Here is a 72,089-nt window from a genome sequence, read left to right as displayed (position 1 = left end):
CTCCGAGCAAAGCGGAAGTCACTTCCGGTTTGCTCGGAGGGGCGTTTTAAGCATTCCGAAGGCTTCAGGGAAGCCTCTGGATGATCCCTGAAGCCTCCGGAGGGCCTCCGGGGGGGCGGGGGAGGCTCTTTTCGCCCTCCCCAGGCTCCTATAAAGCCTCTGGAGCCTGGGGAGGGTGAAAAAACCATGTAAAAATGGGGGGGGGGGGAAGTGGCTGTAGTGCACGCATGCGCACTGGGGGGGGTCACGCATTGCATTATGGGTGCGGCACGCCCACACACAAACCCCCTGCGTTCCCCCCACTTCTGGCACGTGAGCCAAAAAAGGTTCGCCATCGCTGCCATAGGTAATATGATTTCATCTTGTTTCTTTGAAAATGTTTCGCTTCTCATCCAAGAAACTTCTTCAGTTCTAACTAACTGTTCGGGAATGGAAGGATTCATATTCTTTGATGTCAGCCAGTTTTAGCACTCTGCAGGTTGGTCATTAACATTCTGAGAGTTAATGAGATCATTTGGGATTTATCTGTTTCCTTAGAGTCATCTGAATCAGAATGCATATGGGTGTGGAACCTTCTTGGGACTGCTGAAAGGACTGTTGTAAACAGGAAATAAGTGATATTGTATTCCTTGTCCTCTGCTGTGTAAAGTTCAGTTTTAATACAGATAGCCTTTTTCACTCCTCTTACAAACCAGTGTCCTTCTCTATCCAGAATGTGAACTTTGTGGTCTTTTAAAGACTGACTCTTGTCTTTTAGATGCAGATGGATTGCTGAATTCTGTCCCAAGGAATTTGTTCACCTATGTTGTGCCATGCATTTGTGAAGTGGTTGCTTTGTTTCCCCGATGTACAGGTCTGCAAATATGTCACTGCATTGCACTACATATATACATTGCCCTTTCTCTGAGTGTTTTGTTCTTGGGATGGACAAGCTTCTGTCTTAACATATTCCTGGGTTTAATGCATGCACATAGAATATGTTTACTGAAAATCCTGATATTTTTCTGATATTTCTGATATTTTCTGATATTCTTGCAATGTATGGATTGACATCGTTGCTCCATTTGTTATTCTCTTCTCTGTCCGTTGTGAAGGAGCTCCTACTGAATGTTTTGTGGATTTAATGAAAGCCCAGATAGGATAGCTATAAGCTCTAAGGCAGGGGTGTTAAGTGCACATCGTCATGGCAACGTCATGTGACGTATCATGACTTTTTCCCCCCTCGCTAAACATGGCATGGCTGGCTTGTGATGCATCTGGCCTGCGGGCCGGGAGTTTGACAGCCCTGTTCTAGGGGCTTCCTTGATGTGTTTTTGTTATTTCTCTTTTCTCTCTTTGCAAGTAGGCAATATAGAATTCTGAAAACTCCCAGTTTGTGCCCAATGGGTGGTGAAAATCAAAAGGTAAAAACTAATCCCTGTATGCGGCTTTCCAGTTCATTGAGGCTTCTGTTTTCCTTGATGTGAACTACACAGTATAGGAGGGCTAGGCTATTTTCCTTACCATTTTCCAGTATGAACATCTCATGTATATGGAGGAATGAATAAATGAAATAATTGAGAACAAATAGATATGAGGGTTCACACTTGAAAAAAACTTCTTGCTAAATATTCTCCTCCATTAACAACTGGCCACTTAGTGACAATTAGAAAGTTCAATGGGCCTCCAAAAAGACAAACCTGCTTTCAAGCTTCCAATGTCCATCCTTACCCCAATGTTACAAGATCACATTTTGGTCACTCACCAGCTGGCTCACATCTATATTGCAGCATCCTGCAGGGATTTATGATATTTGTTGCCATAAACTGGTATTCATTTCCAGTTTGCAGCAAAAAATATCCATTGCAAACAATTAACGATTACAGCATTTTCTTGCCAGATTTGACAGGTTTGTTTTACAATCACCACAAAAAAAGTTGTAAAATCAGGTTGTTGCATGATGACCCTCTTAATGACTGGCATCACTAATGGCCATAATTCTGGACTAATTTATAGTCATAAGGTGAGGACTACCTATAGGAAGAAGGAATATTGATTGTATCCAGTTAAATATCAGATGATAACTGAATGGGACAAACTCCTACCATGGACCATATAGAGCACAGGTGTCCAACTAGCGGTATCACGTTGCTACCACATGACTTTTTGCGACATTTTCCCCCTTTGCGGAGCTGGGATGGGCATAGCCAGCATGTGATGCATCCTGCCCACTGGCCACCAGTTTGACACTACTGATCTAGAGCAATATTTCTCAATCTCAGAATTTTTTAAATATGTGGACCAACTCCCACATTTTCCTCCCCCATTGGCTGGGGAATTCTGGGAGTTGAAGTGCACACATCTTAAAGTTGACAAGTTTGAAAATTTCTTTTTCCTGTGCTTTGGTCACAAAGAAAATCATTTCTGTGAAGTTGCTATTGACGCGTCAATTATTTATTCCCTTAGCTGTGTGATTCCCCCACACACAAACAAATATGTCTTTACCAAGCCTTATCTACATTTTTAAAAACATGCATTTTAATATAAAACTCTAGGAAAAAATCATGTCTACTTTGGCCTTAGACAAGTAAGAATATGAGTTTGGAGCAAGCTTTCTGTGAATCTGTTGTTCTATTTAGTCAACTACATTTTGTATAGTAACCTCTACCAAATCTCATCTGCAAAATTTTCCTCTCTTTGTTTTCATATCAAATTAATCAAACTACTTGGCTGCTACAGTAATCAGTTTTTATTTTAACAGAATATAATCTCTTCCCTCTCAAGCCAAAGTCAGAACAATTTCTCTTGATCAGGGTTTTCTCTGAAATAAAAGTTGCTGGAAAGTTCACTTCAGCATATTATCTCCTTTATTGAACCCAGTCATCAAAACAGAAGCCCAAGCTCTTACTAACTTTAATTCCTCTTCTTTGTGAGCAAGCCATCTGGGCAGCGGACGATAATGCACATCAGTGCTCATGATTAATGAAAGGTAAGCTTTTAACTTTTTGTGGCCAAGGTCTATCTTATCTCCATATACCGGCCATTTGTAATTGTCTATTGATATGATGTTTACAGAGTCACAAACAAATTGTACTTTGCAGACTGATTGCAGTCCACCCACACAGAATATAGAATTACATGCCAATCAAGAAAAGTCCAAAGGCAACCCATCTTCCCATTTTGCTTTCGATGCTCATATGCCTTATTGTGATCTTTATGATGGGTGATAAATCAAATGACTTTATTATTTTATTTATTCATCACATTTATATAGCTATCCTCCTCACAAAAATGACTCTCGGTGATGTATATAAAAACTATAAAAGAGTTAATATAAAAAAAGTTATTTTACAAAAAAACACAAGGCTAAAAGATAAAAGCAGGTGTTTATAATAGTGGAGGCATCTCAGGTTCTCACCAGTCCCCTGGGGCCCCAGGTCTTAATGGAATAATTAGGTTTTGAGGGACTTCCAGAAAATCAACAGGGATGAAGCCAGCCTTACTTTAGTGGGGAGGATGGTCCACAAAACAGGTAGAAGGCCTTTCTTCTAAGTCACACAAAGCAATAAAACAGCTACTTACATAGGAAAGATGACTGTCCTAGCAGTCATACTCTGTTGCCTTTTCATCCTGTTAAATAATACAATTGCAGAAGAAATAAAACAATATTGGATTCGATTGTGGTTGTAAGCTGAGGACTACACTACAGGTAACAGAAGGGACCTCTGTTTTCACCCAACAATGTACAGTCTTTTCAGGAAGGATGTCCTCCAGCAAACAGGAAAGATATAGTTTTTTATCTAGGAAGTTAGATCAAGAATGAATGTCATAGGTAGATTCACAGAGCAATACAGATTTCTTTTTCTGAAATGTATTCCTCAGTTCAAAAAACAGGAATATATAAATTAGAAGTGGCGGGGGCCTCTGTGTGTTTCATTTTTGGCCTCCAGTGCCACTCTGCCATCCAAAAATGGGCCCATGCATCCTGTTTTTGGCCTCCTCGACCTCCAAAGGGCAGGTGGGGGCTGGCGGGTGGTGGTGGTAGGTGGGGCAATGTGGGCGGGGCAACCTCATGGCTTCAGCAGGCCCTATCTGGCCCGTGGGCCATTGTTTAAAGACCTCTGGTTTAGCCCCATTTTACAACCTTTCTAGCCAAAGTTGCTAAGTGGATCTGGTTTCCCCATTGACTTTGCTTTCAAAATGTGATCACATGACCCCAGGACAACATGACCATCATAAATATATGCCACTTGCCAAGTGTCTGAATTTTATCAGGTAACCACAAGGATTCTGCAATGGTCATAAGTGTGAAAAATGATACACCCCCTTTTTTTCAGTGCAAGCAAACAGTCATTAAACAAATGGTTGTAAGTCAAGGACTCTACCTATATTCCAATCAGGATCCACACAGTTTTAGTCTCAGTCCAAAATTAAAAACAAGGCGATTTCTTCCCTTTTACAAAAACAAAAGGCAGCTGCTGGAAATCCTCTTCCATTTATTATTGTCCCACCACATTGTGAGGAAAAGCTCTTTCTCAAGAGAAATGCTTACCTTCTCCTGTGTGAACTTCAAGCAGCTTCTCAGGAGGCTATAAATCTTCCTTGGGAAAGAGATTTTCTTCAAATTGTGCACAGATAATATAGGGAAGTGTCTTTAAAAGCACTGCTGTGCTCTGATCCCCCTTTTTCACTTTAAACCAGGGGTGTCTAACCTTGGCATTTTAAAACTGGTGGGCTTCAACTCCTAGAATTTCCCAGCCAGCATTCCCGAGAGTTGAAGACAATACATCTCAAAGTTTCCAAAGTTAGACACCCTTGCTTTAAATCAGACCTGGCTGGAGCCTAGAGTTACATTTGTGAACAAGGCAGACATTTTTAACATGCAACTCCAAAAGAGTCCAATCAGAGAAGGGAATATAAACCTAATGTTTATTTATTTATTTTTCAATTTCTATAGCCACGCATCTCAAACAAGTTTATATAATGCTAATAACCCTAACATAAAATTAAGCATAGAAGCTTCATGCTCTTCTCCAGGAGTATCGAGAATCTTTCTGCCTCTGCTGGACTTCGTCTTGATGATGTCGCCACAGCTGCCGGACGCGGAAGGACGGAGGTAGCCAGAGCGGCGCTGAGGCAACCCGATGGGTGAGTGAGTTAACGAGCGACGATCAGGCAACCTGATCCTCCCTCCCACGCTTGCTTGTTCACCGGGAAGCGTGGAGAAGAGCGTGAAGTCAGCAGAGGCAGGAAGGTTCTTGGCGCTCTGGGAAGCTGTGACAGCGACTGGGGAGTGCTGAGAACCTTCCTGCCTCTGCTGGCCTTCATGCTCTTCTCCATGCGCTCTTTGCAACTGCAATAGACATCCAGAAGTGGCTTTTGTGGCTAATGGGGTTTTGGATTCCAGCCCAACAGCACCCGGGGCTTCTGGATGTCTATTGCAGTCGTGAGGAGCACGCGAACTCCAGCGGAGACAGGAAGGTTCTCGGCGCTCGCCAGTCACTTTCGCAGCTTCCCAGAGTGCGGAGGAGCACACGGGGAAGAGCATGGCACTCTGGGAAGCCATGAAAGCGACTGGGGAGCGCCGAGAACCTTCCTGCCTCTGCTGGACTTCGCACACTCCTCGCGACTGCAATGGATGTCCAGAAGTGGCGGGGGCTGTCAGGCTGGAAGCTCAAACCCCATTAGCCACAAAATCTGCTTATGGATGTCTATTGCAGTCACAAGGAGTGCACTGAGAAGAGCGTGAAGTCCAGCGGAGGCAGGAAGGTTCTCGGCGTTCCGCTGGTTGCCGGTTGCCCAGCTGGCATGGCCCACGCGTGCGCCTCCTCCTCCTCCTCCTCACTCCCCAAAGGCTCTTCTCCTCCTTACCGGAGCTCAGCAGGAGCCGGGCACAAGGGATGGGAGAAAAACCTTGGAAAACTTCACTGGGAAGGGAGACAGGGAACCAATGGGGGGCAGGGACACTCTGGAACTCCCCCATGCTTTGCTGGCGGCCATTCGGGGAGGTCTTAGGAGGCCAGCCGTGCCGCACAAGCTACCGCCCACAAGCGGCAATGGAACGGGCAGGGCAAGTGAGCAAGGGGGCGGGGAAGGCGCTCTGTGACAAACCTCTTCTAACCAGTACAGTAGATTTCTGGAAGCTCTTCTACCGAACCGGTTAGAACCAGCAGGAACCCACCCTGTTGTGGCCCCTCCTCTGGTTTGTTGTTCTAGGAACAGAGCTAGAACAGATGCAAATATTTACATAAGAATAAATGAAATTTAAATTTCTACCTTGTTCTATGACTTTTTTTGGTGACTTTCATTCCCCACTTTCTCCAGAATAAAGCCAGGCCTTATTATTGGAATGTGCAAGTAAGCAATATTTGCAAACGAGTGGCAAGATTTTCCATTGTATTCCATTGTATATTGGAACATTTTCAAGAAAATGTAAAGTGTAAATAGAGAAACTAATGGTAACAAAATTAAAAAAAACGATTTTTTTGACATTTGTAAAGGGTAAACCTAATGAGTGCTTTATCAAAACTGCACAGATTCAACAAGCTAGTGGTGACTGCATTCACTTGGAGTGAGACGGGGCTCCTCTTGCCATCTCTTTTCCTCTCGCCGGGCATGGCAGGGAATCCTGCCCCTCATTAGCCACCCGCCCTCCTTTATCGATGCAATTTGGGGGTGGCAGATGGGGAGGGGGGAGGGGGGAGGAAGGTTATTCAGCCAGTTGGGAAAATTTAGCTACCAGTTCTAATGAACCAGTGTGAACTGGCTGAATCCCACCACTGTTTACAGCCCTCTTTAAGAAGTTTTACAGAATCAGTACATTGCCCACAACAATTTGCGCCCTTATTTTACCATCCTCGGAAAGGTGGAAGGATGAGTCAACCTTGAGTCAGTGAGAACCAAACTGCCAAACTGCAGTCAGCTGGCAGTCAGCGGAAGTAGCCTGCAGTACTGCATTCTAACCACAGCACCATTCATCCATCCATCCATGAGCACCACCATGGCTCATGAATGGATGGATGGAGACAATATTTTCTTCATGATTTGATAGATCTTATTAGCTCTATTCAATAAGATTGCAAATTATGTTTTATCTTCTGAGGGAAAATTATCAAAGCATTTTAGTGTATTTTTTCTAGAGGGATTTGATTTAGTCTTAAAAATTTGATATGTTCCTACTGTACATCTATTGATGTTAGGTCCCATTTTTGTTTTGAAAATTTCCCCATCTTGCCAAGGACATGTCTGACAGGTGTAGAGTGTTTCTCTGAGCATATCTTTTAAACAAGATTTTTGTTTTTACTTTTAGATGCATTACACATCAAGCAGTTTTCTTCCAAAAAATACATTTGCATTATCAGCAGAGAAGACAGAAAATGGCACAATTTTAGTTGATTGCAGGCAAACGAGTCCTTCAGCGGTGCTGTAATTTTGATTCCTTCTTATTGCCTGGCTTTCTTCAACAAAGTCGTGCGACCAATTTACGCAACTGCATTCATCTGTGTCAAGCTGTAGATCAGCCACAGCCTGCAACAATTTCCTGCTTCCTTTGTCTGAAGCATCTGTTATGGTAAACTAGTAAACAATTCATGAGTATGAAAGATTCTCAGAAATTTTAATTCTGTGCAATTCATTTGAAGGAAATATTAGATAATATGTAGATCATTCTTTTGTTTCACATGCTCAAGAATCCTTTTCTTTATTGTGTGCAAAGCCTAGTTCATTTTATTAACCATCAGATAAATGCAGTTGATAATTGTGTTGTCCCCTGGTTGAGTTTTACACTGATTCTATAAACATAAAAAGGTTAGCCCAATCAAGGGCATATAGAGAGAAAATGAAGAAAATACTGATTTTCAGCCCTCTTTCCTCAAAGTAGATGTATAACTTCAAAACAGCCTCCACACTAGTATAGCAAAAATGGTAGCCCTTTCTTGACATAAAGATGCCTATTTGTCTTTTTAAACATTTGGAGACAGGAAGAACTTCGCTAGAGCTGCAAGTAAGATCTCATCTATTATCTTCTTATCTGTGCTAGTGATTAAGGGCATTAATTTCTCTTTGTGAAAACTGGTAAGAAGAAGACAAAGAAAATGGAGAACACAAAGAGATGAAACAAAGGCAATAACAACAATGAAGATTCAGCTAAAGATGAATGGTTAAGGATCGCCATAAAACTGTCATATGTAACAACATCTTGGCGACATACATTTTTCTTTTCCAGTGGTATTGGCACAAGATAAGACATTGACACTGCATAACTACTTTGGAAAAGTTAAGTTATGCTTCCATTCTTTTCAAACATTTGCTATTTGATTTTTCTAACTGGAGAAATCAGGAATTTTGGCTACAGAATAATGTATTCATGTGAGCATATGCTCTATTATTGAATTACAACTTCTAATTTTTCTACAGTACTTATGAATTAATGATTAAGTGTAATTCATTACTGATAAGCACATATTTTGTGATTCTATCTATCTACCTATCGTCCGTCCGTCCATCCATCATCTATCTATCTATCTATCTATCTATCTATCTATCTATCTATCTATCTATCTATCATCTATCTATCTATCTATCTATCTATCTATCTATCTATCTATCTATCTATCTATCTATCTATCATCTTCATCATCTATGTATCTCATCTCTATCATAGTTTTATAGACTAAACTTTGTGTTGGATTCTTCTCAGCTATTGAATACAAGGTCTATATTGTTTATGAGTCCCAATCCATGAATTCATTAGTTCTCTTTTACTGCAAACTCAATTAAAAAAACTCCTGAAATGTTGGCTAGCTTAGAATAAACAGTAACATTGATTAAACTACCAGTGTTAGGAGCCAGAATCTTATAGGAGAGGACTGAAACCAGTATGTGTATGCACCAAAGTGCTACATATCAAACATTTATAATAATAGGAAAAGAGATTATTATCCATAACTCAGAAATCTATAACAACAATTAATATAGTTAGAACTTAAAAAATTGAAGAAAGCTTTTGGCAAAAATTCCACATTTTAAAAAGCCAATGTATATCTGGAAGGCCTCTGACAGTCTGACAAAAGCCAGGCTTTTAAAAATCAAGACAATTGGTCTGTTCCAGATATTTTCTATCTTATCCAATTTGTTCCAATAAGAGGTTAAACTGAGTATCATTGTTGCAGTGGATGCTATATCTATCCTGTCTCCTTTCTAATAAAGATTTGGTTCTAATGACCCTTTATTAATGTTTTGTGGGGCCTGAATTATAGTGCCCTAGGAAACTCACTGTTCTCCTGCTGTCACATTGTGGGTTCGTAAACCTGAAGTAAGTGCTTTTAATGTTCAGTTTGACTTTGAAATGTCAAACCTGTCAAAAGTGAGGTTCTCCCCCTCACATATTTCCCATATGTCACTGGGACAACTTGGAGGCAATCTTTAGAGTCACATCTGATTAGTCACTTATTATGTAGATACTATTGTCAAGGGACTTAATGTAAAATGAAATGTTAAAATGGGAAACACTTCATATTAATTCAGTGCCAACAATAAAAAGCAAGGATAAGTGATGATTTTTCTTGGTTTAATGGGGTGCTATTCAGAGTGGACCCACATGAAATTGAGGCTGAGTCTTTTCACAATTTTACATCCACATGAATTGTCTGGGCTCTGTATTTTCTGCAATTTCTTTCCCAATAAAGGAAACCGTGGTCAATGTAGTTTTCAGAAAAACTATCAAAATGCTTATCAGAAAAAAAAGACCTTCCTTTATCTATGATTCTGAATGCTTCTTGTGGGGTTTCTTTTGGATTCTGTTTATATTCATTTAGATGCTGTAAATCTGAAATTTCTTCATAGTCTATAATAGAGATAGGCACTTTCACATATTTTTGATCATAACTCGTACAAACTTGGTCATTGCCTGTGCTAACTGTGCTTTATGACAGTTGCAATCCAAAATTTCCGGTGGTTGCCTACAGTAAGCTTATGTAGATTTCTCCATCTGCTAATTATTTTAAGATCATGCATACAGTAAAGGCAAAAAAGAAGGAATTTGTGCTCAGATTGAAAATGTTTATTCATCTTGGCAAGGGTTGCTTTCATGTACAGATATCACTTCATGGACTTTTAGTTCTGGTCAAAAGGACTGTGGATAACAAAGAATTAAATTTTATTGATGTGAAGGAATATAATTTGTATTTCTAGGAGGAAGGAAGCACATTTCCTTCACTTTAAAAGCTTGACTACTTTTGTTATCGTATATGGCATTAGGCTTTTATAAGGGAAGATCACCAAAGGAGAAAAGTACAACCAGCTTAAAAATTCCTGTTCTTTTTTCCCCTTCTTTAGCCTGGAAGAAGCTATAGAACCAAATCTGAGTGATAAGGCAAGCTGAACTTTAAATGTGAATGATAGCTTGGCAGCTAATTCTCATCTTCTTCACCAAAAGTAAGCAACAAAAGCAATTCCTGACTAAGTGATAAATTGCTTCAGCATGATGGTAGTTCTTTATTTCCATTGCTTATCACCTAATCATTATGGTACAGAAACATACAGGGTGTCTTCATCATAAGTCATGACATGAACTGTTTCTAAGAGAACGATATGCCTCCTTCAAACCAAGACAATCTAGCTATAGCAATCCATGCTTTAGCAATCATAAGACCACAGCAATATATTGTACATGAAACTGCCTCTGAAGAGTATGGATGGTATGATGGAAACTGATCAAGGAAAGATTCAACCTAGAAAATGAGGAGAATTTTTCTGATAGTGAGAACAATCAACCAGTGAAATAGCTTGAACTTCAGAAGTTGTGGATGCGTCATCACTGGAGGATTTCAAGAAGAGACTGGACAGCCACCTGTCAGAAAGGGTCTCCTGCTTGAGCAGGGGGTTGGACTAGAAGGCCTACAAGGTCCCTTCTGATCTGTTATTCTGTATTCTATTCTATATTTTGATTATCCCTAAACTATGACATGTACTTCAAATGTAGCTGATGAAATATTCTAGTGTAATAGGCTTTAGGATAATGCATCAATGATTGAAATTGGTATGCTCTCTCTTTCTGGGCATGAGTTAAGGTGTGTATGCTTATCCCTGTCTGACATACACCAAGCCGAGACTGCAGTAAAATAGAGAGTTAGCATGAATCAAACACAGACACAGCATCAAAAATGAAAGTTGAACACACATTAGAGGCTCTGCTATTTGTACATAAATAGCAGTTGACAAATTGGATATTGAAATCAAGGAGGAAATGTATAAAAAATGAACAGAAATTGTTCAAATGTACGTGTATTGTGTGTATTATGCATTTCAAAAGAATTAGGGGTAATCTTATCATAGTGGGGAAAGTTGCAAGCTATTCATATGCTGATTGCTTTGATGCGTAACGATAAGGATTCTATTTTGTATCTTCTTTATATTTAAAGTACAACAGAATACGGACTGAGAATGTGCTGCTTTTCCTATATTTTCAATTTCATCTATTCTAAACCTAAGCAACGGGGCACTGTTGGAACTCTCATTTCAAATAATTTGAAAGGTTTCAGGTTGCCTGCCCCAATTTAAATGAAATCTTCAAATAAAGAGTTTTTTTTCTCAGAACTAGGGCAGCTTGATGGTCATTCTGCATTTCTGCTCCTCTGTTTGTTTCCTAGATTTTAGGATAAGAATTGCAATACCATATCAGCCATATACAATTCTGAAATTTATATAAAATTGGTTTTGAAGCTGCTTGAGACATGTAGCAATTTTCTTTTCACCCATCTCTATTTATTTCTACAAACTTTGTGTTTTGTTTCTGAAATATTTTTCCTGACACCCAATAATATTTGAAGAATCCATGCCACTACTTCTTTTCACTAGGCCCATATTGCATTTCTCTCATGAATAAACAAATGCTTAGCTGTCTGAGCAGATATGGAGCAAAAGACATGGAAGCACACACACAGACAAATATATACAACCTCTCGTGTTTTCAACCACATCTCACTGGGCACCAATTGTTTAAATTAACTGGATTTACTTTGCAGAAGACAGGACTAATTTGCAGTATACTTTATGACCTTGTTTGGAATGAACTACCATACAGTCTGATAAAAATAAGTATTTAATATCATTTGAAAAGATACTCAAATGAAAAATTTCCCATTGCTCAGTAAGGGAAAAAATAAATTATCAATGTTTGACATAATGTTTTCACTATGTCAACCTAGTGATGTAGTGTTTTCTTTCTTTCCAAAGCTTCTTTAAGTGTAGTTGATTCCATAAATTACAGTATTAATTAGATTTCTCAGCATCAGACCTCCAGATGTATTAAGACAGTAATTTCTACAATTCCTGACCAGTTATTTCACACCACATTTAGAAGGCAGCAGGTTGCAGAAAGCTGATTTAGATGGTTACCCCTTCACTCTCCCAACTAATGCTGCAATGCATAGATTTATATACTTATTGATAAGATTTATATCCACACTTACTGCAAGATGACATACGTACATACAGTTCACTCTCTAGTTTTTATCATCACAGCAAATAAATTTAAAATAAATCTGATAAGGAACAGGAACTGGCTGAAAAGAGTGGCTGAATGTGAAGTCGAGCCTGGATTTTTCTGATTTAAGCATCCTATCTCTATGACATGCAGGACATCAGAGTTTATTTTACTCATCTACTATATAATATAATCTGGATATTTGGCATGACCCTTGGCAGAGTACATTGTTTTCAAAGCGGGAAATCATAGTATCATCTTTTAGAATTTCTCTTAGTAGAATGAAGTTTCAGGTAAAGGAGAAGATCTCTGTCAAAACCCTTGAAAGCTGAAACAGATAAAATAAATATTCTATGCCAGGTAAGATTAGAAATACAGGTAGTCCTTGATTTATTATCACAATTTGGACTGGAATGTCTGTCATTAAGTGAGGCAGGCATTACATGAGTTGGTCCGAATTGTATTGCCAGCATTCTTAAGCAAATCAACATGGTCATTAAATGAATCCAGCTTCCCACATTGATTTTGCTCATTGGAAGCTGGTTAGGAATGGTCATAACCCACAAATATTGCAACCACCATAAATATATGTAGGTTTCCAAGTGCAAAGATTAGTTATGTCACTTTTTTCAATGCTGTTATAACTTTGAATCATTGTTAAATGAATGCTTATAAGTCAAGGATTATTTGTAAGTCCCATTGATTTCAACCAGTAACTCAATACAGCCTAGGATTCCAAGTTTTCCATTGACCTAAATAGCCAACTTTTGTTATCAGATTGACAGCTATGTAGATGTGTTGCTAAAATAGCAATCTGAAAGCTAACTTTGTGAAACCAATGCAGAAATGGACTACTTGGAACACCTTAACAACTCAGGATTTCAATCTGCATTTGAAAGGTTTGAGTCATGAGTCAAAACATCGACAATCTATATTCAGCCTATAGCAAAAATGACACATCTTGTCACCTGTAAATTTTATACCTTGCGGAACTAGTGACAGCTGGAATTTCAAAGAAATAATAAAAATTCATAACCATTCAAATCCAGGTGGAGGTGTGGAGAGAGAAAGGAATGATTCCTGATTTAAATATCTATGTTTTCATCATTTACACTGCTGTAGCTTTCATTTTGTGAAGTAGGATGCTGATGTTTTCATCAGAAGCATAATTATTACCGAAAAGAGAAACTAATGTCCCATTTCACAGTTTCCTGACCAGGTGCAAGCTTACAGATTCTTGCTCTGTGTGTCGCTTAGTGTTAGGAACAATCCAGCAAAACAAGTGATTGATTTCTTGACGTACAATCCAAATAGAAGTTGTCAGCAGTTTGTATTTTCTCCACCATGGAATTTGTTGTTTAAGGCTTAGCAAAAATAGGGATTTGACCAAAATATATGATGTAATAATTTTAGGTAAAATATTAATCCATATTGTGAATGTAACTGTTTCTCGATGAGGGTATTCGGTTCACTAAAAGTAGAAGGATCCAGGACAATAGGTAGGGCCTATTGTTATTTTATTTTAATGAAACAAATGCCTTTAACATTTACCATAGTTACGGAAATATATACAACGTTTCATAGTTTTCCTTTTCTTTCACACAAGTAATTACTATCAGTTCAATGGTGGGTTCCTGGCAGTGAGCCAGGCCTGCCACACCCCTGAACCGGTTCTCCAGGTAGCGCTCTAGGTGCTGCCATCTTGTTTTTTGCTTCTGTGCATAGCATTTTTTTTTGCAGTGCGCATGTGCGCACAACATGCATCAAGCGTATATCCATGGTGCATCCATGAGCAAACTAGCAGTAGCCCCTGCTGGAACCCACCCCTGTATCAGTTACAATTTTTTAAGGAGTTATCACTAAAGTCTAGATGTGGCTCCACAAACTCAAGTTCTTCACTATTCCAGTAAATAACAAACGCTATTTACCAATGTTCTTGTTTACACATTTTGGTCTTTTGTCATTGTTCTGACTTTCCACAAAGTTATTAGAAGTCACTTGATTTATTTAGTTAGTTATCAAACTTATAGGCCACCCACCTCAATAACGATGGGTTCTAGATTCTTACAGACATTGTATAAGACATTAAAATAATAAATAAAGGTCTTAAATTTAAAATTTAAATTTAGCAGAATGGAGAGAGAAATAGCAAAGTGGGCATAGGGAGGAGTGGAGTGTTCTCAAGTCCATCAGCCACCTCCAATGTGACATACCACTGTTGGGTCCCAGGGCACTTCCAACATGCCACACTCTCATTGAGGCTTTAGGCTAGTTTGCATGGCCGTGTCTTCAAGGCCTATCAGAAGGCAAAAAGGGATGAGAAGATCTGACCTTGGGGAACATGATGTTCCAGACAATGGGAGTCATGGCAGGAAAGACTCTTCTTCTAGAACCCAGCACCTGAAATTCCTTGGCTGATGGGTCCACAAGGTGCCCCTTCTGCAAGCATGGATGATGTGAATTGATCCCATAGGCTGAGCCAGTTCCTCAGATAGCCTGGACCCATCCATGAACACCTTGAATTGGACCCAGAATCAAACTGGCAGCCAGTGAAGCTCACAGAATAGAAATGTAACATGGGCCATCCAAGAACTGCCTGCATTGCTGAGTTCTGCATCAGTTGAACCTACCAGATACTCTTCAAGGGAAGCCCCATGTAAAGTGCATTGCAGTCCAAGGATGAGATGATCAGGACTTGGGTGACTAAGGATGGGGACTCCCATTCCAGAAAAGGACAAGACACACAACCTGAAATTATATAAAGGCTGTCCTAGCTACAAGGTACAATGAGCTACCTGCTCATTGAGCAGTAGTTGCAGGTCCAGGAAAACATCCAGATGTTTGGGGTCTTGATGGGCTGGGCTCACTAATGGTGTTGGGATCATATGCAGATGTCCATTTTTATTGTAATTGAAAAATAAGTCACTGGAGGTCAGAGGTATTTTTCTTTAAAATAACAATTGAATATTTGAGAGGGCAGGCTAATGGAATGTAAGCATTCCTTTCTGTATATTGTCAAAACATTTTCAACCTAAAAGCTATTCATTTCAAGCAGCCAAGTGTGATGTTTGCTTATTTATTTAGTGTATATCTTATCATAAATAGACTTGCAACATATGTTAATATTTTGCCTACATTAAAAAACACTATAAAATACGTATTTTAAAGATATCGGTATCTAGCCCATTTAACCATTGTACCTCCAAAACATTTAAATGATGTTTGCTAATTTCTTGCAATTTGCCACAGAAAGCCCAGTGAATAAATCTTGAATGTTGACCAAGGAGTGTTCATTTCTTTCTGGTGGTTATTCTCTCACATGCATTTTCTCTGGAAAGCAACTGAGTATGCTGACTATTCACGTGGAAAATAGCCATTTATAGATTAGGGTCTCAGAGAGTGTAGTTGAAAAGGGAGTATAGTAAATCAATTGTAATGATAAAGCAAGTGGTCTAGTTGGAAGAAAGAGGTTGTTGATTTGGGGCTACAATCATTTTAACTAACACAGTAGAAGGATAAATGAATATATTTTTACAATATTTTACAGGTAGAATAGTTTCACTCCAATGACCATTTTCTATGTAATTTTCCCCAAAAGTTTTTTTCCCCCTCAGTCCAGTTAATGATTATGTTGGAAAGTCCAGATCCATGTCTGCTTCCATTTCTTTGGAAGAAGCAACTTGGGACTGAAATCTCTTGCTGATAATTAGAAAAGGAAGACTTTGTAATTTGGGTTATGGTGACTATTTTTTTCAAGTATTGATTTAAAAAGAGATTTGTGGCAGGCTAGCATGATCTAGATGACCTTTTCGTAACTACATGCTGGCAACAATAAAATAGTTCAGGCATATGAAATTCAATTACATACTGCTCTAGTTATTAATTTGAAATTCATATTTCAAATATAGGCCAAAGCAGCACTTTATTTCGGTGTGTGTGTGTGTGTGTGTGTGTGTGTTTGATCCTTAGATTGGCAGATGCCATTGATGTACATTTCCCCCCCTAAAATTCTTGTTGTTTATTTATATATTTTAATGCTTTTTTCTTTTCTGGTCTTGATTGCCCTTGAAAAGTCTATTTGGATTGGAGTAATTTAGAAACATTATAAATAAAGAACTATACGTAAGAGGGGTACTTACTCTTCTGGTGTATCCATTTTTTTTTCTAAATTGACAATATAATTCTAACTTGTGGTATAGCAGTTAAAAACCTCAATAAATATAAATAATACACTTCAGTATAATTTAATTTATATTAAATAGCATAATTTAATCTATATTTAAATAACATTTTCCCAATCAAGCAATTTCAAAGAAATAGAAGTTATGTGCATTTGGAGGTTCATGTTTTATTTGTCAAAGAGTGTTTATTTGTTTGGTAGTCCTGTTTGTCCTTCTTTGTAAAATTCTGATATCTGCAGAGACATAGCATACATTCTAAGCCAACACACAGTTAGTGTGATTATGGGATAAAGCCAAATAATAACTAAATTACCATTAAGTGTGTGTGGGGTGGGGGAACTTGCCCCATAATTTGTACACACACATAAACGTCAGAGGTGGGTGGCTCCCGGTTCAGCCCAGATCGGGTGAACCGCTAGTAGCGGTGGCGGGATGCTTCTGTGCATGCGCAGATGCGTTGTGCAAACAGGAATGCACCTGAACTGGTAGTAAAAAGATTGGCAACCCAAAACTGAAGCATGTACATATATACATACTTATGCATGTATGTATGTTTCTCTTTTCATATCAGGAGCTTTGACTCACTTGTCTCCCTCTTTAGCTCCCTTTCCTTCTCTCTCACCCTCCTTTCCGCCCTCCCTCCCCCCCACAATTTTCATTTGTATGATGGGTTTATTTCTTTATACAAATATTTGCATACTTTCCACCCTTGAGCCCCATGAATTATTTTTCTTGTTCACAACTTTATGTTCTGGAACCACATTTTCTATGTAATTTTCTATGTAAAGGAAGAGAAACGTGCAGTCTTATCCATCTTGCTCATTAGAGAAACATTGGATTAATTTATAATGGCCTGTATTATGGAATCATATATATAAGCCCTAACTCACATCTCCCTCTATCTGAATATGGCTAGTTTGAGAGAAGATAGTTTTTCCATGGTGGTAGTTGTTAAGAATGACTCTCTGTTGCCTTTTCACAGCTACTCTGTTTGCCTTAGTTTATAAAACTGAATTTACATGATTTAGTTTGATTGTTTATAAATTTGCTGTTTTCAGTTTGCAAGTGAAGAATAGTATTTGAAACATGTTGTTGAAAGATACCCTTTTCTAAGAATCAATAAAAATTGAGAAATTGTCATAGTCTTATCTTTGATTGGACAAGAGTGTATCTATTGTGATTATTTCTGGAGATAACTGGCAACTTCCATCCTCCTTAGTGTGGTCAATCAAAAAATGTTTTGCAGAGATTCCTTCTTACCTCCTTAACAAATCATGGGTTTCTTTGTGATGTGATAAAAGTCATAATAAGTGGTTGGCCAGCGTGAGAGGGACACAAATGGAAAACAAGTCTTGATCTCTAATCAAAATCTGGATTATTTATATTTCCTCTCCATCATTCTTCATGTACCATGTTATATTGACTACAAAGATCCATAATTTCTTGTTTCTGGTCATAAATATCTACAAAGCATGCCAATTAAATGTTATTAATCCAATAACTGATCTTTATGCCTTTGAGCTAATTTTACCAAAAAGTAAAACTGAAAATGGGTAGTTTATGATTTGCAAGACTGATATCAGCCCTCCTGGGTAAGCCAGACAGAAACATGGCTAAATAAGCTTCATTACTTCATTGTAAGGCAATTTTTAAAAACAAAATGTTGCAAGTCTGAAGATATAAACCACTTTTAATTGTCTGATCAATTAGGGCAGGTACTTCCTAAATTTCTTTCTCTGACTGGTAAAGCACTGAAGCGCCTCCCTCTCTTGACTGATTGTTCCCTAGAAAACATTTCATTGCCTCACCCCAAGGTTATCCGCACCATCCATTACATGTATCTTGATCTCTACTTTTTGTTTTGCTAAAGATAACAATGTCAGCATTGAAAATAGGCAACTTTTGCTAATTTGGGTAGTCAAAGATTGTTCAGGAGACTGTAGCCTAGCGACTATACATTTTCAGTCCTTTTAGTTTTATTTTGTTTTGTTTTTCTCTTAAGGTCAAGACAGATCCACAGTTGCATCTACAACTTTTTTTGACCCATTCCCCTGCTGATCCCCTTGCTTTCATTCATGCAATTGCTTTACTTCTGAAAGGAATGTGTCATGTGTCTCATACCTTGAAATATTCCATGACTCCATAGCAATTTTCTAAAATGTGTTTAATAGAGAAGCAGTTTAAATAAAAATATTCCAGCTGATAATGCTACTTCAGTATTTAGTTCAATAAATATGCACAGATATCATTTATATTTATTAGAACTTTCTTAAATTGCAAACATATGTTTACTTTTTCTGCACTGCCACTCTCCCTCAAAAAAGTTATTTTCTATTGGCAGAAAAGGAAAGAAATTTAATTCCATCAAACCTATCAGCACAATCACCACAACAAAGTATAACAGTGAATTGGTTGGTCTGTAATTTTCCCTTCAAAGGGCATGGCCTGGTTTGAAATTAATGACTTCTGACCAACCAATTTGGATGAAATTATTGCTAGCTAATGCACAGCTGAAGATCTGCCACACTATTCATCAGTTCTCTGTGCTCTGCCAGGCACAACAAAGACTGCACTGATTCACCATTGCATGTGTTTCCTTTGAGCCTCTGGGAACTTGGTAAAAGTTGACCTGACACGCCAGAAGTTTATCAGCTCTGCTTTCAGTCTAAAGGAAATGTGATTAGATTGGGGTTTTGTGGCAATAAAACATTCTGATTAGGCCCTTTTCCCACTGATTAGTTGAAGGAAGGCTGGCTACTTTAAGCAAGTAGCCTTCATGTATAGCTGGATGGTGTTGCTCTGTGTTTGTATGGTGAAACTGAGAGCACAGAAAAGAAATATGGAACTGCTTACAAAAACAATTCCTTCTTTTGGATAGTATTAGATAATGAAGTTACAATGGATATAGGTATTTTGCTCATTTGAATTTGCTTCCTAATGAATTAATGATAAAGGTAAAGGTTCCCCTGCACATGCGTACTAGTCGTTTCTGGCTTTAGGGGCAGTGCTCATCTCTGTTTCCTAGTTGAAAACATCTCTGTGGTCATGTGGCCAGCATGACTAAATACCGAGGAGCACAGAGCACTGTTACCTTCCCACCAAAGCGGTCCCTATTTTTCTACTTGCATTTTTTACATGCTTTCGAACTGCTAGGTTGGCAGAAGCTGGGACAAGTAACGGCAACTCACTCCCTTATAAGGAGCTAGGGATTCGAACTGCTAACCTGCAGATCTTCTGATTGACAAGCTCAGCATCTTAGCCCCTGAGTCACCGCCCAATAATTGATTCTCATTGGGAATCTGGAGGCAGTTAATTAAAAAAAATTCCCATTGGAAAAATAAGTGTGTCATTTGGCAGCCACTGTATGTTCTTTGGCTGAGATTCTGACTTTCATACTATGTGCACAAAGGTACCAAAGAGTTGAATGAATATGCAATTGTATGTAAGGTATTAGTTTAAGGATACGTACTATTGAGAGCCCCTTCAGCTAAGGCGCTCCACATTTGTTGGGCTACAATATAGAAGCAGAACTCATAGCTTGTTTCCAGCACTCCAAGAGTGGAACCTCATGGTGGAACAAAAATATTCAACTATTTTTCATTTCGGGAAGCCTGGGGGAAGTTTTATGGGTAAACGGCTTTAAAACCATGGAAATGCCTAAGGGGCCAGTTTTCCCATTTCTCAGACTGGCACTTTTCAATATTCTATAAACACTAGTAAAAATGCTTGTGCCTCAGACACTGTGTTACACTTCATGTAATATTAATAAATAAATTTCCCAATTAAAATCACAGGAGCACTATCAACAACATTCACATGTATGTTCTGCATTTCAGGCTCCACATGCCTGCCTAAATTTCACTAGTTTCCTAAACATTAACAAGGATGCTGCTTGCTGCAGATGCTTTTATTTGTGGACAAACTTGCTTAGGAGCAAACTCTAATACCTGGAATTACTTGGAACCCTGACATTGAGATTGCTCACTTCTGAGATCTTAAGGGAAAGCTTTAAAATAGCGGATTATTTTCATGGTAGAAGAATGTTTGGTGGTGAAATGTGAAAACAAGTGGAATCTTACTGAATATCTCTGAATCCTTAGGTGTAGCTGTTTATTTCATTAAAGGAATAGGAGTTATTTAGACTCCAGTTCCCCAAATCTGCAATCCATTTTAATTCCTCTTTGTTTTCAGAAAGCAGTGCATTATGTGAAACTTGCTAAAATGGACTGCATTCTGTATATAAATAAAACTCTATCACAAAACTGCCCTGAAATGAACCATGATTGAAATAACAATAACGAGGTCGCTATAGCATGTGCACTGACCTTTTTTTTAAGAGCACATCATTGGTGAGGTTAGCCACAGTCCTATCATGAGCCCCTAGGGACACGTTAACAATAAAGAGATTGATTTTCAACAGCATTAAAAGGCTTGAATTAAAACCTGTGGGCCAATGAGGAACTGTCTCAAACCATGAAAGTGTGCAAAATAGTGGGTAGAAACTAATTGGTTCTTTCAGTTTATTAGTTAATTGAGAAAGAATCCCCTATTGTTTTACAAATCAGAATATGTACTTAAATTAGTTCTTGGATTATACATCTAATCCTACAGCTCTCAGTATCAGCTTTTCATTTTTTAGTTCACGATTGAATTGATAGTTAGGAATTATTCATTTCACCTATCATATTAAATTCCTCCTTAGGAGATTTAGGTATTTGTAAACGTGCAAAAGTGCCCCCCCCTCTCTTTTTTTTTTGCCAATAGTCAATTTCTTTGGTAAAATGTCTTATGGACCAAAAAAGCAAGAGAGGCTTTTAAATATAACCATAATCATTGTATTAAAACAAATGTGTTTTATTAATTGTAGATTTCAATTGTGAGAGACTTTTAAAGGGTCCCCTGGCCATGTCCAAGTGATGCGCGAGGATGGACCTATTAAAATGTTTGTAATCAAAAAGCTTAGTCAGAAATAAAGATACTAAAATTTAGTAAAAATCATTGCCTTTTATCCCAGGACACTGTATGCAGCATTGCAATAAAACTTAAACCTGAACACTCAAATACTGGTATTTTTGTCAGTAATGACCTGCTAGACTCAATGAGACTTACTTCTGTAACATATGTATTGGGTTACTTTGTAGAACTCCTGAAAATAGGAAAGAAAACTTATAAACAGGAAACCTCTCCCCTGCTGAAATTAAACTCTAACTATTGTACAGTAAACTATTGCTACCTCCTCCAGCCCTATATTTATTTTATATTTATATTATGTATATTCACTGTTTTTAATATGACTGTACACCGCCCCGAGTCCCTTCTGGGAGAGGGGCGGTCTAGAAATTAAATAAAAGTTTAAAAAGTTAAAGTTAAAGTGAATTATGAGCAAACCCAACATTTCCAGTACTAATCTTTAACTTCATTTAGTAAGGGGTATTTTCTACCTCCAACTTATTCAGGATCTCTTTAATAAACATTGTAGCTGAGAAACATAGAATGAATAATACAAGAGATCTATAGTCCAGCTTTATTTTTGTTTTGTTAAACTTCAAAAATTGTAATTAACATTTCATTTTAAAAACTCTTCACATTTTGGCTATTAAATATAATTAAAACAACATAACTTTACTATTATAAATAAAAATTATATACATAAAGAAACATCACACTGTTTGGTATTAACTTATGTCTGTTCTAACCAGCATGGTGATATTATGCTAACAACAAAACTCATATTCATATAGAATTAACCCTTTAAGATTAGAGCTATTTAGATCTTATAAAACACAGAATATTCATCATAGATCCTATTTTGGAAAAGAGTTGAATAATATGCAATTTGTCATGAGAAGAAATGAGAAACAGTAAGTGTGTTTGAAGGACTAATGAGAAAAAAAGATAAAGCAACCTAATGCTCAAGAAAAGCAGGGCCAGATGTTCTTCCTGGAAGATCAGATATATAGCAATAGACAAAGGATCAGCCAGCCATGCAGAGCAGAAACAAGCAGCCCCCATTTGATGATAATGTGGCATTTTCATCAAATGCTGGCAAACTTGGAGAAGCAGCAGACCTATCCCTGGGAACATCTGATACTTGAGAAGGTATCTGGCCTGATTCTCATGCCAAGTAGTCATAGAATCAGGAGCCAGTGGGCGCTTCCAAAAAGTAATTTATCAATAAAATGCCTCACTGATTAGCTTGTTTTCATGATGCTGTAACCATTCCCATCTGTGTTGAGTACCACCTGTCATTTGCCTCAATGAAACACTATTTTGACCTAATATTTGCTAAGTTGCCAATACTGTTATCTGTGAAGAAGCATAGTAATTTTACAGTGGCTTCCATCAGTTTATAAAATCTTGGGTTCTTTTTAAAATGTATTTCTTAAAACTGATCTTCCTTCACTCCATTCCTGCTCCCAGCTTTTAAGTACTGTGTCACCATAGTTACGGTTATTCAGGGAAAAAGTGTGTAAATGTGGCCAGGCATCTATATCACCCTTACTGGATCTATTCATAATTTCTCCATCCAGCTACATCACCAAGCACCATGGCATTATCAATAAATAGGATTTTCTGTGAAAATTATGAGAGTTGTAGTTCAAACTATCTAGTGCCATGTTAAGAAAAAATGCATTATAACACTGTGATAAATGTAAGAAAATCCCATTTACCAATAAAAGACTCATTTGGCCACTGGGTTATCACTCTGCGGGATCGTATTCTGCCCCATACATCCCTGCGACCAATTCGCTCGCACAGAGAGGGGCTCCTCCAGGTGCCGTCCGCTAGACAATGTCGTGGGGCGGCGCCTAGGAGTAGAGCCTTCTCTGTGGCGGGCCCAGCCCTGTGGAATGACCTCCCTCCGGATATTAGGAATACCTCTGACCTCCGCTCCTTCCGTATTAAGCTTAAGACCCACCTATTCCAAGCAGCTGGCCTGGCTCAACTTTGATCTAACCATATCGCTCCTGACGGGTTTTTAACTGGGTATTTTAATTATATTTAATTTCTAGGGGTTTTATATACTGTATTTTAATTGTTTTTATCAATCGACCTCCTCCTTGTGTATGTTTCAGTGTATGTCTTTGCTATATGTTTGTTTTGTTTACATATTTATTTCGTATGTTTCGTTGTACGCCGCCCCGAGTCCTTCGGGAGAGGGTGCGGCTAAGAAATAAATATATTATTATTATTATTATTATTATTATTATTATTATTATTATTATTATTATTATTATTATTATTATTATTATTATTATTATTATTATTATTATTATTATTATTATTATTACTCCAGGACCTGTATTTAGGACTAGAAAAACTTCTCTAGGATAGGAACCAGGTCTTTAAAATTAAATCATTTATATAGATAGCTAGATAATCTGCCAAATTCATTGTTGGTAGATCTGCTCTAACAGCAGGTAGGATTCCAGAAATCATTATGCCACAAGTGGGAAAAGGTTATTTTTTCAGTCTATAATATGATGTCAAACAGGTGAGGTAATAATCGGCTCTGCCTTGTTGCAAATGGACAAATTAAGCACCAAGACACAAAAACTAAGAGATTATCTATCTTAATACTTCCATAAAGATCTCTTATTTAACAGCTTTCTATAAACTACTCAGAGGGATTGTTGTAATTGGTTTAAAATTGCCTGATAAAATTGTATCCATGTAAGATGATGTCTAGTTGATAATGTAAAGTTCTTAAGCTTTATTGGGGGGGAAAACTAAGTACGTTTTTCGATTCTGTCCCACTGAGAAAGCATCTTTCATGCTAACTTTATCCTTTTTAACCAAATACATAAAAGCAAATTCAGGTTTAACACTTTCATTATTCTGAAAGTATACTAGAAACTCTACTAATCCACACATTGGTGTATATGTTTCCATTTCAGAATTTAGTCTGGAATTCTAAGGGTGGATAATGACAGGACACTACCATAGAATACTAATTCCATGTGATGGCTCCCAGAGTCTATGATTTCCATACATCTTTATACCGTTTAACAAAACTTAATCAATCCAGAAAAGTTTGGCCAATCCAGATACTTCCCCCTCTCCCCCCCATTTTCCAGCACTTTTCTCCAGAGTGTCATTGTCTCATTTAATTCACAAGAGGGTGCACATTGAGCTGACAGCCCAAGTTTTACATCCAAGTGCCATGCGACAGGGTGAGCTCATGCTACTTGCCTCAGCTCCTGTCCACCTAGCACAGGAGTGTCAAACTCGATTTAACTGAGGGCCACATTGGGGTTGTGTTTGACCTTGGGGGCCAGGTAGAAGTGGCCAGGGTGGGCATGGCCAGCTCGTTGTCACTTGTGTTAGGGTTGCCTGTGGCAACCTGAGCACTCTGCCAGGAAAAACGGAGCTCGGGAGGCTGCGACAGGCTTCTGCAACCCTTTACCAGCGAAAAGGGAGCTTGGGAAAGTGTCCCAAGCTCCATTTTCACTGGCGAATGTTGTAGGAGGCTTTCGCAGCCTCCCAAGCTCCATTTTCGCTGGCAGAGGCATCACAATCCTTTGCTGTTTCCAGGGCAGCACCTTAGCTATATCCTAGAGATTGAGTGACAAATATATAACAGAGAGTAATCCTTCACTCCATTCTCTATCCACATCCTACTGCCCCCCTGTGGCCAGAGGACCATAAAATATAGTACTAAAATGCCACAAATTTCACATCTTCACCTTGTGTTTTTTAGACTTTTCATTCTATGGCCTAAATTCTTTCTGAATAAATATTTCTGCCTTTTTAACAGGTATTCCATACTTCATACATGTCCATTTATAGAAGTGCATGGCATAAAAGTATATGTCATTATGTCATGGTATTATATTGTGACTGGCACAATAAACATTGACAATATATTGCCATTTGCATTCTGATGATTAATTAGTTGATAAAGTTATAAAGTTAAGATATTTGAATAACTTTTCATTATAGTATATAAATTCATAGTTGACAGCTGGTGACAGTGAACACATTTTATTTCAGTTTATAAAGCTGAAAAAAGGATATTTGAAATTATTCTTCCTGCCATTAAATAAATGTATATTTGCAAGAATGACATTATAGTAATATAGCACCAACTATTTTTGTGAATAGCTGCAATGAATGTGTACTATTTTAAACAATTCTAGAAGTGCACTGAAAGAAAGCTATTGAAATAATTTCGAACATTAGCTCATGGACTAAAATCCAAACATATATAAACTTTAATTCATGGACTATAGCAAACTGTTCTCAGAGCCTTAAAACACAACCATGATGTGGCTTTTACATTCTCAAATGAAGTTATATAAAACATAAATAATAAGCACATAGACAAAAGTGCACTAAAAAAATGAATAAAGTGGCAACTTAAAAGTTTCTGAAATCTCCAAAATGGTACTCTGCTGATGGAAGATTCCTTATCCAACATTGAGAATTTATGTGCTAATATTCTCAGTTCATTCATCATTCATTTCGTTTATTTGATTTTTGTCCCACTTTGATTATTTTATAACTCAAAATGGTGAACATAGATAATACTCCTTTCTTCTTCTATTTTCCCCACAAAAATAATTATATGATTATATAGATTAGGTTGAGAGAGGAAGTGATGGATCCAAATTCACCCAGCCAGTTTTCAAGCCTAAAATGAGACTAGAACTCACAGCCTTCTGGTTCCTAGGCCAGGACTTTAATGACTATAGCTAACATTATAATTGTCTATAGATATTCTCAATCATCCGCATCAAGATTGATATACTGTAAATGATTCCTCACCATTCAATCAGAACTGAAGAAGTTTCTTGGATGAGAAGTGAACATTTTCAAGGGGAAAAAAAACCCAAGGAAGTCCTGTTGCCTTTTGAAAAGCACTTTTGGAACTAACATACTAAGATTTTATAACCTTTTTTCTAAGGTTTTGGTTGGGTTATGAGAATGAAACATGCATGGGCTCATTTTCATTTATCAAATGTACTTAGAATAAATGCTTATTCTTTTTAATTTTTCATGGCACTAAGTCATATTAGTCTGCAAAAAAGAATGAGAAATGTTTTAATTTGTTTAATATATTAACATTTCCTAGAAATTTTTTGAAAAATCAAAATGAGTCTCCTTAAATTCTGCAAAACTCTGCAATGTGTTATAGTCAATAGCAATAACACTTAGACATATATGCTTCATAGTGCTTTGCAGCCCTCTTTAAGCGATTTACAGAGTCAGTACATTGCCGCCTAACAATTTGACCTTGGAAGGATGGAAAGTTGAATCAACCTTCAGCAGCTCAGAGTCAAACTCCTGAAGTGAGCAGTGAGTTAACTTGCAGTAATGCCTTCTAACCACTGTGCCACCATGGCTCAGTGTAAGAATGCAACTCTTCTGTACACTATATAATATTTTGAAAATTGTAATTCATTTGTAAAATAATCTGCAGCATCTTGATATTTTGTCAGGTTCTCAATTTGTCTTCAAATGAAGCTTTTCTTGCAAATGGGCAATTATAAATTAAGAACCTGTATTATTGGGATTATTATAGGGGGCATGGTGGTTCAGCAATTAAAGATGTTGAGTTTGTCAGCTGGAAAGTTGACAATCTTGGTTCCACCCCACATGATGGGATGACCTCCAGTTATTGAACTGCCCATCTAGCAGTTCAAAGGCATGCAAATGCAAGTAGATAAATAGGTACCATTTTGGTAGAAAGGTAAGAGTGTTCTGTGAGCTTCGGAATATAATCATGCTGGTCACATGAACATGGAAATGTCTTTGGACAACACTGACTCCATCAGCTAAGAAATGGAGATAAGCACCACCCCTCGGAGTCTGACATGACTGGATAGGAGAAACCTTTACCTCTACCTTTATTATTTACACATTAATTTTAAGATTTAATAATCTTTACTTTTCTTAGCAGTTCTTGCCTTCTGCTTCGAATGAACTGAGTTCTAATTGTTTGGCCTTTCTTTTACACAAATATAGATCCATACAAATTTAAAATTTAAAATAGCTTTCTAATGCTTCTATTATTTTTTTCAAAAATTCATCAGGATTACAGTAACAAAGTTCATAGAAGAGTAAATTAATATTTATTTCTACTCATAAATTTTCAAAACAATGTGCACTGATACTAATCTAATGCTGCAAAATGCTATATTGTACTTATTAGCAATTTAGGTACTTAGAGAAAAAAATGAGCATCATTTAATACAGGAAAATTATATGAATGAACCAGGGACGTGCGGTGAGGTTTATGACTGGTGAGGCTGGTGACGTCATCAAACCGCGTGGTTGCTCCAATCGCACAGGCGCAGCCCGACCGGAGAAGTTTCTCTTCTCAGAAATGTCAGAAAGGCAGGTTGCCACAGCTCCACTGAGAAGACATTTCTGAGAAGAGAAACTTCTCCTTTCTCCTCCTCCCCCCCACTCCCTTCTAGCACTGATGATGTTACCTAGGCATTTTTTGCATTGGGCGAGCCCGGGATCCTTGCAAGGGGAATGGGATCACGTGTGCAGGAGGCTCCTCAGCGCCAGCCTCAGATCAGCGGGAGCCGCGGTCCCTTTCCCTTGCACATGTGGTCCCATTCCCCTCCTTCCTGAGCCAACATGAAGGGGACCGCGGCTGCGCTGATCTGAGGATGGCATTGAGGAGCCTCCTGCACACGTGGTCCCATTCCCCTTGCAAGGATCCCAGGCTCACCCGATGCAAAAAATGGCGAGATCGGCGCACTTGGGGCTGCTGCTGCGATCCAGGGAGGCTAAACGAAGCTGCGCGCCTCTCCCAGCCACTTTCGCGGCTTCCTGGAGTAATTTTTTATTTTATTTTCATGATGAGAGCGGTGAGGCTCTGCCTCCCCTGCCTCCCCTGACTGCACATCACTGGAATGAACAGACTAAACCAGTGATACTGGGTAAATGTAAATCAGTTACTAGACTAGATGTTATCATCTCTTTCCAATCATATATATCTCAGGAGAAATATATATTCCCTAGACAGGATGTGTCATTTGTACCAGGTGTTTTGGTCCAGATATTTAAAAAAAGAATCCCATAAACCCGAAGTTTTCTAATTCCTCTTCTATGATACCTATGCTGATTTTCTTCTCTATATTTCAAAACTAGGTCTCATGGCCCTTCCTCAAGATGGCATGCTGAACGACAGACAGTTTTTTTTCTCCTATTGATGAACAGCTGATTTTACCACCAAAAGTGGTTAGTTGGTGGCTCTGCTCTCCATGTTTTAAAGGACATTTGGATGATCATGCATTGGTGGAGAAGAAGAGATGTGTGTGTGTGTGTCTAGATACCTGCAATTCTGCAATCACAAGGTCTGGTCTCTTGACATTTTTTCCTTTCAGTTGCTCATTTTTCTTAAGAAGGCCTAGATTTTAATTGCACTTTTTCAAGCTTTACAATTTCTTGATTTATCAGTAGTTGACTTCTGGCTTATTTTATAACTCCTTGCTGAATTTTTACAACTTTTTTCTGTTCTTTCACTGGTTACTATTAAATTCCAAACTATCTCTTAGCCATAAGGAACCTTACAGTGGGAATTTACACAGGATTGTACAACACATTTTGCTCTTTCTAGCTTTTTGCTTTTTCTTTTTTAAAAAAGAGCCTTAATGTTGATCTTTTAATTTTTGATGGGAAATTTCCCTTTTCTTTAACCTTGGCCGTGTGTGTGTGTGTGTGTGTGTTGTTGTTGTTGTTGTTGTTGTTGTTGTTGTGTCTAAGCTGTTATGATGTATCTGCTTCACTTGTCCTTGAAGAGAGAACAAAAGTGTTTCACATGCCTCTAAAAGGATATTAAAAATCAAAAGGGAAATACAAATAACTTGGGTATTTTTTTTCCTTATTGGATTTACAAAAGAGATATGATAAAGGCCTAAATAAATTTCTGCAATGGGATAAAGAAGAAATGAAGAGAAATCAAATCCTTCAATAATATTTGAATGAACTAAAGATTAAGACTGTTACAAATAAAGGAAGAAATATAAAGTTGGTTTAGTTAATCAAAATTAAAACAAAGTATGATATAACTTTTGGCAATCCTTTGTAAATTATCAAATGAGGAAAAGAGGATGTTTTGTGGTTTTCCTATAGATAGGATATGGGATATAGGATGAGGGCACAATTGTTTGTAACCTCAGAGGTAGTAAAGGGGCACTAAATTTGTTTATACCTGTGATTGTTGTTATTATTTGGTTTTTTTTGTGTTAGAAGCATCACATAAACTTTTGAAAAAAGTTGGATATCGCTTCTTTACATATTTCTTTTTCTTACATTTTCTTTTTTCCCTTGCACCTTTCAATCTATCTTCTTTCTCTAGTTTCTTAAGTTTTTATTAGATTTTACTATTGTAATAAAAATTCCTAATATTCTTAATATTTTTTATTTTTATATATAGGAATATATGATATAGATAGCTAGATAGCTAGCTAGATAGCTAGATAGCTAGCTAGCTAGCTAGATAGATAGATAGAGAAAATGAATGATAAAAGTAAATTCCACATTCCCTCAAAGCTGTATTGTGTTATAAATAGAAATTATGTACAATTAAATTGAGAGATGTTTTTAGGCTGCCTTGAAATATAGATAGATAGATAGATAGATAGATAGATAGATAGATAGATAGATAGATAGATAGATAGATAGATAGATAGATATAGATAGAGAGCTACATTCTATCTGTTCTATTTCTGTTACTTATTGTTACTTAATTACTTCTGCAACTTACTTACGCTCTTTTTTCTGTTCTCTTTTTATTCCCACTTACTTTTACTATTGATTAAACAGTAAAATACTTGAACTTGACTTTTACTAAATGTTTTGTGATTTTAATGTATTTTTAATAGAGGTATGGATATGTTACGGTGAAAGACCGAAATCTGGTGAATGTCGACATTCACCGGTGAATGTCGACATTCACCAGATACGCTTGGTGAATGTCCGAAAATACCCTTATCCTCTCGACACCCTTACCCTAATCCCCTTAACCTAATACCTCGGCAGATATGCTTCCTTTTAAGCGTCTTCTATTCGCGGAGTTTTTTTTTTATGTCGATCGCAGGATCGCAGGTTTTTTTAAAAAAACTCCGCGAATAGAAGACGCTTAGAAGGAAGCATATCTGCCGAGGTATTAGGGTAAGGGGATTAGGGTAAGGGTGTCGAGAGGATAAGGGTATTTTCGGACATACACCCTCACCCTAATCCCCTTAACCTAATACCTCGGCAGATATGCTTCCTTTTAAGCGTCTTCTATTCGCGGAGTTTTTTTTTTATGTCGATCGCAGGATCGCAGGTTTTTTTAAAAAAACTCCGCGAATAGAAGACGCTTAGAAGGAAGCATATCTGCCGAGGTATTAGGGTAAGGGGATTAGGGTAAGGGTGTCGAGAGGATAAGGGTATTTTCGGACATACACCCTCACCCTAATCCCCTTAACCTAATACCTCGGCAGATATGCTTCCTTTTAAGCGTCTTCTATTCGCGGAGTTTTTTTTTTTATGTCGATCGCAGGATCGCAGGTTTTTAAAAAAAAACTCCGCGAATAGAAGACCTTTAAAAGGAAGCATATCTGCCGAGGTATTAGGTTAAGGGGATTAGGGTAAGGGTGTCGAGAGGATAAGGGTATTTTCGGACATACACCCTTACCCTAATCCCCTTACCCTAATACCTCGGCTCCTCGCTTCCTTTTAAGCGTCTTCTATTCGCGGAGTTTTTTTTTTTATGTCGATCGCAGGATCGCAGGTTTTAAAAAAAAAACTCCGCGAATAGAAGGGTGTCGAGAGGATAAGGGTATTTTCGGACATTCACCAAGCGTATCTGGTGAATGTTGACATTCACCGGTGAATGTTGACATTCACCAATTTCGGTCTTTCACCGTAACAGATATATTTGAATGCTTACATTGTTTTACCTTAAAGTCAGGGATGAAATCTACTTACCGGTTAGCAAATGTGAACATGCACATGTGCAGAGCATCAAAAGCAGACAGGAAGACGTCTGGGCAGGTGGACGGAGCCTGTTACCAAGCACACCTGCAAAGGTAAGTAGAACAGCAGTGGGAGGGAATCCACTGTGCTTTCTAGCTAATATAAATCATGTGTCACAACTGATCATCGGAAATACCGGTTTGCCCAAACTGGTAGCATTTTTTTACTACTGGTTTGGGTGAACCGGTAGCTTGGTTTACTACCTGTTTGGGCAAACTGGTCCAAACTGGTAGCATATCACCCCTGCTTAAAGTGATATAAAAATATTCAGCCAGAACTTCTTCAGGGAACATAGTTTGCAGTAAATAGAAATTTATTTTAACTTTCTTTGATATTTTTTAAAAAAATCTCTGACAGGGTATACATTACTACTTTGACACTTCTGAGTCTAAGTTCTTGTGCTTGAGAAGAAACAGAGAGCTGACTGATATGGGCTTCCCAGAATCGTTTTCAGGAATTTCGTATCTACTACTTTAAACTGATTTAAACCGATAACAAAGATTAAGCAAGGAATTTGCTGGATGCAATATCTGTGTGTGGGAAGGAATAAAAGCTTCCTTACCATTCAATCTTCCCTTATTCCTCACTTACCAATAACCTCACAGCCATTTCCAGTGCAAAAAGTGAGAAACTACACATAAACCAGTGATAAGGAACTTGACACAAAGAATGAAATTGACAAAAGGCACCAACCCATTCAGGTAACCATTATTTTCAGGATGTTCCCTCATAAACAAAAGATCCTTTCTTCCAGGAGACTCCCACTTCTACCTATAATGCTAGTTGAGCATGAAATAAGCAAAAACTACAGCTCAGTAGGGTGCCTGAACTTAAAATATACCCCTTTTGGAAGACCAATCAATTGCACTTCCCAAGAATTCCTAGAGGAAGGTCTCTGCTTACATGCTTTTGAGGAACAAAGGAAAGATTTTCCTATAAAAGAAACCTCTGTAGGAAATTCACCATTGTAATCTCCAATCAGTTGATCTTTTTCCTTTCACCTGCCTCATGGTTTTTTTTGGGGGGGGAGGGGGGCCCTGTATTTTTTAAGCCCAGTTCGGAAACAGACCTGGTTTTACTTTCTCTATCCATATCAACCAACTTAGTTCTTTAAAATCCATTTTTTTAAAAAAAACTTATTTTGCTTTTTAACATAATTCTTAACATTATGTACAAGTTATTTAAAAATACTACATCAACATACAAATGGCACAGGACCTAGTTACCTGCGGGATCGCATCTTACCTCATACATCCCTGCGACCAATTCGCTCCCACAGGGAGGGACTCCTCCAGGTGCCATCCACTAAGCAATGCCAACGGGCGGCGCCCAGGAGTAGAGCCTTCTCTGTGATGGGCCCAACCCTCTGGAACAACCTCCCCCCCGATATCAGAACCACTACCGACCTCCGCTCCTTCCGACAGAAACTCAAGACCCACCTGTTCCAATTAGCTGGCCTAGCCCATTTATAGTCCCATTTTTACCTCCTGGCAAACATTTTATTCTGGGGTAGCTTTTTAGGGGTAGTTTTTAATGTATCTCTAATTTTAATTTTAATTATTATTGTACAGTTTATATGTTACCTCCTCCATCTATATTTATCTATATTTATCTATATCTATATGTATTTATATTGTGTTTTAATATACCGCCCCGAGTCCCTTCTGGGAGAGGGCGCGGTTTATAAATTAAATAAAAGTTAAAGTTAAAGTTAAATCAATGGACCAATCCAGATATTCTGTCAGACTTGGAAGTGTAAAAGCTTTATATTTATATTGATGTGCTAAGTGTTTGGAATTGGCTGCCTCTGCTTGATCAGAACTACATCAACCAAAGGTCTTGAAAAACCCTGAGATAACAATCAAAATTCACTATGATGACCAAATAGCCTAATTTTTTTTTCTGTAAAAATGAAGGCATCTTAGCTAGAAGTTGCACAACTGAATAGGAAGGAAGATTTGTCTAGCTGGAAGACATCTCTAGGCCAGGGGTGTCATATTCCATTTTATTGAGGGCAGCATCAGGATTATGTTTGACCTTGGAGGGTGGAATGGTCATAGCCACAGTGGGTATGGCCAGCTTAATGTCACTCATGTTGGGAGTGTCAATGGTGGCTCAGCAAAAACGGGCTCTGTTGTGGCCTGCCAGCAGCCAGCAGAGCTGGTGGCAGACTCAGACGATGAGATTAGAGAGGGACTAGGCCAGTTCTGGAGTCTGGGGAAGGCTATGATGGATGCTCTGTGTTGGATGTAGAGATAGAGCCTGGCCATCCAACATTTCCCAGCCACTGGAGAGGCTCCCGAGCTCCATTTTTGCTGGCAGAGGCACTGCGGGCCAGTCCTTTGCTGTTTCTAGGGTGGCCCTGCAGGCCAGATCTAAGCATCCCATGGGCCAGATCTGCCCCTTCTCCGGCCTTGAGTTTGACACCCCTGCTCTAGGGGGTTTACAATGTAAGCATTATTTGCATATAGCCCCCAGCAATCTGGGTCCTCATTTTGACTCAACTTGGAAGGATGGAAGGCTGAGTCAACCTTGAGTTCCATAAAATCAAACTCCAAACTGTGGGCAGAATTTACCTGCAATATTGTACTTTAGCCAAACTGCCACCAGGGGTCATATTTCTATATAGTCGTAGTTCCTGGGAATCTGGGATAACTTAAAATGGGGGATGGTTGCTGTAAATTAACATAGCACAAGAAGTCTGATCTCTATTACTGGAGGGCAGTGGGCAAATTTGCCAATCTAATATCTTAAAATTAAACTTCACCTGGCAATAGCAGATTTTTGCATTTTAAGCAAACACCTGCTTCTATCACTTAAAAGGAAATTGGTGGTGGTGGTGGGAGAAAATGTTTAAAAGTTCACAATCCTCCCTTTTATACATGTACATAACCCTGGTTTTCAAGTGTTTTTTTAAGACTTTTGATTTGCCATACTGTTAATGCAATAGAAGTTCTAAATTAATATACTCAGCTCCCACTAAGGCAGGGCTCAACAATATTGCAAATTTTTACAAACCTCCTCTAATTAAGGTTGCTGAACATCAGTGCAATGTTTTAATAATGCCTAAGCATCTTTTCTTTCTTTCTCTGTTCACCTATTTCTGCTTCAGTTTTGTTGCCTCCTGTTTCTTTCCACAGGATCAAAAAATTCTACTGGATCAGACCAGAGTCCAGTTTAATCTTTTTGTTTCCACCATCGCTGGATGTCTCTAGGCTGCCTGCAAACAAGAGGAGACCATCCCTCTCTTGCTAATAATGTTCCCCTGAAAATATTCATCAGTAGATCAGTACTACTGCTAGTATTACTAGCTCATAATAAACATGCCCTTCACAATTCCATCCAATCCCATTTTAAAGCTATTCAAGAAAATGGTCATTACCACATCTTGTGATAATGAATTTCACAGGTTAATTTTCTTTCTTCCCAGTGCATTAAATCCTTCCTCTTATCCCATCTCCATCCTATGTTTTCTTCTTTGTGGAAGGAGAAAAGGCAGTGTAAGTTTATGTGTCTCTATATGCGTAACAGAATGGCTGATATATGCACCTGGGGACCTATCATTGGGGAACTTTATTTTACAGGCAATTAATTTTAATCAGTAGTTATTACTTTAATTATTTTGAAGTATTTTTTTCTTTCTACCCTATACTTTTTTGGCAGATACACACATATCCATGAGACACATGCACGCATTTACTGGGAAGAGGGAAATCTCCAGGACTGGTTCCTGCTAACTTTCTTTCTTTCTTTCTTTCTTTCTTTCTTTCTTTCTTTCTTTCTTTCTTTCTTTCTTTTCTTCCTTCCTTCCTTCCTTCCTTCCTTTCTTTCTTCCTTTTCTCATCTCATCTCAAGGCAACTCTGGGTGGCTTATGTCATTTCATCCTTTTAACAACTGACAGTTGTATACAATTGAATATTATCTTTCTGAATATGAAAGATTTCCATACTTGAGCTCATCATGGCTATGAATAGACTTCTCTCTTTTTTAAAAATAAATTAATCCATCTAAGGCAGTAGCCATTGTAATGTAGCATCATTAAGTTTTTAAAAATGGGAAAATATATGAAGCTGGATGAGAGGACAATCAATATAAACAACTAGAAATGGCCTTTAAAAAAAGTCACTTTCATTCTAAGCAGTTTCTCCCTTTACACTTCTAATCTCACAAATCATCTTAATCATGTACACCAGGGATAGGTTCCTGCCAGTTCTAACCTCTTCTATAGAAAAGGTTCCACAAATCTACAGTGCCGTTTAGAACCGGTTCCAGCTCCCCACCGCCCGTCCGCACATCATCAAGATGAAGAGCGAGAGGAGGAATTCTGGGAGTCTATAAGTCTTAAAGCTGTCAAGTTTGAACACTCCTGGGGTTTTTTTCTAAAGGGTTAGCGGTGCAAGGGTCTTGTAACTTGACAGCTTTAAGACTTACCTGCTTCAAATGCCAGAGTTTCTGAGCCAACATTTTGGTTGCTAAGCAAGAGCGTTGTTAAGTGAGTTTCACCACATTTTACAGTTGGCCATGCCCACTCAGTCACATGACTGCCAAGCCACTCCTACCCAGTCACATGGCTGGCAAGCCACTCCCACACAGTCACAAGGCCCGCAAGCTACTCCCACAAAGCAGGCCACACCTACAGAAGAGGTTCTAAATTTTTTTGAAACCCACCACTGATGTACACCCTTTAACATATTCTACCCAATTAACACAGTCTTTACCTCTTCCAAAAATATTTTGTAGATCAAATCAGTTGGTTCAAGCTATCATATTTTGGAAACTAGGTTCATATCTCAGTATTCAACTGCTTTGAAACTTATTGAATTTGGTACCCAACACATTTTGATATGAAAATACTGTCCTGGTTTGTTTGGTACTTGATGTGCAAAGGAGAGCGTGTCAGTTTTGGCTGCTTGGTGACTTGATACCCTATTTTTTTAAGCTTATAAATATGTATAGGGCTTGGACCCTTGGCTTGGCGGCCTTGATTGAGCTGAAAAGTTAAGAAGGGTCAGACTTGGGTGAGACAGAGGGATAAAGACACCACTAGGAAATCCAGAAGTATAGAGTGGAAATTCAAATTTGGAAGAAGACAGTAGCTCCCCATTTTCAAAATTGTGGCCAAGAAAAGGAGAGGTTCAACCTAGAAATAAGGAGACATTTTCTGACAATGAAAACACTTAACCAACACTTAACTTGCTTGTAGGGGCTTCATCACTGAAAGCTTTCAAGAAGAAACTGGACAACAATCTGTCATAAATGGTATAGGGTTTCCTGCTTGAGCAGGGGGTTAGACTAGATGACCTACAAGGTACCTTCCAACTCTTATTTCATTCTTTTCTATTTCCAACTGAAACAAAGGGTAAATTCATGTTATCTCAAATTTTTGCAAGAAAACATAAACCATTCCTTTCACTTGCAAAGGTGAGCAAATCTGCAATTCTCATTACATTTTTAGTACATGTAAAAACTGCATGTTGTAAGCAGAGTTGCCTTGAGGTGAGATGGGGAGCAAACAAATTTAATAAATACAAAATTAAAAACCTCCACCATCATTTAGTGTATATTATGTGTGAAATAGAAATGTCTTTATTGATGTTCTCAGTAGATCATACACACCAATAAATCTAGAAAAAGTAGCATGTATGAATGTATAAAACAGTATACATTTAACTTTTCCCATAAACTTCTCATTATGTGTCTTGTTACTCTTTTGTCCATGAGTTAATCTTCATGTCAACAAAGTAGCAGGTGAATCAAGGGATATGATTGTGCAAATTGATGGAATTCTAAAGTCACTTGGCCTTACCTGATGGGACAACTGGCAACAACCAACAAGGTTTATTGTTTAGCTTTAGTTTGTCAGGATTCCATTTCTAGATTTGAAATTTAGCACAATGATCATGGGATGACTGCATTCTCAATTTCAAGATCAATGTTGGCAGAAAAAAGAAGAGTGCAGACCTCTAGATATGCTGCCTCCCAGGGACCAGACAGAATGCAAATTCTTGGTGCGCCCTTGAAGAACTTTTCCCTTTAAAGTCTATAAAGAGTCTCAGTCACCAGGTCATGGTTATCCCAAAGGTGCTTTTTTTCAAGAGGCAACTGGACTTTCTGGTTTTTCTTTGAAGACCTTTCGCTTCTTGGATAAGAAGCAAAACATCTTTGAAGAAAAATCAGGATCCATCTGCCTCTTGAAAAAAGCACCTTTGGGTTCCCCTTTGAAGTCTACAGTTGCTGCCAGTCCCTGTAGGAGCCTAGTCCCCTGTCAAATGCCATCTCCACTGAATGTTGGGGATGTATTCGTGTGTCCCACTGTACTGCACAATAAAATCCAGCCATCTCACCCAGAGGCCTTTCAATAGTGTTGGGTTCCCCACAGAACAGTGGCTGAAATATAGTTCCACACATTTGGGAAACAGTCAAGGCAAATGAAAGCAAGGAGGCTGATGGAAAGACGTGTTAAAGACCTATCCTGCCTCAGAAGTTTGGATTCAATAGCTAAATGTTATGGAGATTCTCAGTCATCCAGGTTGTCCCAAAGGTGCTTTTTTCCTTATTTTTCTTTAAAGAGTTTTCACTTCTCATCCAAGAAGCTTCAGCTCAACTATTGGATTCAGTAGTTCCCCAGAGAGACCAGTGGAACTGCCGAAGCCTTGACAAAATGTATCGCTCGGCAGAAAATCGGAGAAAAATATTTTTTCCCCGGTTTGTTCGTTTCACTTAAAGTTGTCCGATAGCGGCAGGAGGTGAAGAGCCTCTGACTCAACAGCTTTGCGCCCCCTCCCAAGACAGCGCCAAGAGCTGAAGCTGCCTCCAACGCCAAACGCGGGACAAACAGAGACTAAGGAAACCGCGGGCGAGGGGTGGGGGGGATTTGAAGTCACCCATGCGCGATCGCCCGAGGCCCCTCCTGTCTTCCGGAGGAGCCATAAAATACCCTCGCCGAGGCGCGCAGCCCCACATTGGGAAAGCTGAGCTATTGGCGAGGAAAAACGCCCAATACCAATCCGGGAGAGGCAGAACAAGCGAGAGTCTCACACAACACAAAAGGTGAGCAGGCGCCTGTTCCGAATCGCATCGCTTTCTTTCCGTCCCTTTCTTCTCTTTTATAGGAAAAGTCGCCTCTACTCGCGGAAAATTCGACCGGACTGAGTTTCCTCGATGTCTACTACCTTCCCTGTCCCTTCAGACCTCCTTTCCTTCGGCAACCAGTTCCTTCTGAGGAAAGCTTTCCATCCAGCGCCGTTTTCTTGCGCTTTAAAAGCTCGCCACTTTTCCCGCGCGATGCTGAAGCAGTCTAAGCGTGTGGCTAAGTTCCTTAGGACTTTTATCCCTGCCATTTAGCTCCCCAGGACCCGGGCGTATAAGAGAGACGTGCCGCCTGCTCTTAATATACCTTTATTTCCTCTAGTCTGGAAGTTGGGTCATGGCAACTGGATTTCTTTTCTTTGCGTTTGAAGCATTTCGCTGCTTATCCAAATAAGCGTCTTCAGGCTGATTAGTTGGATAAGCAGCGAAATCTTTCAAATCCAAAGAAAAGAAGTCCAATTGCTATGACTCAACTTCCAGATAACTCTCTCTGGATGACTGAGAATCTTCATCGCTTTATTTCCACTTCTTTCCGGAGAAAGATTCCTCCTTTCTCTTTTTCTTTTCTTTTCTTTTCTTTTCAGGCAACTGGAATTCCTTTGTTATCAGCAGTTTATGGGAAAAAGTTAAAATAATGTGAAAACAAGCCAACAAAACCCCAATAAAATAAACAAGACTTTCTAAAGAATGTAACATCTGGATTATATAATAATTTTGGATTATATCGGTTTCTGTGTGGTTGGGAAAGGATTTGTTGGGCAGCTAGTGTAAATCCACATCTGTTTTTAATCAAAGGACCCCAATGTTAATTTTTCCATTTTCACAATGGAAGAAAAGGTGTGTGTTTTGTGTGTGGAGAGTATCCTAACATTCAGACACAAATCCTAGAGCTCAGTTGTAAGCATTACTGAATTAGCAGTGATTGGAGATTTTCAATCATTTTCAATGCCTCATTGTTATGCAGCTAATGAGAACATTTGGCACCAAACCTGCAAATGTAGTAAGTTTTCAGCTGAATTTTATAAACAACATATAAGAATTAGGCATTTTTAAAAATAAAACATACCCATGAGAAGATCTAGACAAACTCATACAATATATTTATTCTGCAATCCTGTGCCAATTGATGGAATTTAGCGGGGAAGGTGATTCCATGATGTTTTCTATTTTTAATCCTATTGTTTCTTCTATCATAGTTTTCTTTTTAGGGCAAATCCATTAAGGAAGGAAAAGATGAAATAGCTGTACTTTGCCTTTTTGAATGATATATTAGGGTGTAGACATCCTTCCACAAGGAAAAAAGGTTTTGAAATTTTAAAATAACAGCCGCTACAAAAGGAAACAGGGAAGGAATTTGATACAAGTATCTTCCTGGATGTAATTCTTCAGAATGTAATTTCATTCAGAGGAATTATATATTTTTTCTTCTTTTTACTTAAAAGAGTTCTATACTGCTCATGAACCAAAATAACCTCATAGCAATTCGTGATGCATTAAAGCCAGACCACAAACTGGTTTCCACTCAACATTAAATAATTACAGGGCTAGTAAGCAAGCTAATAAGGTTACAGAAGCATTTCTCCAAGCAACAGAGGAAAATTTCCATCCATCCATCTTCTAGTTTTAGAAAGTAGCCTCTGGACAGATAATTTTATTTCTTTATTTATCTACTTATGTAGGCTTATAAGCCAATCACAGATGACTCTAAATGGTGACTTAGTAGAGCTGAATGAGCTTCTTCTAAAAATCTTTGTGAAGGCAAATAATTGGTAACCACACATTTTTCATTCCTGGGGGAGAAGGAAACAGAGAAATATTGAAATAATCCTTTGGTTTTCCCCCCCTTGCAATTTCCTGTTTTCCTACAGATGCAGGGGACAATGCGGTTGTGGCTTCCCATGATGACACTTGCCCTGTGTTTGCTGATCTGTCTGGGAACATTGGCAGAAGCGTATCCCTCTAAACCAGACAGCCCCGGTGAGGATGCACCTGCAGAAGATATGGCCAGGTACTACTCAGCATTGAGGCATTACATTAACCTCATAACACGGCAAAGGTAGGTACCAGGGTAATATTCAGCGTAAAAGCGGGAGGGATATGATATGATTATTGTATTTTTTAAATCTTCCATTGTCTTCGTAAAAGTTTTTTTTATCCTGATGTCCTCCATATAAGAAAATGAAAGAACTTGACCATAGTGCCATTTTGATCTTAGCACATTTGTACTTCCTGTTCAATTATGCAGAAAAAATGTAGAATTGTTCCAAATGCATGTTTCTCACATGAAACTAGACTAGCTGAGTTGTTCCTGGTGAAATTTCCTTCCTATGAAACTATTAAGCAGACTGCATTTCTCTGATACCATTGGCCAACAATGGCAACTTCCCTGTTAACTTTGTCCTTTATTTTGAGGAATCTAGAGACTGTTGATCCCAACTGGTTGTATTCTTGAATTTTCCTTCCAGGTAAACTGTAATAAAAAGTAACAAAGTTCAATACTATTGCAAGGCAATCTTCAAAACATATGGCATTGATTTTATCTCATTGGTGGTGGATACATATTAAGTGGGGCCCATTGTAATCTATTGTTTTTTTTAAAAAAAATAGGCATGGAATTGTTTTTCTCTCCAATAGCAGTGAGACAGAGCTGTCGGTTTCACCATTCCTTCTCTCTACCTTTCTTAATAACTGTGATTGTCCAATAATTTAAGCTGGGCTGGCATATGGGATAAAGAAAATACCTTTGTACTTGAGATGGATCTATGTATTTTCATTTACTTTTTTTGTAATGGTCTGCAGCCTGCCTGACTTACATTTGAATTATATTCTTCCAATGGGACTTTTTTCAGATTAGGAAGTATGCATAGCCAGGTAGCTTCTGAATGTGGAAAGACATCCTATACAACAATAAAAAGCATCACCTAAAAAATCAGGTACCTTGCAATTATTAAAGACTTAAATTATACTTTAATAAGTATCAAAGCAACAAAGTATAAGGTAGAAAACAAAGGATCTTTCAAGAAAAAATGAGTTATATGAACTCCTATAATAGCTCTATTATTACTGTTTGTTAATCTATCTGATTTTGTTAATCGTGCTCAAATCACAGAAATGGCTGTTTACTCTAAGCATGCACTATCAATAGGAAGAAATTCAATCTTATGTCATGATGAAGGCCAATCCATTTTATAGTTTATGCTTTTACCAATTGTTCATTCCATCAACTTTCTAAACCATAAAAAATTATGGAATAATAAATGTGTTATTGTTGATGGTGTTATAAGACTGTTGTCTTTGCTGCAACAGACTAACAAAGTGACCATACTTAAGAATGTAGAAAAGAAGATCATATTTTTAATTTGCTCAGTGCTTGACCTCACTTTGCCATCATCAGCCCAATATGGAGCTGTCACCATAAATGCAGTTTGAACTTTTGAAGATAGAGGTGAATGGCATTGGATCCTATCAATCCTAGGCAAACATTCTTAGGAGAAAAAGGCAAAGAGAGCAAGAAGAATATTGTTCATATTGGGGAAGTAAAGAATACAATCTATGCCCTGCTTGATCTAAAATTTTCAGATACAAGCATGTTGTAGATGGGGAAATGTGACCCTTATATTGAGCATTGCATGGAGAGATTATTTTAATGAATGTAGCAGTGCTGAGGTTCATTGCTTAAAGTGGGAAGATCTTTTTTTCGACAAGGTTGATCACTAGCCTTCAGGAGACCATAAGAACGAAGGCGCAGGCAGCTCATGGACTGTATACACCCATCTCTGTTCTCTAAGTTGATCCTGCTCCCACACTTTTATCCGCAGATTTTTGTGTGCCACTTTTTCTTTTTAGGAAGGAAATATGAAGATAAAAATTAAACAAATAAAAATTGTTATCTAACCTCTCTACAACTTTGGTGTAATCAACAGAACCCCACCCCCACCCAGTTTTTTACTATGGGACATGACAAAAACTTCAAATAATTCTAATAGTTATGATCAAACATGGCAGAAACAAATGGGAGCATTGTCAGATCTTACTTTGTTAGAATCCTAAGGAATTTTATATGTGAATGATTTCTCTTATGGCGTGCGTTTCAAGACTAGACTGATTGTTTACAGAAAGTTTCCTCACTCATTTTCGGGCATCCAGTCTTTACATAATTTTCAGGAAATGTTCCAGTAGATGTAATGTGTAAAATAGGCTTCCTAGGACATATATTCACACTTGTATCATTAATAGTGAATCTCTGTATGCCAAAATGTTATTTAACTATTTATATACTAGCTTATGACAGAAATTAGTCAACTGAAAACATATTCCTATAAAATAATTTTAAACCTTTTTATAATAATTGACCTATGTCTGTGTTTGCGCATAAAAAGATTGTATATAAAATGGACCCAATAGGTCCTATAGGCTGAACAATTCAAACAAAATGCTATCTTTGTTTAAATAATCACTTAAGGGCCTTTTTATCTTAAAAGTGTCTGGATTTCCTATTGTACAGTTGCCAGATAGTGTGGATTCTTAAGCTTCATTGCAAAAAGATAAATACAGATAATCCTTGACTCACAACCATTTGTTCAGTCACCGTTGAAGTTATAATGGTACCAAAAAGTGCTTTACAATCATTTTTCATAGTTACGACTTTGCAGAATTCCCATGTGATCATGTGATCAAAATTCAGTGCTTGGAAACTGGTGTTATTTATGATGGTTGCCATGCTTGGGGTCATATGATCACCTTTTGCAACCTTCTGACAAGGAAAGTCAATGGGGAAGCCAGATTCACTTATCAACTATGTTACTAACTTAACAACTGCAATGATTCACATAGGAACTGTGGCAAGAAGGTTGTAAAATGAGCAAAACTCACTCAATAACTGTCCAGCCTAGCAACAGGAATTCTTGGCTCAATTTTGATCATAAGTTGAGGAGTACCTGTACAATGTCAAAAATCTGATGTTATTTGCATATGAATTTTATATGCTATCTACACATAAAAATAAACCTAAAATTCACTAGAATTGAAATTGAAATACAATACTTTGTGATGGAGATTATTCAATTGGCTTGTACATTATCCTTTCAATTGATTGTTTCAGTGCAACTTCCATGCCTATTTTCTTCCTTATGATTCTGTTTTCTTAAAATAAACATGGATTGGACAGCCTATCAAATAAAAGTTAGAATTCAAAGGAGCCTACAAAGAAGGGCATACAGTACATGCTGCATATATTTATTAGTGAATAAACGTCATTTTAAAGGATTTCATGATTAAGACATAACAAGAATAGACCCATTAAAATCAAAAAGATTTCTGGGCAGTTCAGTCTAGAGAGATTAGTCAAGATTTAAACTGTTGTATTTTTTAAAAAATGGCTATTATGTTTTATATTTTTTCTGAGACTTCCAAGTTTTAGTTAAAAAGTAGATTTGTATACTGTAAAATAATTAGTTCAGATACAGATCTTTAGGGTACATGCATATTGGAATTAACTTTTGAAGAGAAGTCTTAAGAAAATACTAGAGCTATAGATTATTTTAATATTTCAATGTTATAAATTGAATAATAGAAATGAAATTCAGAAGTAAAATCTCTTCCTTTTAATGTTTTAATACTATAATTCAACTGATTATAAAATATCCCATTTAGCTTCAAGAATTGATTATAACATGGTCCAGTTGGACTTAACCACTAATTGATTTACAGTTCAAAACTAATAGGATTTTATTAGATTTTTCACTTACTATGGACTCTTAGAGCAGGGAGAATTGAATTAGAAGCTTGAAGGATAATATTATCCATTGAAGTTGTTTTTGCAAATAAATAAATGATTGTCTGTGCAGTAAAATAGCTAAAAGATTTCAGGAATTGAATAGAAATCTTTTTCTTTCAGCATTTTGGTCTATATTTTATTAAAAGTTTTCTAAAGAGGAAGTAAAAACAATACAAACTAATAGAAAGTGAGAAAAATAAATTGGACAGAAAGCTAGAAGTACAAGAAAAGGAAAAGATTAACAGAAAAAGAAGAAAAGATACAAAGAAATACTTCTGATCTTCTTAGCAGCTGTATGTACAATTATAAGTTTATTTCTTACCCTATAGGTACAACATAGCTCTCTTATTTTTGTTATTTTCTCTAATTATTAAAATCTTAAACCATGTTCTCTCTTTTTGGGGTTCACAATGTATAAGGGGTTTCAAGTCAGGAATAAATGTAGATATTGTCTTTTCTCAGATCAGTCAATTTAGCCATCTCAGGAAGTTTTGTCATCTTTTATTTTATTATTTTATTTTCTTCGAATTTCTAGACCGCCCCCTCTCCCGAAAAGGATCTTCACCAGCTATTCATCCATTGTGCTAATGCTGAATCTTTTCATCTTTGTGTATACAATAATCTTGCTGCAGTGCAGAAACAAAGTTCCATTACATTTTTCCAAAGCATTTAATTGTCCAGAATTGCCAACAAGGCTATTCTGTAACTGTGCATGTAACAGCAAACAATTCCCATAAAGTGTTGTCATTTTTCAATCAGCTGTTATTGCTCTCTGTAGCCTTATTCTGGTTCTTGTCTTATGTTGTTTACATGAACATAAAACAAATCAGAATTGTTTCTTGGATAGGGCAGTTCTTCACAAATTCAGACAAAAGAAATCAATTGGGATGCTTTAAAATGTTAAATTATACATTTAAGCAGATCCCGTTTGTCACTATGATGGCCTTCAGTGGTGCTAAACCTTGTTCATTTAATAAGCCACTCTACCAGGTTTACAAAACTACAATACAAAGCAAAATACCATATAATGACTTGCTTCAAATATGTGAATTCTATTTGGCTACACTTAAAATTGTATCTAGAACAAATATTGAAATAAAATTCTTAATTGTGGGTTTTTGGTTTCCCTACTGCTTCTTACAATGAAGCTTATGTATGTTGCAATTGGTGTTTTTGTTTTTCATGTGGCTTGTCACACAACTTGATCCAATTTGGGCTGATAGGGAGTGACGGATTCAAGATCGTGCAGCCGGTTTTAAATGAAATTATACTTCAGTTTTACTTCTGTTGTTGCTTGGTCAATGACAACAGAGGTAGAGGAGATCAGAAGTAGGATGCCACGAAGTATGCAGTATCGTTTGAATGACTGATCATGGACCAGTGTCTGCCCTGTTCTATTCTTGGAAGGAGTGAGAGTTTTCAGATATGAACAGGCATATCAGATAAAGTGCAATATTGTGTCATGGTTCTTCCAAAAGTGGCTGGAAAGCTGTAAGTAAACATTTGTCATGTATCCATTTTAAAAAGTATAAAGCCCAACTGCTAAAATTACCGTATTTTTTGGAGTATAAGACACCTTTTTTCCTCAAAAAAGAGGCTGAAAATCTGGGTGTGTCTTATACATCGAATACAGCATTTTTTGCCTCCTGAAGCCCCCCCCCTTCACCAAAATGGCTGTGCATACCCTTATGGAGGCTTTCAGAGAGTTCCTGGGAGCTGGGAGGGCAGAAATGAGCAAACAATGGGGCATTTTTTGCCCCCCCCCAACCCCCAACAGCACTCTATAAGCCTCCATAAGGCTATGCATGAAATTTTTTAAAACACAAATCAGGCCCGTTTTCGCAAAAAACAGGGCGTTTTTTGCTCTTTTTTGCCCCCCCCAACTCCCCAGGAGCACTCTGCAAGCCCCCCCAAGGCTATTCATGTCTTTTATTTGAAAACAAACAGGCCCGTTTTTGCGAAAAATGGGCCATTTTGGGGAGGTTTGCAGAGTACAAAACCTTTTTCCCTTTTGGAAAGCTCTTTAACTGAGGAAAATTACATTGATCAAGTGCTGTGCCAGCAGAAACAAAGTCTTAAGGTTTGTCAGCAATTTCCTTTTCCAGCACATGGATAAATACACCTGGAAACATCTCCCTACCTACCTACTCTCTCTCTCCCTACCTACCTACTGTATTTCTCTCTCTCTTTCTATTTCTCTCTGTCTATCCTTCTACCTACCTACCTACCTACCTCTCTCTCTCTCCCTCTACCTACCTACGTACCTACACACTCTCTCTCCCTACCTACCTACTGTATTTCTCTCTCTCTCTCTCTCTCTCTCTCTCTCCCTACCTACCTCCCTACCCATTTTCTCTTTCTTTTTCTCCCTCTCTATCCCTTTATTTACCTACCTACATTTTTTTAAAATTTGCCTCTTCAAAACCTTGGTGCGTCTTATACTCTGGTGAGTCTTATACTCTGAAAATATGATATTTTTTGTTTATCAGAGTTGTACAGATCTGTACATAGAGATTTTTGGAAAACAGAAAATAACCAGAGTATATCAGAGAATAAATAAAAAATGTTATCGTTCTATCTGCAGAAGTTAGACGTAAAATCAAGCAAAGCCAAACTGAGTAGAAGTATCTAATGACACATGCAATGAATCCTCAAATAAAAGTTCTACCAAAGTGTACGATATTCCTGTACAGGAATCTTCTACAGAATGACTAAATTTGGTATACTCCAGTTCTCATACAAAGCAATAGTAGGCTTGCAAAAAAAATTATAGGTAGGAACTTTTTATTAGGCTAGATGAAATTAAATTATTGCAGACCTTAAGAATGCTTCAGTTAAGTCAGTTAAGAAAAATAACAATTACTGAAAAATTATTGAGTTACACTGAACACTCACTTTAAAAAAAATCCTTGAAATTGAACCAATTTGTATTCAGTAGTATGAAATTTTTTGTTTAGGTTCAGGTTCGAAAAAGTAAATTCTTTAAAAACATGCAACAACAATTTGCATTCCAACCACTACTGGTATGAAGAACACATGTTTACAGGAAAGCATCCTGTGTGTAATAAGGGGTTTCCATGTGTCACTAAAACATAGACATTCTTGAAGGTTTATTTCATGATTTCAGCCAAATGAAATAATTAATCTGGGTTAGATTTTTTTTTTTAAAGTTGATTATAGCCAATGTAGACTTTGTGGTTCCACCAGAGAGAATTAGAAACTGATTTAAGATTTACATATAGAAATTATCTAAGAAAAGAAGGAATGTATAATTTCTCAAATAAACAAAGAATAATATAGAGAAAAATAGGTACGAAAATCTGAAATAAAATTTTTTATCCAAATTTTTAATCAGTCTGTCTCCCTGCTAATTGCTTTTGTGGAACAGGAGATGGGGGAGAATTTCTGCTAAGTTTCAAACAGTCTATTCTTTCCTGCTCTTTTGAAAAAAATCAAAAATCCCATTATTTGCTGACTTGAGATTGGCAGATTCTCACTGTGGGAAAGAATTTTTGGCGGAAGGATTCATTCCCAGGATTGTTTGACCCTCTGACACACTCTTATGCATCTGTAGGATTCAGAGTGTTCTTCCTGATCTGTGTCTAACTGATCAGGTTTGGAAAGTAATGTAGCGTAATACTAATAAGAAACATCTGGCAAATCATGTCAGGCCAGAGTCTGTATTCTATCACCGTTACCACAGATATTAGCAAGGATTTCGACAGATGAGTTTAAAAGCCAACTTTGTGATTAATCAATGAGAAATGAAATTACTGTTATGTTTCATATCTTCTTGCAATTCGCTCTTCCATTCTTTCCAGAAAAAAAGATGACTTTTCATATTGTTTTCCAAAAGACACAATGTTGAAAAACAGATTTATAGTGGGTAAAATATTCAATGTAGTTGTTTTCTATGCCCATAGCTCTAAAGCTTCCAAAAACCAGCTTTGACAGATAAGACTCTGAACTCTTAAGATGAATAGGAGACTCTTAAGAGGGAAAAATTCAGAACTAATTTTTGTAAGCAGCAGCTACAAAGCTTATCAGCATTCAGCATTAACTTACCTTTACCAAGCCTCCCTCCCTTGCATTTGCTAACTGAACAGAATGAGCTTCACATATTTTGAGGCCATTCCATCTTAATTCTCAAACTAGCATTTCTAGATGATCCAGGTTGACATGGAACAGTGGAAGTAAATGTCTACCACAAAAGGTACCAGATTAGGCAAAGCTGGTCTAATTTGTAGATTGAGTATTAAGGACATTTTTGTCATATGGGATAGAGATGTTTCAGTGCCAACTCCCACCATATTTACAAAAATATTGACCTGATTTCTTGATAATATACAGTACTGAACAGACAAATGAGCATTTCTAAATTTTGAGTGAGTAAATTATCCTCATGCATAGTGAGTTTATCTGCACAGAAGTCTTTAAACCATCAAGTCACCATGCTGTAGTTGTAATCATTGCATAAATATATCTCTATTAAAGTCCATCAATATAGTAAAATATGTTTACCATGTTCTAGTTTTTATCTTCCAAATATAAACAATAGATTTAATTCTTGAAGGATATATAATTAAAGTGGCACTCTTAAGGAATCTATTTTTATTTTACTTTCTTTCTTTGGGTGAGCAAGAAATATTGTCTTAAAACTGATAGTAGAACTGCTTAACTAAAAAGATTTGAGCTCAGTTTCAAGCATGTGAGAATGCCAGTTGTGCTCAAACTATTTAATTATAGAAAATAAATCATTTCTTTTTAAACACATGAGCCAATAATCTTATTAACTGATTCCAATAAATACTTCGTTATCATTACATTTCTTTAAAACAAATAAGAATCCCTGTACTTTATTATTAGAAAAAATATTTACTTGCTCTGCTGCTTAAGGTAGATCCACTGGTCCATATTTTGAGAAAGACATGAAGAAACAAGCCACAGACCATTCTAGATAAATATTTGAATCAACTGTATAATGAAATAAAATACCGTGTTTTCAATTTAATAATGCAGCTGGCTCCCTTCACATCCTACATGAAAGACACATATTTGGCTTTTGATGATTTAGAGAAACACTGAAAAATATCTCTGACTATACAAGTATGCATAAAATTGCAACAAAAACAGTATTTCTAAATCTAGATCTGCTGATATTTTGTAAGCTTTACTAGTACTTTCTTCTGCAGCAACTAAATAGTTTTTATTGCATTTTTTCCTTTTTCTGTCTCCTGATTTATAAAACTTCTTTTTAAAAGTATCTCTTTAAATTTTAATTCACTGTCAATAAAATGAAATTCTGTAAGTTGCTTGGTCAAATGGTATTCTGCCACTGCAGGGATGAATAGTATGTTATCTCTTTTGGTTAAGGTAGCACAATTATTCTTTAGAAAGATTACCTTGATTCCTTTTTAGTTATGTTTTATGAACATAATGATGACCGTTCTGTATCATCAGGCTTTTAATGAGTATTTAATGTTTAATATCATCATGCTTACCTTTATATTTTCCTAATTAACTTTTACTATATTGTATTCAGTGGTGGGTTTCAAAATTTTTTAGAACCTCTTCGGTAGGTATGCCCTGCTTTGTGGGAGTGGCTTGCCAGCCATGTGACTTGGTGGGAGTGGCTTGCCGGCCATGTGCCTGGGTGGGAGTGCTTGCCAGTCATGTAACTGGGTGGGCGTGGCCAACTTGTAAAATGTGGTGAAATTCACTTAATAATGCTCTTGCTTAGCAACTAAAATGTTGGCTCAGAAACTCTTGCTGTCAGGCCTGCAGAGGTTCCTTTAAGAATCTTTGGCCTGCCACACTTTCTTATAATTTCCTATGTGTTTCATTAGTGTAGTAGTTGGGAGGTGGGAATAGAAAGGAGTAGGATTGTAGAATGTATTGTGATTCTTCCTAGAAGCTCAAGTTCATCTTTTGTCTCCGCGCCTCGACACCTGACCGGAAGCAGAGGGGTGTAGATGCCAGCATGGAAGATGATGATTGGAACATGTGATGAATTATGAGGTGTGGGGATAGGTCATGAACTTTCAACTGGGTGAACCCACAGGATGTACATTAGAGTTGGAATTTCATAGCATAATGCCAACATGCCTGTATTATTAAATTGGAACTTTAAGGATGATTCTGTTCTGGACTCTGATTTACTTTTGCATGGTGTTTGGAACGCTGACATTGGCATTTGAAGCACGCAAGTCTTAAAGCTGTCAAGTTACAAGACCCTTGCACCCCTAACCCTTTAGGAAAAAAACCCCAGGGGTGTTCCAATGACAGCTTTAAGACTTGTGGACTTCAACTCCCAGAAGTCCTCCTTGTCAGGGGAAAAAAAACACCCTGGAGAAAAATTGAGATCAATGGACCGGGCTGATTCCCTTCAGCATATCAATCAAGATGTTAAGAAAAGAAATAAAAGTCTTTGAGAAGTATATTCTAATTAATAAACAAACTTTAATAATAAAATAATAAAAGCAAATAAAACAGAACTAACTAATGGTTACATTTTGATAATAAATGTTCCGCCTGCCAACTTGGCAGCCGGACAAAGAACAAAGGAAAAGTTCTGGAATGTGTGAAGCATGCGCAATAAATCACTTTCAGATAACTTTGTTTTATGACCTGCGCAATAAAGCTTTCTTAGTTTAACTCTTGAGTGTCAATTCAGTCAGTTCATGCCTAGCAAACTTTTTAACATCGTGACACTCCTCCAGTCATGTTGGCTCAGGAACTCTGGCATTGAAGTGTGCAAGGCTTAAAGCTGTCAAGTTATAAGACCCTTGCACCCCTAATCCTTTAGAAAAAAAACCCCAGGGGTGTTCAAGCCTGACAGCTTTAAGACTTGTGGACTTCAACTCCCAGAATTCCTCCTCTCGCTCTTCATCTTGATGATGTGCGGACGGGCGAGAGCAGGGAGCTGGAACCAGTTCTAAATGGCACTGTAGATTTGTGGAACCTCTTCTATAGAAGAGGTTAAAACTGGCAGGAACTCACCCTTGATTGTATTGTATATTTTGTACAATTATTCTGTGCCGTACCGGCTGAAGTTTAAGAAGTTGTATTCCATCATATCAAAAGATGCAACATTGGGGACAGTTACTGAGTTTTGACCAGCTGTGTCTCTCCAAGGAGTTTTTTTAGTCCAGTATTCTTGGATCTTTTATTTGCAGATGGCAGGACTGAACACAGATCCTTTGTTGAGAAATCCTATGTATAATATCAATCAACTGTTGCATATTTGTAGATTGCATATGGGGGGAGATGCAATGTTTCAATTGTGTTTTAATTTTCATTCAGTAGTTAAGCTGAATTGTTTCCCATTGTTATTAATACTAGCTCTTGTATAGCATATATTTTTCTTCAATTGATCTGTAAAACAGGATATATTATTATGGTTGGAATAATAAATATGCAATGGAATGTTAGGTGACAATTGTGCATGTTCATACTTATTTAGTGCTTTATTTCTTTAAAAAATCTAATAAATTTAATTTTTAAACTCATTTAACAGATATGGGAAACGATCCAGCCCAGAGACGCTGATCTCCGATCTTTTGTTGCGAGAAAGTGCAGAAAACATTCCTAGATCTAGGTAATAGAAAAATAGTTTTCTGTAGTTGTTCTTGTAAGTTGCTTATAACTTTATTTGCACTGTAGACTACACTACATTTAATTTGAAGCCCAAGTTTTACATGGAGAAATCTGGGATTTTACCAGTTATGGAAGGTTGATGAGTTCTTGTCACTGAAGGGTGACAAATCTTATGCAGTGTCTGAAAAGAAAAAAGAAAGGGGGGAAAAAAGGAACTCCTGTCTCACTCAATTGTGATTCCAAGTATGACTATTATATTGGTCTATGAACAGATTGTGTCTTACATGAATAACAGGTCTCTCATTTATTGCCACTTTCTCCTCTCATCTTAGTCGCAAAAACCTCTGATCCTAATTTTAGCTGAATAACTAACTATAATATATAATAAAGCCAATAATAACTAACTATTATAATGCTTTTATATGATAAAATAAGTCTCCATCAAAGTTAAGGAATGCTCAGCCATTTTTATTATAAAAACAGACAGATAAACATTTATTTAACAATTCAGCCACAATGTTAAAATAGATTATTTGGATGACATCAGGTAAAAACTTTTTTTTAATGTTTCCTTCTTTCAGTTATCACATTCTTCTTTGCATGTTTTAATGGATTGTTTATTTTTTCTTATTCAGCTTTAGTATACATTAGTATATACCAGTGACGTGCAGTGAGGTTTATGACTGGTGAGGCACTGACACAGTGCTGGGTTTCAAATATTTTTAGACTTGTGGACTTCAACTCCCAGAATTCCACAGCCAGGCATGCTCAGTTCCAATTTAAAGCGACAGCATTTGTTTTTCTCCTTTGCTCCTTCTTTCTTTTTCTTTTTCTTCTCCTTCCCCTCCTTCCTCCTTCTCTCCCTTCCTCCCCCTCTCTCAAACACACACACACACACACACACAGAAGTTGGATTGGACTATCTCTCCTACCCCTTCCCTCTCTCACTCACTCTCAAACAAACCCCCCCACACACAAAAGTTGGATTGGATATCTTTTCCAGTGGCTTGAAAGCAGCTCCTCTGCCATCCCCCCCTGCTGCCTTTCCCAAACACCTCCACCATTGCAAATGCAGCCTGCTGTCTGGGTGGGAAATGCCTGGAACACAATAAAGCCCACCCACCACCTCCTGCTGGCAGGCTGGGGTGAGAGGAGAGGCAGAGAAGCCGGAGGGGAGCAGATCCGAGCCTTCCAAAAGAAAGAGGCTGGGGGGAAGTGTGTGTACTACAGCATGGCTCTTTGCCTGGCTTCCTGCCTCCTCCTGTGGTCTCCTCAGTGCTCGCTTGTGCTCTCCCTCCCTAAGTGTAGTTTGATTGCAGGCGGAGCCACGTTGCCTTTTCAAACTTTTAATCAGTGAAGCTGGGCTAGATTTTTATATAGTTTTATCCAGCTGTGTGTGTGTGAGAGAGAAATGAATGGGGGCCTGGGGAGGAAGTCACTACACTTGGGGAGGGAGAGCACCAGTGAGGAGACCACAGAGGAGGCAGGAAGCCAGGCAAAGAGCCACGCTGTAGCACACACACTGGCCCCACAACGTGGCTCTGCCTGCAATCAAACTACTCTTGGGGAGGGAGAGCACAAGCGAGCCAGGGTCCTTCCCTCCAGCCTTTGCCCAAAGCCCTGCACAGCACCAGGAGGATGAAGTTTGAATTCCTCCCCCTCCCTCCAACCCACACGTACCTTTTCCAGCTTTTTTTAACAGTTAAGCAGAGTCATCCACGGTGAGGCAGTAACTAGCTCAGCTTTTTCCTTTTACTTTTTTTTTTCATGATGAGAGTGGTGAGGCTGTGCCTCACTTGCCTTACCTGACTGCACGTCACTGGTATATACCTATTGTAAATTCCTTTAAATATTTCAATAGATTGAAGGATCTGTCAAAGTCAAATTTACCCCAAAACGACTTGTTCCTTTTCTGCTTTTTATTAAAATTTTGAAATTTGTGACAAACTCTTTTAGCCAACATACCGTATATAGGATAATGGAGAAATCTGTGACATTGTCCATTACTCTAACAATCGTATGTATGGATATTCTTGGGATGAAAACAGGAGACAAATTACAATGTATATGTTATTACACAGTGAAGTGAACTACATGACTTTAGATGTGATTTTATAATTACACTATTTGTGTGGTGACATCATAATACATATGTTGTCTTGTCAATGTTATGGTGCTTGCTATGAATACAGTTGTTTATGCAGCGGTGGCTCAGTGGCTAAGATGCTGAGCTCGTCAGTCAGAAAGGTTAGCAGTTCAGTGGTTCGAATCCCTATTGCCATGTAACGGATTGAGCTTCCATTACTTGTCCCAGCTTCTGCCAACCTAGCAGTTCGAAAGCATGTAAAAATGCAAGAAGAAAAATAGGAACCACCTTTGGTGGGAAGGTAGCAGCGTTCCATGTACCTTCGGCATTTAGTCATGCCGGCCACATGACCAAGGAGAGGTGTTCGGACAGCACTGACTTTTCGGCTTTGAAACGGAGATGAACACCACCCCCTAGAGTAGGGAACGACTAACACATATGTGGGAGGGAACCTTTACCTTTACCTTGGTACTGAACTATTTTGAAACTCATCGAATTTGGTACTCAACACATTTTGACATTAATATTTTGTCCCAGTACTCATTTGTTTGGTACTCAAAGCACAACCTAGAACTTGTCAGTATTGGCTGCCAAACAGGGACGTGCGGTCATTGGAGGCAGGGGAGGCAGAGCCTCCCCTCTCATCATGAAATAATAATATATAAAATAATAATATCCACGAGGGAGTTTCATATATATAAGAGGAAGAGGAGCTCAGGCGGGCGAAAGGAAGCGCTTTAGTCAGCGGGGTGTGGGGGAGAGGAGAGAATGCTCAGGCATTCTCCCCTCCTTTCCCCCACACCCCGCTGACTAAAGCACTTCCTTTCGCCCGCCTGAGCTCTTCCGCGGGCGAAAGAAAGCGCTTTAGTCAGTGGGGTGTCAAGGGAAAGGAGGAGAGATTCTATCTTCTCCCCTGACACCCCACTGACTAAAGCGCTTTCTTTCGCCCACGGAAGAGCTCAGGCAGGTGGACGCTCAGAGCCCTCACAGCTCCTGTTGTCCCGTCCGGCAGGCGCCACCCGCCCGGGAAGCAGCTGAGCTGGGAAGTCCCGACCAGCAGTTTGGCTTCCAGAGCGGGCGGTGTGGGCGCCAGTGGGCTCCTCTGGGCTCCCACCTTCCCAAAGCGCGTCCCTGTTTTTGCGGAAAGCAAAAGAATGGAGAAGAAACGGGGAAGCTTCGGATGGGAAATGAGGCCATGGAAGAGAGTTTTGCCCTTTGCTGGTGAACATGGATCGGTCTTGTGCCCATCCTGGAGAGATCCCACCCTGGGCTGGTTTTCAGAGACATGAAAGGCTCTTTCCTCAGGCGGGCATCTTTTCCAATGAAATAGATTGAGACAGGAAGATCATTTTATTACATTTGAACGTTTTGACTAAAACGGATTCTCTCATTCAAGGAGGGAACCCAAAGACCATCTTTCCGTCCCTTTTATCAAAGAAAATGCCATTGGACAGGGCAAAAATAACTCCTCCTTTGCTCTGGAAATCAGCTACATGGAATTAAACACTATAATCCAACTTCTCTTTGTGTGTGTGTGTTTGTGTGTTTGAGAGGGGGGAGGGGGGAGAGAGGGAGGAAGGAGGGGAAGGTAAAAGAAAAAGAAAAAGAAGGAAGAAAACTTATTTAAATAAGTTTAAAGCTGTTGCTTTAAATCGGAACTGAGCATGCCTGGCTGTGGAATTCTGGGAGTTGAAGTCCACAAGTCTAAAAAAATTGCTGCCTCACTAGCCATAAACTTCACCGCACGTCACTGCTGCCAAATGATTCACTACATTATTTCTTATTGGAAAAATGTGTTTAATACTCATTGTTTTGGTATCATCATGCTTCCCAGATCCACTTAATGATGGGTACTGACTGAGGTACCACTGATCTACAAACTTTGGGAAATTATTGACCTTTGAAATAAAATGTGTTAATTTTACATATTTTAATTAGCTGAATTAGAAAACAGGTGCTGGTTGGCTAAGGTTTTCAAGATATTTCACAATAAAGATTTATACATAGGCAAGCATATTTGCCTACAAGGGAGGGAGGTGTCTAATTATCATGTTTCGTAACTTCTCAGCAAAGTACGGTAGAACAACGGAAATGGAACCACGTGGAAGTGTATGAATTTGTCTTCACATTGAGAACAGCAAGGCAGATGACTGTGAAAAGCACGTGGAAAATTTGCTTAGGTCCTATAAAGCACTTGATGCAAACACGTCACTGAAAATTTGCTTCTTACATTTGCATTTAAACTATTTTCCTTTGAACTGTGGAGCAGTGAGTGATGACCGTGGAGAGATATTCCACTAGGATATTGCATGCATGGAGAAAAGATACCAAGGGAAATTGAGTCTGTCTATGCTTGCCAATTACTACTGGAATCTTCCCAGGGATGACCCTACTGCAGTTCACAAGAGAAAAGCCAAAAAGTGCAGTTTAGATACCAAATAAAGATGGAACCTTGTCTTTTAATCTGAAGTTAGAGCTTGTCAGTTTTTCATGGAAAAAGCATGAAAATGTTATATTGAAAACCAATAAATGCATGAAAAACTATGTTATTGGTATCTATAAAAAGATAAATTTGTAATGATTGGTGTGGCAACATTCTCATTGCTATATTACATTTTGCAAAAAAGTTATGGAGCATAATCGCACATTCCCCTCATAATTTTGAATTATTTTGGTTCAATTTTGACCTGAAGCTGTATCTTGGAAACTGGAGCCAATTAATGCTCAGGACTTAATTTTCCTTTATTAGTGAGCCAATTCTGGTAAAATTAAGCTACTTTCATTTCTGAGGCTGTCTCCTTGTAGACCAGTGTTATTACTTAAAATAATAACCAGTGTAGATCAGTGCTATTACCTTAGTATCGTAATGTTTCCATTACTAAGAAGAGATATATCATCTCTTGTTCAGAAATGCTTAAATTCCTAGCCATCTTAGATTTAAATGAAATTCTGGAAATGAACAACTTGCTTTCTTCAAATGCAGAATTTTAAAATTATTTCTAAATGGATATAGATACAGTAGATAAGTGTCAATGGTTTGTGATAAAACTATAAATTGCAGACTATACTGAATGTTGGCAGCTATCAGTCTGAAGTTATTCTTTCTCAATTCTCCCCCCATTTCTTTCTTTTTTCTGCATGGGAAGAGATTCATATTCTGGGATATATTCATTTTCTGGGGGGTTTTCCCCCTAGCCCTTCTGGGGGGTTTTCCCCCTATTTCCATGTACCTTTACCTTTACCTTTTATTTCAATTTTTATACCGCCCCCTCTCCCCAAAGGGACTCGGGGCGGTGTACAGTCGAATGAAATAGATAAAATAGACTACAAACATGGAAACATAAAAAACATAGAAGAGGAGGCAATAAAACACTGTACAGGTAAAGCAGATAAAAAACAGTATATAAACAATCCTAAAAAATGCCCAATTAAAATTACCCAGTTAAAATATATCTGCCAAGAGGTAAAATGAGGTTATGAATGGTCCAGGCCGGCTAAACGGAACACACTTTGCCTCTACATGAAGGAATCCCATAATAAATAGATGTTCTTCATCCTACCCCTATCAATTTATACCCATTTATACATATATGGGTATATAAATTGATAGGCGTTGGGATGAAGAACACCTATTTATTATGGGAAGTCTTTGTGTAGAGGTCAGGGGAAAAAAGAAGGACGCAGTGGCTAACATGCTGAGCTTGTCAATCAGAAAGGTCAGCAGTTTGGCAGTTTGAATCCCTATTGCCACGTAATGGAGTGAGGTCCCGTTACTTGTCCCAACTTCTGCCAACCTAGCAGTTCGAAAGCATGTAAAAATGTAAGTAGAAAAATAGGGACCACCTTTGGTGGGAAGGTAACAGCGTTCCGTGCACCTTCAGTGTTTAGTCATGCTGGCCACGTGACCACGGAGACATGTTTGGCTGTTCGGCTTTGAAATGGAAATGAGCACTGTCCCCTAGAGTCAGGAACGACTAGCACATATTGCGAGGGGAACCTTTACATTACCTTTACCTAAGAGAAAAAAACAGAGGAAAGCCTAATTTACTTATTGTGTGTTTTTATAGATAGTAAGGCAAATGGTTGTTTCCAATAATCCTTCCATATCAGTTGCTGATCAGTGTAATCCTACAGAGATGAGAAAAATGTTCCTCTCTCCATTCTATCTGATATGATGGGAAAGAAGTGTAGAAAGGCTATAACCCAGATCCGATGAATGTGGCAGTAAGATTATGCTCAGTCACGGTCACAAAGTTTTCCCATTGCTATTGGAGAAACCTTATTTAGTTGAACAGAGCAATTACCTATCTTTGGATTTTCAGCACAAAGAAGTAAGAGCTGGATTATGTGTTATACACTTCCTATGTTTATAAAGTGAAATAATAGGAGTATCTCTTCAGCAGCTCTTTCAATTGCACTTTCTCATTCTTTTGTATATTGTTGGGCTCCTTGATGTGGCCTCCTTGGTTTGAAATAAAAGTTGATAACACACATACATAAAAACTGCTGAATGCTTTGCCTTGTTCTTTTCCCAAGTGAGTGTCCTCCATAAAATTTGGGACTTTAACTTGCAAATATTGAGGATATTTAATTATTCTGGCTCAGAATTCTGGTAACTTGAATTCTAGTGTACTTGGAAGGCCAAAAAGTGTGGACTCGTGTGGTGCAGTAGAATCCAAAAATTTAGCACCTATCTCAGAAAAGATGTTCAAACTGTCACATAATTTCTTTGTAGACATTGTACAATCTATCATGATGTGGACATAATTTATAGGCTGTTGGACACTTGCCTTATTTCATATGATGAATCATGTTACATCAGGAATAAGGAATCCATGTTCTTCCCCATTTCCCTGGTTATTACCGATGCTGGCTGAAGCTGATGAAACTGTAATCCAGCAACATTTATCAGTCAAAAATGTTTCCATTTTTAATTTATTCACTGAGACTAAATATAAAGTAACTAAATATGAAGTGACTAAATTTTCCTGAACTTATTCATACTTATTCCAGAATAAGGAGCAGTTGAAAATTATAAAATAATATGTCTGAAATAATTTGATAATTTTTACATAACCGTTATGTAAATTATGTATAACTAAATAATACATTTTAAATATAAACATGTTTCATTACATTGTTAAAATAATGATCCTGCATGTAAAGAAGAAAGACAGATAAGTTCGATTTATTAATAATGGCCAATAGTTCAATTGCTTGATAAGTTTAAACCTGGCTATCTTCTTTAGTGACATACCAATAATAAAAAGAAATTTAAAAAATCAGAATTTGCTGCATTTTAGAAGAAAAATATTATTTTCCCTCATATGTAAATTTTAATTCAAATCATTGTGCAATTTTTTTTGTAAATTCAATTATATTATAATCATTCCTTGCCTATGCCCCTTTCAAAGATCCAAGATTATGTAATGCTTTTCAATGTTCTTGCAGAGACATTTGAATCTTTCCCCTTTTTTTCATAATGTGTTGTAGGTATGAAGATCCTGCAATGTGGTGATGGGTGTCACACCTGACCTTCATAGTTCTTTCTTGGTTTCCACTCCATGTGCCATTGGTAGAAGATCAGTTGGAAGTCCACCCACAAGTGCATGCAGTCACTGTCCTGAATTCTGTAGGTTTTTTCTCCCTTCATTATCCTTGTACGTATGTTTATTTAAATAAATTACTTGTGCACTATACATGGGAAGATTTTAATGCAGGAGAGTCACCCTAATGAGGAGTGATTTTTCAAGCTATTAAAATTTAATTTGCAACTTCATTATTGTCTAAAATAGCATGTATAATAATTGTAGTACCCAACCTAATAATTGTATAAAAAGTAGCATTCATGTTACATATTTCGTCCAGGGGTTCACTTTTAAGAATTGATTTCTACAACATTATTTATTTCATAACTATTGTTGCCTATGACACAACTGAAAAAAAAATAAAATTATGTGGAAAGTGCATATTTCTCTAATCTGTATACAGAATATTATTTATTGTCTTGACAAGTCTATTTATTGTATCATTTTTATGAGAAGGAAAGAATCTACTAATATTCCAGTGGAATATTCCAAGTAATTGAAAAATGCATATTAATATCCTTGCCACTCCATGTATTTGAAGATTATCTACAGGGAGGAGGAGTGGAAGAAATAAAAAAACAACAGACATACTATTTAAAGAAAACAGAAACAATTAATTTACGAAGATTAAACATTACTGCAGAAACTTTGATTACTAAGTAGAACACAGTCTGTTACCAATAGGCTCAAACCCCTCTGCCAGCCAAGTTGTCCTGCCATAATCCAAATCATGGCAGAGTGGCTGATAGTGCTACTATGCTGTATTCACACATAATGCCATGCTCTGGCTTTTACAATTATAATTTCGTGAATAAACAATCACTAGCTAAGATCACATAGCTGATTGAGCCAAAACCAAATAAACTACATCAGGGGTGGCGAACACGCGGCTCGCGAGCCGCATGAAGCTCCCGGCCAAAATAAATGAGGCTCTTTGCCTCTTATCATTATGTAGTATACTGTGGCTTGGATCGCGCGCTCCCTTTCGGAAGCTGGGGAGGTCCTTTGCAGGCAGCTAGAATGGGCCGCCTGCAAAGGAGTTCCCCAGACTTGCTTTGAGGAGCACGGGGCGACTGAGGCTAGTTGTGAAGCCCCAAAGCCCCCACCGCCACCGGAAGAACTGCTGCCACCTCCTCCTCATCCTCCTCTAACAGGCAGCACTGCCGGATTTGCCGCCCGGCACTGCGGCTGAGATGAAGCCGCCAAAGCTCTCCGCGCGTGGCAGCGGCGCCTCCCCTCCGCTCGGAGCAGCTGAGCTCAGTCAGCGCTGGGTTACCCCTGCCCCCTCCTCCTCCTCCGCCGTGCTTTTGAGGAGCCATGAGGCTGCAGGAGCCAGTAGGAAGGTGGGGGGGGAGCAGGGGAAAAAAAGCCTCATGGCTCCTCAAAAGCACGGAGGAGGGGGAGGGGGCAGAGGTAACCCAGTGCTGAGCTCAGGAGCAAATCTGGTGATTTTGTTGGAGGAGGAGGAGGAGGAGGAGGTAGCAGCAGTTATTCTGGTGGCAACTCGTACTCGTCGGCATCTTCAGCAGAAGCCCTGCCCACAATGAAGAAAGCAAAGATGGAGCAGATCCACGCAGATGACGTCACTGCAACATGACTGGAGGAGGAATTCTGGGAGTTGAAGTCCACAAGTGTTAAAGCTGTCAGGTTTGAAGACCCCTGGGGGTTTTTTCCCCTAAAGGGTTAGGGGTGCAAGGGTCTTGTAACTTGACAGCTTTAAGAGTTGCGTGCTTCAAATGCCAGAGTTTCTGAGCCAACATTTTGGTTGCTAAGCAGGAGCGTTGTTAAGTGATACTGATATTATATAACACTTTGAATTAAGCGGGTACCTTGAAGAAACATAACTTTGAGTTTCAAATAGTACTGATTTCGTTGTTGTCTTAGGTGACATCTGTGAAAAAAATTCGGGTGCTCAGGCATGAAAATGTGCCGCTCAAACACTATACTTTTCTGCTCACATCGAAAAAAAATTAGAGGGAACATTGCTTCCGGGTCTGTTTTGGCAGGTCACTGCGTGGTGTGGCTCTCTGACTCTCACAGTTTAAAATTTTGGCTCTTTTTGTCAAACTTGTTCGCCACCCCTGAACTACATGATGCCATTTGCGTGTTCTAAGTAAGGCCAATGACTTTCATCTTATCTCCGTTCTCCCAGATATATTTATCTCCTTGATTTCCCCAGATGTACTAATGTCTGCCTGCCCACCTCTCAAATTATGCCCTCATAATAAATATAGGGGGCAGAGTTAGGATAGCTGGGCTCTGTTCTACAAGGCATGGTTGTCATATCACATTCTTCAAAGATAATTTCTGGTACTTTCATTGGGGACTCTTATCCCAAAGAATTTCTCTGCTTCCATAATTTGTTTGTGTATTTGAATCAGTCCTGACTCTTGATGCGTGTTTGGACTACTTCTTGCAGTTTTCTTGGCAAGATTTCAGAAGAAAAACCACCTACTAACGGACTATCCCCATATATATTATGTACTGTTAAACTAAATAAAATACCTAAATATGCCCACCACCCAGGGGTGAAATCCTCCTGGTTTGGCTGGGTTCGGCTGAATTGGTAGAGATGATTGTCCTTGGTTCTGTGAGCTGGTAGTAAAAAAAGGTTCCAAAGATCGCATGGCTCAGCTGTGAGCTGCACAATCATTGGAAGCTTTTTTCCTTCTTTTTAAAGCATTTTTTCCTGCCGGTTTGGGTGAATAGGCAGGGAAAAAATGCTTTAAAAAGCGGGGGGGGGGAGCTAAGCCAAAAATGGGGGGGGGGGGCTGAGAAAGAAAGAAAGAAAAGAAAAGAAAAGAAAGAAAGAAAGAAAGAAAGAAAGAAAGAAAGGGGAAAGGGAGAGGGAGGGAGGACTACAAATCTGGAACCTGATACAGCTTCAGAGGATACCTTGAAAAGAGCACAGCAATCCACAGCTGGAAGGGACCTGGAGGTGATCTAGTCCAACCCCCTGCTCCAGCAGGACATTGTTAAAATGAGTTTCTGTCTTTTGACACACACACCCAGCCACATGACTACATAGTCATGCACACCCAGTCACATGACCCTCACCAAACTACACCCACAGAACTGGTAGGAAAAAAAATAGATTTCACCATTGCCGCCACCATAAGTTGCCACATTCATGGTAAGGTTGCTTGTTTTAGAGCAGAATTGGATCTACAAGGTACTTGGACGGAAGACCATCAAGAAATCCTACAAGTGTGTACTGAAGAGTAAAAAACATCCCAGAAGAAGGAAATAGCAATTGCCTTTAGCATGCAAGAAGTCTAATATAGCAGCAGTGTTTATTTGGACAAGTTAGCCAGTTACATTATTTAGTTATGATGGAATGTATGCTTTTCATGTGGAAAATTTAGAAAATAAGGTCTGTATTTGAAAGGCTGCAGTGACAGATATTTAATAATGGAGTCCTGGTGAGAATAATTTAATTTGCCCTGCTCTATTTCTTCCTTGTAAGAAGATTGAGAACTAATCTTCGAGATGGCTGCACCACTGCTGGCAAGGCCCATAGAGATTGATGCTTAATTCCAGGCTTAATTAGGCAGAATGCCAGAAATGTCTCAAACATTGCAATGGAAGCTTCATTTTTTTAAATGGGCATGACTTTTTGCTATTTCTCATTGTGATACAAAGATCCTAAAAGTAGAGAAGGAAAAAATCATTTTCCTTATGTATTAAATTTCACCACTATAATTTGTTTAATAATGATTTTTAAATAAACCATGGCCTCTGAGATGATACATCTTTAATCGCTAAAATCATAGTTTGTAAATTATTGTGTCTGGATTCATATAACATGCTGACCAAATCAATAAATTACCATGAACACAGACCCTTTCTGCCTCCAACAATGGGCAAGTGCAGATAGAAAGGAGCAAATTGGTTTCATGGATTTGTGGCAAACCATAGAACTGACATCATAGTTCAGCAACAGGGGGGCTTTTAACATGGAGTTCTATGCACAGCGATAGGGAAGAGAATAGTGAAATGGAGGATGCTGTGCTCTGTCCTCCTATAAGCAAATTTGGTTGTTAAATGATCCCATACATCAAACTCTTTCAAGTTAAAAAAACCTTGAGTAGCAAATGGAGAATAATGAGCCTATACTCTATACTTATTATCAGTGTCATTAGGACATCTTGGCAACACCAATTTTGCTTCCTGGAGCAAAGATTGTCCATCCCTCAGTTGTCTTTTATGCAACTCCTTTCTTACTGCAAAATTCCAAAGAGTTGCAAAACATACAGATGACTAAAAGAATCAGAACAATGCAATAAGGTAGAGATAGTCCTAGTTTAAGGACTATCATTTAGCTTTGGCCACAATTTGGGTATTTGGATACTGACACACATAATGGTCAAGCATTGTCTGGTCACATGATCACTATTTGAAACCTTCCCTGTCAGCTTCTGACAAGTGAAGTCAAAGGGGAAGCCACCTGGAAGTAGCAAATGACAATAATTGGCATTGTGCCTAATGACCATACAGCATTTATTTAACGGCAAGTGGAATTGCTGTTGGTTTGTATGTGCATGAGATGCTTACACTTTGGGAACACATATTTTAGAAATGAAAATGCTGGTCTCAATTGGTATCATTAAACAAGGATTACCTGAATGTAGATACAATAGAAATGTTTTGCTGATGCCCAGTGATGCAAATTACTCTGCTTTGAATGGCTAGATTAATTGACATTGAACATACAGCTTACAAATGTCATTATGCTTAAGGTCTGGAAATTCAAATATAAACAACTTTACCATAGGAGAGATCATGCATGCATGACCAATTTCAAACGCAAATGTTTCTTCTTTAATCACACAGATCTCATGAAACTAATATTCCAAAACGGCATGTGTTCAGACAACTTTAATTGTAGTTTAACATGTGTGTGTTATCACTGTAACCATATGCTAAAATTTAGTTAAAAATTAATGTTAGAAAATAGTTCCAAGCAGGCCACCTGGGATAATAAAGGCACAGTTATTGCTTCTACCATTCTTTAATAAGAGTTATTAATTTTGCCATGAGTTAGTACATCGGGGTTTTTCCATTATCACACTGCTTCTCATAATTCCTCAAGGCTTTAGGCTGCATCCCAAATTAACACAAATTCCTATTATTCACAGAATATTAATCATCATGGCAGACCACAGTTGTTCTTTTCAGACTGAGAAGATCTGTTAAGTCAAGGGGTGACATCAGTCAGAAATGATGAGTCATCCTTCTGGATTTACACTTGGCTGGATTTTCTCATCTTTTATTTGCTCTCTTGCCTGTACTCATAACCAAATCTGGGAAACGAGAGATGATTAAGGTTCTTGCACAAACTGTGTTTGCTGCAGTGTGAATTTAATATAACTCTGCATTGAAATGAAGAATTGTATTTAAAATGGCGTAAAACTCCAGCTGAGATAGTACTTTCCTATCTGGCTAGTCCAGAAGTACCATTTACATTTCTTCCCATGTCAGTGAAGGCTTATTTTGCCGTAGTGCCTCTAGTCTCAGAATGGTTCAGAATTTTCACAACATCATATGAATGTTTTTTTACATATCAGCTGGGAAGAGTTATTAGTTAGAAACTACTTCTAAAACTTCTGAGATGATTGTGCTTTTTATACAGATAATTGTTTAACATATTCTCTTTTTCCAGTAGCCCTCTTTACATTACTCATGCACTTCAGCTATTCTATTGGAATTGTCTGTGCCTCCCAGCCTCTGCAATAGAAGAGAACCTTTTAAAATTAAGATTCTTGATTATGGGAGCCACTCAGAGGTGGGTTCCTAACGGTTTGGACCAATTCGGCCATGTAGGTAGTAACTTGGCCTGCTATGGCCCTGAACTGGTTCTCTTGGTGGCGCCATAGGCGGTGCTGTCTTGTTTTTTGTTTTTAAAGTACTGTGCATGCAAAAATTACTTGTTTTTAAAATACTGTGCATGCGGGTGCATGCACAGAAAACGCACGTGTACCACATCCCTGAGGAACCGGCAGTAGCAGCAACCAGAATCCACCCCTGGAGCCTCTCCATACTCTCATTCCTGACTGGGAGCTCCCTCCAATATCTATCTCTGTCCCAGGGAACAGCAACCTTCTGTGTTGTGTTCTATTATATTGACGGCCAACAATAACTAGGATGGCATCAGCCCCATAGCATTTTTCTTGTGGATTTTCATCTTCCTCATTCCTCGGATGGCCAGGTCCAGTTTGCTCTCTGGTCTCCCTCTCCCAACACCTGAACGTCACAGGATCTCTTCTTAACCCGTACTACTATGTTACACCCTCCTTCCCTCTCTTCTGGCTTCCTGATCTCCAAAAGTGACTACCTTGCTGGTGATTCTACCACTACCCAGGAGTTCTTGTTTCACCTCTAATTGGTTACTCAACCTCTCCTGAAAATTTATTTATTGTAAAGATTATGGACTGTATCTGAACTGCTTAAGGAAAGAGAAGGAGAAATAGCAAGCAAAGCCAGAAAGCAAGCAAGCAAGCAAGCAAGCAAACAAACAAACAAAGCAATATAGAGAATGTGACCTTTAATATGTGAAGACCAGTAAGTTTGGCACCAGAGTAGCCCTGAAGAAATTACTAGGTGAAAATTGTGTGTAAGCAACAACAGGAACAATCAAAAGGAGAACCAGACTCAAAGTTTGCTGAGAAAAAATAATATGTGAACCTGCAGCATCTCAAGCTGTAACTTCTTTCCCCCGCCCTACTCACCTCCTTGTTCAATAGATGTGCAATGGTGAAATATGTGCAGATCTGTGATAGTGCTTAAATAAAATGTGACTGTCAATAAAATTATTAAAGGAATTAAACTAATTTGTGGCTGTCTTGCTTTTTTTTTCTTTTGGTGTCTCCTTGATCTCTTGGTCGTTGTTGTCTCACTGATAACACTGTTCTCATATAATGTCCTGACCATTGATCAAGAGAAAAGTGGAAAAGCAACTAATGACCACAACCATATCCAGCCGTTAGACTATTCAATTTCAGCAGTAAGTGAAATTATGCCTTAAAATTACTATTTTGCAACAAAAATAATATTTCCTATTTTTAGGGATTACAATTACTTTTTTTAAATTTTTGATTGGCCCAAGCTTTTTTTGTCTTACTCTTAAATGGAGAGTAGCACTGAACTGGATAAATATAAAAAAGAGCAAATCTTAGCCAGAAAATTGTCTCTTCTTCTGTAGAATATGAACTACAGTTAAAAAGTAAATGTTAAAATGGGGATGGATTAATGAGGAAAATATTAGAATGGGATAAAGAGAAATGATGCTCTTTTCTTTTAGCAACTAGAGTAACCTCTGACTCCTGTCATGACAAATGGTAGTTAATCTCAATGAAATCCTGTTTTGGGCATTATGTTTTGCACAAATCTTGCACACATTTTGTTCACCATCACTGCCAATAATCAAATGATAAGCTAAGGAAGTTTCCTGCACTGATTTTTTATTTTAATATTTCCTGACTAAGTTAAAATTCCTAAAAAATTATGTATAATCATTATTTTCTTCTGTTTCTTAAAGCATTTCTGGCGTGAAATTGTAATAAGTTCCTTGCATCCCACTCTTCCCTCCTCTATTAGTAGAGTGTAAAATTCATTTTCTGTCACAGATAATTTAATTTGAAATCCAGCCTGAAGCTTCAGAGTGTTTGATGAAGTGAATGGAGGAAATATGGCAAGAGAGCTTCATTTTTAGAATTTCGATGCAAAAATAAAAATCATTGGTCATAGAGGAATACCTCAAAACTGTATTTAATTGAGAGAACTTAGACCTATCCAGTTGTTAATTTATCCAGGACACAACAAATATACTGATTTTGCCTCTGATATCAAATATACCAACTAGCATTCCCTTTCCTTTTATATCTCAGTGTGCAGTGTAAATATTGATAAGCACAGTGGTATCTCAGTAGTCATCTTAACTAATTCTGGGAGATGCGATAAGTATAAAAAAGGATGAGTACCAAAGTACTTAATGGGAAAGTACCATTTTCCCCATTAAGAATAATGTAGTGAGTTACAAGGCAGTTGACACCAACAAGTTCAAGCTTGTGTATTAAGTACCAAATTAATAATAAGTATGGAGACAAAATGTTCATATCAGAATGCATTGAGTACCAAATTCGATGAGTTTCAAAGCAGTTGAGTAGCAAGGTACCACTGTATACAGTTTTTGAATGTTGGTTTGCATGCACAGAGACTCCCATGGAGTAAAAAATCCTGTTGGCAATTATTTCTACTTGTGTGAGAGTTCCTGCCTATATTTTTTGTATATATTAACACCAGTCATTTTGTGTTGCATGCAAATGTCAACAAAAATGCTATGCTATGCATGTTGTTTCAGTGCAACACTTTCTTTTTATTGAGCAAAAGTAGTTTAACAGTTGAATAGAACTCCAAAACACTACAAGTGAGGCTTAGGGGCCTATGAAAAAAAAATTTATTAAAGGTTTTAACAAATTTTACAAATATTACCCCTTGGTAAAATTGGTTAAACTTGTATAATGATTATATTAGATTATATTAGAAGTTTTGAATACTTGCCATTTCAAAATAGCATAAAACAACAAAGTTTTATTCAGAGAAATAATATATAAATATCATAGAATAAATCCCCATTCTTTGTATCAAAAGAAGGTTGAAGTCCTGTGTCTTCTCCTAGTTTTTTGGTGAGGGTGAATGAAGCACTATTCCTTGCAATCTTTTTTCTAATTGTATTTTGGATGAAAAGGTTTTTATTTATGAGCAATCCAGAATTATTGAGAGTTGGGTGCCATACAAAATGAATGAAAGAATGAAAGAAAGAAAGAAAGAAAGAAAGAAAGAAAGAAAGAAAGAAAAATAGATAGATGATAGATAGATAGAGATAGATAGATAGATAGATAGATAGATAGATAGATAGATAGATAGATAGATAGATAGATAGATAGATAGATAGAGTGAATGATATATCATTCTGGAGAGAATGATATGAATTATAAAATTGCTGTTCTGGATTTTAAAGGTGTGAGATCCTTTCTAGCCAGATTTTTTAGGTAGCTCTTCAGCTCATTCAGTAAATACATCTTGATCTTCTTGATGTACTGGACAACTCCATCACTTAAAAAGATGAGAAGCATAACATCTTGTAACTTTTTAAATACTTCATAGTTTTCTTTAAAGAATTTTCTGGAATTCTATTTGGTAAAACAGTAAAGTATTTAAAAGCATATTTGCAAAATGTGCTGTTGGAGTGATGCACCCTTCCCCAAAGTATAATATAGTTGTACATGTCAGATACAGGTAAGGTTCAACTTAGCTGTTTTAAGCGCTGGCTATATAAGAGATATCCCATGTTGTTCTCTCTTGAGCAGGAATTGATCACTCTTCAAGATGCCAGTTTTTAAATCATAGCAACCAATAAATTATGGTGGAGACTTAGTAATGCAGGCAACATTACTTTAATCTGCAGAAAATAATGGCACAATTGCATTGATTATTTGACGATAAAATACTGTTATATTTGATGTATGGAACCTCTAACATCATAAATTGTGGAAAATGAAAATATACATAGTATATCATAACCTATGTATTTATTCTCTTCAAACACTGAATGATAATGGCTAGAAAGACTTCTAGCATTACTTTCTGGAACATCTGGGGACTTGTTTTCCAATGTTCACATAGAACTTTCTATATTTGTTACCATATCTAAGTGCTGAACTTAAAATATTCTTGTAGAGTATTTATTGTAACATATTCCCTTGCTCTTAAATATGATAATTAGGATGATGATAATCATGATAAACATAATTAATGTGCTTGTGGTCTTCCCTACAAGATTATAATGTAAAATTCAGTGCAAGTGATAATGGAGGAAAATGAGAAAGATGGAAACATGGATATACTAAAACAATGTACTACCCTATTTTTAATGGCTTAAATATATGTGCAACTTGTATAAAGTAAATAATATTAGAAGAATAAAAATGATGCTAACAAAAAAGATTACTCTAGTTATACTAAGATTGTCTTGCTTATTGGTAGATAATTTATGCTAGAACCTGGGATTGGGAGAAGGAATATAGTCCTACTAGTTATCCCGAACTTCTGGTGTCTTTAGATATTATGTTTCTAGGGCTCCTTTAGGCAGTGTTCAGAAGGCTGTGTGAGGAAATATTTTTTGACATTTATGCCACTAAATATATTGTTCCATAATGTTGATCTTGTCTGTAGTCTTTCAACATCTATATAAAACAGCTAGGAAAAACAAACATAAGGAACAAGGATGTAGATGTCATTGTCATAGTAGCAATCTATTTCAAATTTCCAGTGACATCCAGATTCACTGTTCCTTATCTTTCAACCCCAAAAAAGTAATTAATATTGTAGAATATTAAGTTGTTAATGAACACAGGTACGAGCCTATTTGAGGACGTACCTTGTGGCATTAAGAGCGGCCAAACGCCAATATTGTGCCGCTCTTATTGCGTCCGCAGATAACCGCCCTGCCGCCCTGTTTCGGGTGACTCGCTCTCTCTTGTTTGAGAGACCGCGGGAAGCCCCTTTACAGGGCAGAGCAGAGGAGTTTGGGAAATATCTACAGGACAAAGTTGCTCAAATCTGGAAGGGATGGGCCCCTTTCAGTAGTCCAGCTGAGACGCCTGCGGCAAGTCTTGAGGGACCGCTTTGGGAGGAGTTTGACTCAGTTGCCATCGAGGATTTGGACAGGTTGCGTGGATGTCTGCGACCTACCACATGTTTATTGGACCCGTGTCCCTCCTGGCTTGTACTGGCATCCTGGGAGGTTACACGCGACTGGCTCCTGGGCCTAGTGAACGCCTCGTTGGGCGAGGGGCTTCTACCGACCGCCTTGAAAGAGGCGGTGGTGAGGCCCCTGCTCAAGAAGCCTTCCCTGGACCCAATGGACCTAGTCAATTATCGTCCTGTCTCCAACCTTCCTTTTTTAGCGAAGGTTGTAGAGAGTGTGGTAGCACAACAGTTCCCACGTCACCTGGAGGAGAATGATTATCTAGACCCGCGCCAGTCCGGCTTCCGACCCGGGCACAGCACGGAGACGGCCTTGGTCGCATTGGTTGATGATCTCTGGAGGGCCAGAGATAGGGGTTGTTCCTCTATCCTGGTCCTATTAGATCTCTCGGCGGCGTTCGATACCATCGACCATGGTATCCTGTTGCACCGGCTAGAGGGGCTGGGAGTCAGGGGCACCATTCTACGGTGGTTTGGCTCCTACCTCTCTGACCGGACGCAACGTGTGTTGGCAGGGGAGCAGAGATCGACCCGGAGGCCACTCACATGTGGGGTGCCTCAGGGGTCGGTGCTCTCGCCTCTCCTGTTCAACACTTACATGAAACCACTGGGCGAGATCATCCGTGGTTTTGGGGTGGGATATCATCTGTATGCTGATGATACTCAGCTATACATTTCCACCCCGAACCACCCCAATGAGGCCGTCGAAATGATGTCCCGGTGTTTGGAAGCCGTACGGGTCTGGATGGATGACAACCGACTAAAACTCAACCCTTCCAAGACGGAGTGGCTGTGGCTTCCGGCCTCCCGGTTCAACCAGTTGCTTCCATCTCTGGCCATTGGGGGCGTGCAACTGGCCCCCATGGAACAGGTGCGCAATTTGGGCATCCTCCTAGATGCCCGGCTGTCCATGGATGACCATGTAACAGCCGTGGCAAGGGGGGCGTTTCATCAGGTTCGCCTGATGCGCCAATTGTGCCCCTTATTGGACCGGGATGCCCTACGCACAGTCACCCATGCGCTAGTGACGTCTCGCCTGGACTACTGCAATGCTCTCTACATGGGGCTTCCCTTGAGATGCACTCGGAGACTGCAGTTGGTCCAGAACGCGGCCGCGCGGGTGATTATGGGGAGGATGAGATACTCCCCTGTAACACCTCTCCTGCGCAAGCTGCACTGGCTTCCTGTAGTCTATCGAGTGCGTTTCAAGGTTTTGATTATGATCTTTAAAGCGCTTCATGGCACAGGACCTAGTTACATGCAGGATCGCATCCTGCCCCATACATCCCTACGACCAATCCGCTCACACAGAGAGGGACTTCTTCGGGTGCCGTCCGCCAAACAGTGTCGGGGGGCGACACCCAGGAGCAGAGCCTTCTCTGTGATGGGCCCAGCCCTATGGAATGACCTCCCCCGTGACATCAGGACTACTTCCGATCTCCGCTCCTTCCGTGTACAGTTGAAGACCCACCTCTTTCAACTATCTGGCCTGGCTCAACCGTAAATTTTTTCTTATTCCTCCTGACAGTTCTTTTAAATTTTTAAATTTTAAATTGTGTT

At 38.3% G+C, this 72,089-nt stretch overlaps 1 protein-coding gene across 1 annotated transcript; it reads left to right on the top strand.

The window, feature by feature from the left end:
- Nucleotides 1-38,517: 38,517 nt before the first annotated feature.
- On the top strand, nt 38,518-60,154 carry NPY (neuropeptide Y). The gene is made up of 4 exons (XM_081969969.1): nt 38,518-38,677; nt 40,585-40,772; nt 52,009-52,089; nt 59,668-60,154. The coding sequence occupies exons 2-4, from the start codon at nt 40,585-40,587 to the stop codon at nt 59,690-59,692; spliced, it is 294 nt and encodes a 97-aa protein (XP_081826095.1). The 5' UTR covers nt 38,518-38,677; the 3' UTR covers nt 59,693-60,154.
- The last annotated feature ends 11,935 nt before the right edge of the window (nt 60,155-72,089 follow it).

The sequence above is a fragment of the Natrix helvetica genome (genome assembly GCF_964273705.1).
Source record: "Natrix helvetica genome assembly, chromosome: Z".
Classification (NCBI taxonomy): Eukaryota; Metazoa; Chordata; class Lepidosauria; order Squamata; family Natricidae; genus Natrix; species Natrix helvetica.
This window is presented reverse-complemented; position numbering and strand designations above follow the sequence as displayed.

Bases quoted from the DNA above. Each gene is read 5' to 3' on its own strand.
- NPY (XM_081969969.1), top strand. From the start codon at position 40,585: ATGCAGGGGACAATGCGGTTGTGGCTTCCCATGATGACACTTGCCCTG. The intron at 40,773-52,008 runs GTAGGTACCAGG...CTCATTTAACAG, and splicing joins AACCTCATAACACGGCAAAG to ATATGGGAAACGATCCAGCC. The intron at 52,090-59,667 runs GTAATAGAAAAA...AATGTGTTGTAG, and splicing joins GAAAACATTCCTAGATCTAG to GTATGAAGATCCTGCAATGT.